This window comes from Thamnophis sirtalis, unplaced genomic scaffold (assembly GCF_051295495.1).
Source record: "Thamnophis sirtalis isolate CommonGarterSnake01/CBP01778 unplaced genomic scaffold, rThaSir2_p1.2 scaffold_14, whole genome shotgun sequence".
In the NCBI taxonomy this organism is placed as follows: domain Eukaryota; kingdom Metazoa; phylum Chordata; class Lepidosauria; order Squamata; family Natricidae; genus Thamnophis; species Thamnophis sirtalis.
Window position 1 is genome coordinate 46482700 of NW_028261394.1, and position 70000 is coordinate 46552699.

At 44.5% G+C, this 70000-nt stretch overlaps 3 protein-coding genes across 6 annotated transcripts; 2 read left to right on the forward strand and 1 right to left on the reverse strand.

Annotated features, from left to right (window-relative positions):
• Positions 1-1457: 1457 nt before the first annotated feature.
• Positions 1458-11253, reverse strand: COTL1 (coactosin like F-actin binding protein 1). The gene is made up of 4 exons (XM_087728457.1): positions 10847-11253; positions 9177-9259; positions 4856-5013; positions 1458-1802 (listed from the first exon to the last, which is right to left on the reverse strand). The coding sequence occupies exons 1-4, from the start codon at positions 10921-10923 to the stop codon at positions 1692-1694; spliced, it is 429 nt and encodes a 142-aa protein (XP_087584583.1). The 5' UTR covers positions 10924-11253; the 3' UTR covers positions 1458-1691.
• A 4072-nt stretch (positions 11254-15325) lies between these two features.
• On the forward strand, positions 15326-26367 carry KLHL36 (kelch like family member 36). Its single transcript, XM_087728747.1, has 5 exons — positions 15326-15387; positions 17862-17930; positions 18658-19731; positions 21196-21353; positions 23411-26367. The coding sequence occupies exons 2-5, from the start codon at positions 17871-17873 to the stop codon at positions 23964-23966; spliced, it is 1848 nt and encodes a 615-aa protein (XP_087584873.1). The 5' UTR covers positions 15326-15387; positions 17862-17870; the 3' UTR covers positions 23967-26367.
• An 807-nt stretch (positions 26368-27174) lies between these two features.
• USP10 (ubiquitin specific peptidase 10) lies at positions 27175-55834 on the forward strand. 4 transcript variants are annotated; one of them, XM_014074162.2, is made up of 14 exons: positions 27175-27364; positions 36923-36991; positions 37660-37783; positions 38602-39606; positions 43261-43352; positions 43589-43698; positions 44202-44257; positions 44902-45020; positions 46861-46960; positions 47710-47881; positions 50431-50596; positions 52701-52845; positions 53797-53862; positions 54642-55834. In XM_014074162.2, exons 1-14 carry the CDS (start codon positions 27344-27346, stop codon positions 54827-54829), a joined length of 2433 nt encoding a protein of 810 aa, XP_013929637.2. In that variant the 5' UTR covers positions 27175-27343; the 3' UTR covers positions 54830-55834. The 4 variants fall into 4 exon arrangements, with proteins under 4 accessions (XP_013929637.2, XP_013929633.2, XP_013929635.2 ...); XM_014074158.2 differs by having other exon boundaries at positions 44902-45005; XM_014074160.2 differs by having other exon boundaries at positions 37660-37720.
• The last annotated feature ends 14166 nt before the right edge of the window (positions 55835-70000 follow it).

Here is a 70000-nt window from a genome sequence, read left to right on the forward strand (position 1 = left end):
GAAAAAAGAAAGGAGGGAAGGAAGGAAAAGAAAAGAAGAGAAAGAAAGAGAAGAAAGAAAGAAAGAAAGAAAGAAAGAAAGAAAGAAAAGAAAGAAAGAAAGAAAGATGCAAAATCAAGCTCTTCCTTTAAGGCAAATAAGATTCCTCGTATTCCATGAAAAACTGAAATAAAAGATGATGTTTTCCCTCCAGGGCTGTTTAATGCCAAATATTTCAGCTTCTCTTTGACCTTTAGTGACGTCAGCATTTGTGGATTTGCAGAGGGTGCAAACAAGCACATCCCCTACACGCCCCACATCCCCTCTGACCTTCCACCCACCCACGCATGTTTAAAAATCCCATGGTCTGCAACGCTTCTTACTCCTAGGAAAATATACACACACAATCGCAACCTGACACTGCAACACTCCGCACAGCTCTTTGTGACAAAGTTCCATCGGGCAGACGGAAATTATTTTTAAGCACAATGGTAGGGAGGGTGGGGGGGAAAAAACACCCCACAATCTGCCACATACCTAACTGAAGAAACAAACCTTCTGGAAACAGAGCTCTGAATAAATAAGTTGGCTTGTGTGGAAGAAAGGAACTTTTATGCCCCACAAACGCATGACTTGTTTCAATCAAGGCCCACATCTGGTTTTGAATAGTAGATCAGTGCTTACTCCTCTACTACTAGCTGGTGCCTGGCCAAAGAGGCTGGCCCGGTTTAAATAGGATTTCATTTCAGTGACTCAAATATCAACCCGTCTCATAATTCACCCTGTATTTAACGTTCTTTCTTCCACCCCGTTAACAATCTCTCAACCCTGTAGTAGCTTTGGAGAAGGCTTAGAGAGCTGCGTTTAGTCTTGAGGAGGTTCACAGCCCTTCCGCTATTATTATTTTGGGGGAAAACAGCAATTTTTGTGCTTTTGTTTTAAAAAAAAAACCAAAACACCACCCAGAAGTAAAACCTCCAGTGGCGTGGAGAAGATTGCAAATCTCCTCCAACCCATCAGAGGGGACTTTTGGAAGAAAGCATGGGATTCACGGGCCACGGAACTCATTCTGCCTGTTGTAAGCCCTTCACTTAGGGGAGGCCGCCATCAAGTTATTGGTCAGTTAGGGGAGGCCGTCATCAAGAACGAATTTGTGGTTCGTCCTTGGAGACTTTCTTGACTGACCGAGGTTTGCAGAAAGATCTAAAGCTCTCAAGAAACCTTCAGCAGGCCTACAGCGAGAGAGAGAGAGAGAGAGGGAGGGAGGGAGGGAGGGGGAGAGAGAGAGAGAGAGGGAGGGAGGGAGAGAGAAAGAGAAAGAGAAAGAAAGAAAGAGGAAGAAAGAAAGGAAAGAAAGAAAGAAAGGAAAGAAAGAAAGGAAAGAAAGAAAGAAAGAAAGAAAGAAAGAAAGAAAGAAAGAAAGAAAGAAAGAAAGAAAGAAAGAAAGAAAGGAAGGAAGGAAGGAAGAACGAAAAACAGACGAGAAGGAGCTGGTTCGGTGGATGGAATGAAAAAAAAAAGAATTGAGGTCCACTTCTGGAGATAGGAACAGACTTTGAAGAAGCCTTAAATGAAGCAGCTTCGTTTTCACACTTGCCTCAAATTATCTTCCAGTTTTGTTTTTCACAGGTAAAATTGTGCTTTCCCGCCTCCTTGGGGTGGCACATCTATTCAGGTGGCTGCAGGAGGCACGGTGGGTTCCTCGCGCGGGTTTATTCCGTCTGAGCGTCATAATTCGCCCCTCCAGCTTTCTTCAGCTCACCCTTGATGTAATCTTCATCCAATTCCTTGCGATCGCTGATCACAAACTCTTTGGCGAAATTCTGCAGGGGACAAAAAAAAATATGTAATGTTTGTTTAGCGAAGGATGGGATGGGATAGATAAATGTCCTCTGTCAGGGTTCCTAGTAAGATTCCCCCAACAGAATCAAAACTCCAAAGCGGGCATATTCCTCAAAGTAAAGGTTTATTAAGCATTGTTCTGACCGAGGCTTCCCAAGAGCATGAAGCAGATTCCTTGTCCCGACAAAAACCCCTTTCATTAATTTCCAGTGAGTTCTGCTCATTCACATCCAGCAAAGTCTTTTGAGGGAGGATTTACAGTCACAGACCTTATCTGGCTTGGGAGGATTTACAGTCACAGACCTTATCTGGCTTGGGAAGATTTACAATCACAGACCTTATTTGCCTTGGAGAGCTGCCAGGCCGATCTCTGCAAAACTTGGCAAGGAGTCCTTGGAGAGTCACGAACCAACGAAGCGAACTAACTGTCTCCTGCAAACTCCACTCCCCTTTCGCTCCTCTTTTATTTCCTCTGGGACTACTACCAGTTTGCTCAGGGACGCTTTGTGTGCACTTGATGTGCGCCGCGCACTCGTGAGCAGTTACAGCTAAAATTGCTTTGAAGCAAAACGCAAGATGGCGTTGGCGGGAGAACCGGTTTGGGGGGCACGGCAGGCCTGGGCCGCTGCTGGTTCCAGCGACCCAGGCCGCCAAGCTATTACCAGTTCAGCCGAACTGGTCCGAACCAGTAGGAACCCCCCACTGGTCGAGGAGTTTTGGGAAGTTGGAAAACCCCCTGTGATTCAACACAGGAAAAAGGTCCCAAGTTTGGAAAACTTTTCCTCTCTTTTAGCTCTTGTAGCTCAGCCAGGAAAAGAAACAGGTGTGGTCATTCCAATGGCTCACAGATGTTGAGCCCTTCTTAAGCTGAGGAGCCTCTTGAAATATACGAGAGAGCATCCTTTCTGTCCGTTTCTCGCCGAAACCACTTTCTGGATCCTCTTAAAATTCCACCCCCAAGAAGACAAATAAGGCCCTTTCTGTCTCCCCCACCCATCCACCCCCACTCGATTTGGCCATCCCATTTTGACCTTGGCGATGGCCACCTCTGTGTTCCTTCTGGAGCTTCTGAGCCCCACAAACAAATACGTCCATTTGCTTGGGGGCCAGGAAGCTGCGGGGTTGGCCTCGACGGTTCCACCACAAAACCGCGGACGACAAAATCGCGCTCGACGAAAGCGCGTACGTGACGTCATCACAGCGCGACAAAAACATCGCGCTGTGATCGAAAAATGTAAAAATAAAGCGAAAACCTTACCCTAACCCCCCCAAACCTAACCCTAAACCTAACCCTAAACCTAACCCTAAACCTAACCCTTAACCTAACCCTAAATCTAACCCTAAACCTAACCCTTAACCTAACGCTAAACCTAACGCTAACCCTTAACCTAACGCTAAACCTAACCCTAACGCTCTAAACCTAACCCTAACCCTAACCCTTAACCTAACCCTAACCCTAACCCTAACGCTTACCTTTTATGTGAATCGGCTTGCTTTAATTTTATTTTTATTTCAATTTTTAATTTTTTTCGTCGCGCTGTGATGACGTCAAATGCGCGCTTTCGGCGAGCGCGCTTTTGTGGACCGCGGTTTTGACGGGTCACGGGCCTCGACAACCTGAATGGCTCCACGCAACGGAAAAGTCTGTGTAGCAGACCAAGGAGAACCACAACATACATCTCGCCAAATGTTTGATTCAGTCTCTCGGGCAGAAGAAAGAAACTGAAGGCTACTTGTAGGTTAGTAGCCCTGCGTCCTTCAGCCTTACCATCACAGAAGCATTGGAACATCTAAATTAGCTGTTTTAATGTCTTGGTGGGGTTTCCCCCCCTCCCCTTTAGATGTTGACTTCCTCAATTTCAGTGAAAGGCCAAGAATGCAAAGCAGTTCGGAATCACTGGTGCAGATCAAATGTCTCCCGTCGAATTCTTTGGATTGCAAGCACTACAACCTCTTGTAACAGGTTACAACAGCTGGGCTTAATGGAAGTTGATGCCCAAACACTTCTAGAAGAGGATGACCGCTTTACTTCTGATGTAAGTCCAAGGTGAGGGAACTTGGCACCTTCCTTCCCAGTTGATGGACTTTGGCTCCCAACTAATGGACCCATAAGATGTAATTGTTTGTTTGTTGGGTTTACGAGACATCCTTGGTTATATCTTCAGATTTGATTTCCAAGATCCCCTTTTTAAGACACTTAGCAATAGCAGTTAGACTTATATACCGCTTCCTAGGGCTTTCAGCCCTCTCTAAGCGGTTTACAGAGTCAGCATATTGCCCCCAACAACAATCCGGGTCCTCATTTTACCCACCTTGGAAGGATGGAAGGCTGAGTCAACCTTGAGCCGGTGAGATTTGAACAGCCGAACTGCAGAACTGCAGTCAGCTGAAGTAGCCTGCAGTGCTGCATTTAACCACTGCGCCACCTCGGCACTTGGTTCGAGCACCCTCAATTACACCTTAAGTGCCTTAAAAAGGGGATCTTGGAAATCAAATCTCAAGGTGTAACCAAGGATGTCTCGTATTGTCCTGTCTCAGTAAAGGAGAATATTTGCAGCTCAGGGCTGAGATGAGGCGTTCTCAGGGCTCTCTGAGCTTGGTGGTTTTCTTGCAGACATTTCATTACCCAAACTAGGTAACGCCTTCAGTGCCAGTAAGGAGTAGGCTTTGCTATAAACTGAGAGGAAATCTCACTCCCTTCTAGCACTGATGTCGTTACCTAGTTGGGTAATGAAACAGCTGCAAGGAAACCACCAAGCTCAGAGAGCACCAAGGACTCCACGCTCCTCTCCCCCGTCCCCTTTCTCCTTCCTCTCTTCCTCCTCCTCCCCTTCCTCCTCCTCCTCCTTGCAAATTCCACTCCCTTCTAGCACTGATGACGTTGCCTAGTTGGGTAATGGAATGTCTGCAAGAAAACAACCAAGCTCAGAGAGCACAAACTCATTTCTCCTGTCTTCCTGTACAGGTTTCGAACACACACACACCCAAAACCGCCTTCTTGACGGGAGAAGAAATATTGACCCCTTTAACTTACCTGTACAACTTCCTTCACGAGGGTCTTATCGGTCCCTGTTTTAGCTCTCTGAAGGCCACTGACGTTCTCCCCTATCCAGGTGATCAGCGCAAACTTGACGCGCTTGCTCATGGTGTCCCCCGTGGTGAACCGGACGAAGCCAAACAAGCGAATGTCATCTTGGGAAATAAATAGAAATGAAGGAATGAACTGGAATGGCTGGCAAAGCCAAAATCCGACTTACCGAATTGGTCGCCAGGTTGGCAAAAATGAGTAACCTAATTCGCGTTGTCCTTCCTGCTTTCATCCAATTGCATCCAAAAGAAGTTTTCTATTGGCAAGAGTCAGGACCTCCTATGAGTTTTCTGGGGGCTGAGGATGAGATCCCATCTGCCATTCTGCTACTTATAGGCGAGGAGATTTGTAGCTCAGGGTTGAATTGTGGGCTTCTTGGTGCTCTGTGATCTTGGTGGTTTTGGCTCTTGCTGTTCTGACCGAAGCTTCCCGAGAGTCTGAAGCCAACTCCTCGTCCCGACAAAAAAAACCTTTTATTAATTTCCAGTGAATTCTGCTCTTTCCCATCCAGCAAAGTCTTTCGAGGGAGGATTTACGGTCACAGACCTTATCTGGCTTGGAGAGCTGCCAGGCTGATATCTGCAAAACTTGGCCAGGAGTCTCGGAGAGTCACGAGCTAATTAATTTCAATTTCAATTTACTTTATTTGTATGCCGCCCTTTTCCCTGAAGGGACTCAGGGCGGCTCACAGGGCGGACTAATAGCAATAGCAATAGCAGTTAGACTTATATACCGCTTCATAGGGCTTTCAGCCCTCTCTAAGCGGTTTTACAGAGTCAGCATATCGCCCCCACAGTCTGGGTCCTCATTTCACCCACCTTGGAAGGATGGAAGGCTGAGTCAACCTTGAGCCGGTGAGATTAGCAATAGCAATAGCGATAGCAGTTAGACTTATATACCGCTTCATAAGGCTTTCAGCCCTCTCTAAGCGGTTTACAGAGTCAGCATATTGCCCCCAACAACAATCTGGGTTCTCTAATGGCCTCCTGCAAACTCCACTCCCCTTTCACTCCTCTTTTATTCCCTCTGGGAGGGGCCATTCACCGTCCACCTGTGGCCTTACTCCCAAGTCGACCCCTGTTCTTTAGCTGTTCCCTTCGTCTGGCAAATCTGTACATGTGCACACTGGGAACAGGCTCCAGCTGTTCTTCTGCCTCACTGATGTCTGATTCCGAAGGCAGCTGATAACTATTGGACGGCCCATGGCCCCCTCTCTGCCTCCGACACAGAGCCCTCGTCCGAGCCTTCCCCAGACTCCAGGACTGGCCTGTGTTCCTCCCCAACCTCCTCACTGTCCGAATCTGCTGCCGGCTCCACTGGAGGGCCACAACAGTTGTTTCTACTTATACTTTTAAGACCTGTGAACATCTGGAGCTTTTACACACCACAAAATCACAATGTAAGTTAAAAAAGGAGCAGAGTTTTGATTATATGGTTACAGCCAGCAAGTTTACTTCTTTTAACTCGTTCCTCTGGACACCCCTGGCCCAAATTCTAAAGCAGGGTTTCTCAACCTTGAGAAATAACACTAAGATGTGTGGACTCCAACTCCCAGAATTTCCCAGCCAGCATTCTGGGAGTGGAAGTCCACCCCATCTTAACCCTGCCAAGTTGAGAAATTCTGCTCTAGAACATCCTCAAACCCCAAAGGACTTACGCCGAAAGCTGAAAAGGGAAGTACAGAGAAGAAGAGAGGCGTCAGACACAATTTGTGTGTGCATGTACACGGTGTGTGTTCAGGGAAACAATTAGGATCGCCAGAGCGAGGCCACAAAAAAAATAAAATAAATCAGGGACTTTCCTTTGTGCAAAATTAAGTCAGGATTCCAAGCAAACTGGAAATTGGAAGCAGCAGGGACAGCAGCAGAAGGGGAGAAAAAAGCTAATAAGATGGCATCTGTCCTGCAGCCCGAAGAAATTGATTTATTTTTTATTTTCTTTGCAAAGGAAAAAAACACAAAGGGCGGAAAAATGATTTGCAGATAGACAGGAATGGCTTGTCAAGGAGAACTTCAACCATAATCATTACCATAAGGAGGATCCCTCTTCCTCCCTCCCCCACCCATCTCCTTACTTTGCCTCATTTTTTTTCCCATGCCGGCCCTTTAAAAGGAAAACATGAAAGAGCAGAAAACACAGGGTGGCAGGAAAAAGCAGATGAAAAGCAAGACATGAACCGTTTCATGATGCTTCCTGCTGCAAGCTTTCTTCTGCGAGCTGAAAGCAAAAGAAACGGAAGAAAGGAGGGAGGGGAGGCGTGTGTCTGTGTGGGTGTTGCAATTGTGCTGATAAATAAATAAAGGGAGACTAGTATAGATCTATTTCAAGCTATTTAGCCCTCATCAGCTAGCCATACCCTTACTGGGAATCCAACCTGGGCTATATTACATTTTAGGCAGTTATATTAGCCACTAAGCTACAGGCTCTCCTCCTTTATCAGCTAAGCCAGGGAAATAGGTATGTATTGTATTTGGGCATACCAGGGGTTGTGACACAATACACACATATATATAGCCCCTTTCACAATTTCTCCTGAAAACTCTTAATGATTTTCTCTTTGGAGAATTCCGGGAGTTGAAGTCTACAAGTTTTAAAGTTGCTAAGTTTGGGGACTCCTGAATAAAAGCAAAGAAGAAGCAAATGAAAAAAAACCATGAGAGTTCCCAGAGAAATTGTTGAAAGGGGTTAATAGAGATGTCATAGAATTCTGGGAGTTGAAGGCCACAAGTCTTAAAGTTGTCAACTTTGAAGACCTCTGCTTTAATCCATGGCTGGCTGGGGAATTCTGGGAGTTGAAGTCCACACACCTTAACATGGTAAACCTTGAGAAATCCTGCTGTAGGGTTTGGGCCCGGAGGTGTCCAGAGGAAGGGACTAAAAAAAAAAAAGTCAAGAGGATGGCCACAATCACATAAACAACCCATTCATGCAGCTCTATGGCATCCACACCTCTATTAACCTAGGGACAAAATTCAGCAGGTTCTGACCAGGTTCTGGAGAACTGGTAGCGGGAACTTTGAGTAGTTCGGAGAACCAGTAGTGGAAACTTTGAGTAGTTCGGAGAACTGGTAGCGGAAATTTTGAGTAGTTCGGAGAACTGGTAGCGGAAACTTTGAGTAGTTTGGAGAACCGGTAGCGGGAAACTTTGAGTAGTTTGGAGAACGGTAGCGGAAACTTTGAGTAGTTTGGAGAACTGGTAGCGGAAACTTTGAATAGTTCGAGAACCGTAGCGGAAACTTTGAGTAGTTCGGAGAACTGGTAGTGGAAACTTTGAGTAGTTCGGAGAACCGGTAGTGGAAATTTTGAGTAGTTCAGAGAACCAGCAAATGCCACCTCTTGCTAGCGCCAGAGTGAGGAGGGAAGGGGGATTTTGCAGTATCCTTCCCCTGCCACGCCCACCAAGCCACGCCCACAGAACCGGTATTCAAAAATGGTTTGAATTTCACCACTGGATTAACCCCTTTCAACAATTTCTCCCCAAAATCCTAACGGGTTGGATTTCCTTTTCCTTTTTCCTTCGTTTGCTTTAATTCGTGCCAAAAATTGAGCAGAAATCAGAGAAGTTAAGCAAGCAAGCAAATATGCAGGTTGCAAGGATTTGCGGCCGCTTGGAAAGTGACATCACGAACGTATCAACCCCAGACCTTCGCTTGGGTGAATTAATGCTACTCTGCGCTGGTGAAGATGTGGTTTTCTTGATCTGCCTTTCTCTACCGCGCACACGAATGTTTGAACATTGGTTGGCAGCCCTCCGTCGGCCCTTCGGCTATGCCTCCGTGTTCAGACACGCTGGGTCTTGAGAGGCAGAGAGAGAGAGAATTTCTGCCACATTTTAAAGTGAAATGCGTCCTCTTCCAGCCAAAATAACACCACACCGGGCTTTTGCGTGTGTCTTATTAACGTCGCTTGCCAGAGATTGCCGATGGTTGCATTTGGGCGTGAATTAAATCAAGTTCCAAAGGTCACCATTGGCATGTGGAGCAAGAGAGAGAATTCCTGGACAACTGGCTAGAATTTGGGCTCTGTTGAAAGCAATAGAAAGTACCCCTGAATCATCTGCGTCTCCCAACAAAAGGCGTGTGAGATGGATGACATCATTACAGTTCAGGGCTTTTCAAAGGTTTTTTTGTTTTTTTAGGAAGGGGAGTGTTAAAAAACCCACATTTTGAGCTGTTTGGCCTTTCCTCCCTTCCCCTTGGCAACACGAGGAACGTGGGTTGGTGGGAGAGAGGGAAAAGAGAGAGAGAGAGAGGGAGAGAAAACTCACCTGTACATTCTCGTATAAATTCTTCGTAATCCACCCCGTTGTGGCCCGGGACGATGGTGGAGCCGTCGTACTTAAACGTCACCCTTTGGGAAAGGGGGAAGGAAGGAAGAAGAGAAAAAAGAGGGAGGAGGAGGAGAAAAGAGGGAGAAGGAGAAGAAAGGAGGAGGGGGAGGAAGAGAAGGAGAAAGAAGATGAAAAGGAGGAGGAGAAAAGAAGGAGAAGGAGAAGAAAGGAGGAGGGGGAGGAAGAGAAGGAGAAAGAAGATGAAAAGGAGGAGAAAAGAAGGAGAAGAAAATAAGAGGGGAGGAAGAGAAGGAAAAAGAAAATGGAAAAGGAGGAGGAGGATGAGAAGGAGAAGGAGGAGAAGGAGGAGGGGAAGGAGAGGAGGAGGAGGAGGAGGAGGAGGAGGAGAAGAAGAAGAAGAAGAAGAAGAAGAAGAAGAAGAAGAAGAAGAAGAAGAAGAAGAAGAATTATTATTCCGATGGTTCGTCTCTCAAGATTTCAGAAGCCTTGCACCCCCCACCCCCCCCAGCCACACCCACTCAGGTTTTTACAGAGTGAGATGGCCCACTTCCCACCTGCCTGGGGAAATGATGTCATAACCAAATGCGTTTTGCAGAAGCTCCCAGCATAAGGTGAGGTCCTCCTTTGCAAGTCAGTTTGGGCTCCGAGCAAGAGAGGAGAGCCAGCTGCCAGCACCACCAAATCTTAGCCCCCCCCCACGCATACCACCCTGAGGAGCTCACAATGAGTCCCAAGGCCCATCATCCCCTTTTGTGTTAGCTTGGGAAGAGAGGCGTGGCTCCCAATGGGTTCCAAGGCCCACCATCTTCCCCCCCCCCCTTGCACTAGCCTAGAGAGACAAGCCCTCAAAGAAAGCAGAGCAGGATCAGAAGAGGTGGGAAGATCTGGCCCTTAGGATGACCAAGAGTCGGACATGACTGAATGGAGAACAACCTCATCATCCTCATCATCAGGAAGTCAGGCGTCATGGGTTCCAATACACACCATCCCCCCTTTGTGTTAGCTTGGTAGGACAAGCAGTATGGGTTCCAATGCCCATCCTCCTCCCACCCTTGTGCTAACTGGGGAAGACAAGCATCATGGGTTCTAATGCCCATCATCCCCCCTTTGTGTTGGCTTGGCAGGACAAATAGTATGGGTTCCAACGCCCAGCATTCCCCCCTTCCCATGAGTTGTGAGCCGCCCTGAGTCCCCCCAGGGAAAAGGGCGGCCTATAAATAAATTTCAATCAATCAATCAATCAATCATCCCCCCTTTGTGCTAACTTGGCAAGTAGTATGGGTTCCAATGCCCATCCTCCTCCCCCACCCTTGTGCTAACTGGGGAAGACAAGCATCATGGGTTCTAATGCCCATCATCCCCCCCTTTGTGCTAACTTGGCAAGTAGTATGGGTTCCAATGCCCATCCTCCTCCCCCCACCCTTGTGCTAACTGGGGAAGACAAGCCTCAGGGGTTCCAATGCCCATTATCCCCCTCCTCCCTTTCTGCTAACCTGGGAAGGCAGGCAACCTTGAACCCCACCCCCCCCCCAAAAAAGGCAACGCGTTGAAAGACCCCCGAATGAAAAGCTCTCCGTCCCTTTCGCGCCCCTCCTTCCCTCCCGGCGAGAGCCTCCCTCCCCGTTTTCGGCGGGGGGGCTCCTTACCAGTTGACCCCCGTGCTGTCATCCCGCACGAGGTTATAGGCCCTCCGGCAGTCCTCTTTGTCGATCTTGGTGGCCATCGCCAGCTCCTAAGAGGCGCTCCCGGCAGGCGAGACGAGGCGGCCGCAAAGGAGAGCCAGCGAGGAGCGAAAGGGACCTCCGGCTCGTGCCCTGAAGAGAGCCGGCTGGCAGAGCATCCGAAGGACCGCAGGAGCGGAGGCTGGAGCTGAGGCTTGCGGGGGAGGCGGCCGCCCAGTCCTGCCTTCTGCTTGCTGCAGTCGGTCCCGCAGCCTCGCCAGGAAGGGGATCGGTCCGAGCGGAGCCGGCTTAACCCTTCCTCTGCCGGCTGCCCTGCTCTGCAGCGGCTTTATTGGTCCCTGATCCGAGGAGGAGGAGGAGGAGGAAGAGGAGGAAGGAGAGCAGGGCTGGCTGGGCCGTCTCCTCCCCTCTCTGCAAGCGCGTCCTCCGACGCCCCTTCTTTCCAAGACCCGGGGGGGGTGTCTTTCCACCACTCCCCTCTCGCGGTTCTTCCTCTTTTCCCCTCCTGCTTGAAAAGGCGACAACCGAAGACGGTGCAACCGAAAATGCAATTCACTGCTATTCTTCCTCTGGAATTTGGATGGCTTGGTGTGAGCCGGAGCGCTCCCCCTCCCTCCCTCCCTCCCTCCCTCCGTGTGTGTGTGTGTGTGTGTGTGTGTGTGTGTGTGCCTGCGAGCCCGAGTGGGTGGGTGGGTAACCGTGGGTGGGTGAGACCCCCGCTAGAGAGAGCTACCCATACAAGCAATAGCAATAGCAATAGCAATAGTTAGGCTTATATACCGCTTCATAGGGCTTTCAGCCCTCTCTAAGCAGTGTACAGAGTCAGCATATCGCCCCCAACAACAATCCGGGTCCTCATTTTACCCACCTCGGAAGGATGGAAGGCTGAGTCAACCCTGAGCCTGGTGGGATTTGAACAGCCAAACTGCTGAACTGCAGTGCTGCATTTTAACCACTGCGCCACCTCGGCTCTAGATGGTTAAGATGGTATGGAGGAATGGGGTTCTGTTAAGGGGGAAGGAGAGGAGGGAGCTGGATGGATGGATGGATTGCCAGCCTGCCTCCCTGCCCACCCGCCCTTTGGATGCGGCGCAGGAGTTGCCATAGCAACCTCCCCCCCCTCTCCACCCATCCCGTTTTTGCAACCCGAGCCGAGAAGAGAGGGCTTGACAAGTAAGTGGGAAGGGAGGGGGAGCTTAGCAACCGAATTAGGGCAGCGGGGCTTCAAACTCTGGGCGGCCGCTAGGTGGCAGCAGAGAGAGACCCGGAAATCTGCAGGGAAAGGTTTTTTTTAAAGCTCAAACTCAGTTACAAACCGGATTGACTTTGAAATTTGAACCCAAGCCTGAAATCTTAAGGTGTTTTTTTAAATTAATCATTAAGCAGTAAGACTCTTACTCCTTAACAATGACTGTTAAATCATTTGCCTGGCCCCGGATTCCCCCCATACCCTGAGGTCCCAGGTCTCCTGGATATATTGCTTCTAAGTAGAACTCCTTAGCATCAGAGCATGTTAATTGCTGTCATTTCAAAAAAAAAAATCCTTTCTTAGAGAGCATCTAGAAGCCAAGAGGAACATATGTGACAAATTTCAAGCCATTCCAGGGTTTTGACAAATGTCTGTGGACATTCTCAGTCATCCAGGTAACCCAAAGGTGCTTTTTTTCAAGAGGCAACTGGGTTTCTGTTTTTCTTCTTTGAGGCTCTGAGCTGAAGAAGCTTCTTGGATGAGAAGCGAAACCTCTTCAAAGAAAAACCAGAAAGCCCAGTTGCCTCTTGAAAAAAGCACCTTAGGGTTTTGACAAAAGACAGTTTTGGTGTTTGGTATTTGGTATTTGGTATTTGAAATTTATTTATAGGCCGCCCTTTTCCCTGGGGGGACTCAGGGCGGCTCACAACTCATGGGGAGGGGGGATACAAACAATAACAAACAATAACACATAAGAGCAATACATAATTAAAAATAGAGCACAACATTCATACCATTCGGGTGGGGGTGAGTTACATTCTTTAACCCCAGGCCTGACGGGATAGCCAGGTTTTAAGGGCTGTGCGGAAGGTCTGGAGGGTGCGAATCTCCACGGGGAGATCGTTCCAAAGGGTTGGAGCTACTACCAAGAAGGCTCTCCTCCGCGTAGTTGCCAGTCGACACTGACTGGCAGATGGAACTCGGAGGAGGCCTAATCTATGTGATCTAATGGGTCGCGAGGAGGTAATTGGCAGGAGGCGGTCTCTCAAGTTGGGTTTGATGAAAGATTAAATCAAGCGGCGTGATACGCCTTAGTATGCCGTGGGAACCTGGAGTTTTTGTAAGTTTTTTTCCTTGTGTACTTCCGAGCGATCACTTAGGCAATACTGCAAATGAATTGGAATTTTTGGAATTTATTGCATTTATATGCCACCCTCTTCCCCCCCCGAAGGGGACTCAGGGCGGCTCACAATCCAAGTCAGGGAAGGGGGTACAGACAAGGGATAAAAAGACGACATAACAATACAAAATTTAAAAGCACACAACCACACCATTCGAGAGGGTGGGGGGCAAAAGCTCTTTAGCCCCAGGCCTGTCGGAACAGCCAGGTTTTAAGGGCTTTGCGGAAGGCCTGGAGGGTGGTGAGGGTTCGAATCTCCACGGAGAGCTCGTTCCAGAGGGTCGGAGCAGCCACAGAGAAGGCTCTCCTCCGGGTAGTCGCCAGTCGACACTGGCCGGCGGATGGAATTCGGAGGAGGCCTAATCTGCGGGATCTGATCGGTCTATCGGAGGTAATTGGCAGCAGGCGGTCTCTCAAGTACAGAAAATAAGAACAGAAAATAAATAAATATGATTCTAAAAATCACCAAATCTTGGAAGCCCTGTGGGATCAGGTGTCTGGCAATGAGAAGTCAGTCTTTCGGTTTAAGAAGAAACACTTAAGCATAGAAATTCATACAGATTTTTTTTTCTTTCATGCCTTTTTTCCCCTTCCCAGACACTCATCCTTGCAAACCTCTGTCTACAAACTAGGGCAGACTTCAGTTATCACTTAAATTAGACACTCCCCCTGGGGCAGTTATCCTTTGAATGTGGAAATTGAATTTTATTTCTTTCAGATCTATTTCAGGCGCAGTTACCTCCCTCTCCTGGCCTGGAAAAAAATATCCTTTTTTTTTGGCCTGTTAAAAGCAGCAAAAGCAAATGGAGGCTGCAGGACAGAAAGCTTCAAACAACCTGAGGCTGTGGTTTAATAAAAAAAAGTCAAGATTGATTACTTGAGTTGTCGGAAAGATCGGGAAACAGACGCTGTCTCTTTCTGGAATTTGGAAACTACAGTATAATTGCTGTCTTTAAGTTTTGCAGAAGTTTTAGGGTGTATGGTGGGTTGAAGTGGTATATTGGGTTTGTATTTTGGGGGGTATTGTTGACAAGAGGGAGGGCTGTGTTTATTGTTCAATGTTATATGCCCCGGTTATGCACAGTATACATGTGACTGTACGAAATGAAATGAAAATAAAACATATTTACAAACAATATATATCCTCTAGTTACGGTTTGACACAGAGAGCATTTCTTTCCATTTTTTTTCTACAATTAACGATGTACTATATACTTTCTTTATTTCTTAATTGAATTGAATTGAATTTATTATATTTCTATGCCACCCTTTTCCCCTAAGGGGAACTCAGGGCGGCTCACAATCCAAGTCAAGGGGGGGGGGGGGTACAGATAAGGAATAAAAAAGACGAACAGAACAATACACAATTTAAAAGCACCCAACAACCATACCATTCGAGGGGGGGGGGTTGCATAACACTGCCAATCATCGTACAATACCAATCATACTACCATAACCTGGTTTTGTAGTTCACAACCTCGGTATAAACCTTGGCTGTTCTAACCAAGGAGCGCTCGCTCCAATTTAGGTCAAATCAACCCATCCATTTGATGGTTGGCTGCCTTGAGTTTTGAGCTGGGCCGATCCGAACTGTAAAAAATATAAAAATAAAAATAAAACCTGAAAACGAAACTTCGTCTTGTTTGGTTTAACATCGAGACGTAACTAGGGAGCATCCCAAAAAACATCAATGTTGCAATGCAAGCCTTCTGTTTTACGGAACTTGCAATTTACTTGCAAAGTCGGTGGGAGGGAGGGGGAAACATCCGAGGAAGGTGGGAAAGTTTTTCCACTCCTCTCCACCTCCTCTTTGTCAGGGCAGCAAACAGAGGCGGTCCTCGGAGGGGGCTCCCTCTTCCCCCTTCCCAGCCGCCTGAGAGGAATGCTAATAGCGAGGAGGGGGCGCACGGGAAGCCCCTGCCACTCAAACCCTTGCAAGAACCATTGCAATTTTTTCTCTCTCCTTTGCACCGCAGAGGAGCCCGGACAAGTCCCACCTCCCTCGCTGGCCAGCCAAGCCCCTTTTTTTGCTCTCATTGGTCCTCTCCTCTGCCACTCTGGCCTGCCAGTTCCTGGTTGAGAGCCTCGGCTGCCGAAGGAGCGGACGGGAACCAGGGTAGCCCGCGGGGGAAAGCGGTAAGAATAGCTGCAGGAGCAACACCTCCGGCGGGCGGCGAAGTCCAGGGATGCTGGCGCTGAGGCATGATGGGAAACTCCCGCCTGCAGGTTCCTCCTGGATCCCCCCCCCTTGGCTGGGACTCCTGGGGAGGGGGCTTTTCCTGGGGGGGGGGGCGTCACCCAGGCAGCAGAGGCTGAAGTCCAGATCCCCCCCCCACATTTTGTGGAGCCAAACTATGGTTTGTTTGCCTCAGCCTGCAAACCATGGTTTATAGATTCCCATGGGCGGAGAGGCTGTTTTCTGCACAGTGGGGAAGGCACCAGGGCTAGAAAGTGGGAGGTTGGGAGTTCTAGTCCTGCCTTAGGGACAAAGCCTGCTGGATGATCTCGGGCCAGCCGCTCTGCCTTGACCCCTAGGAAGGAGGCAATGGGGTACCAGGCAGAAATAGCAATAGCAATAGCAGTAGACTTATATACCGCTTCATAGGGCTTTCAGCCCTCTCTAAGCGGTTTACAGAGAGTCAGCATATTGCCCCAACAACAATCCGGGTCCTCATTTTACCCACCTCGGAAGGATGGAAGCCTGAGTCAACCCTGAGCTGGTGAGATTTGAACCGCTGAACTGCTGATCTAGCAGTAGCCTGCAGTGCTGCATTTAACCACTGCGCCACCTCGGTGCTGGGTCCAGGCAGGTGTTAAGAGTCGAAGACACATACGCACAACAAAAGCACACACACACACACACATCATGGCACACTAGCTTGTTTAGCAAAGCATGCTTAAATCATGCTTTACCGTGTTTCCCCGAAAATAAGACAGGGCCTTATTTTCTTTTGGCCCGCCCAGAATAACCGCTTGGCCTTATTTCCAGGGAGGTCTTATTATTTTTGAGGTGCAGGAGACGGCCAGCGTGGTCACCTCAAGGCTGCTGCTGTGTTGCAATATTTTCGGGGAGGGCTTATTTTAGCGCATGCGCTCAAAAGCCCGATTGGACTTGAGAGACCGCCGGCTGCCAATTACCTCCAATAGACCGATTAGATCCCACAGATTAGGCCTCCTCTGAATTCCATCCACTGGCCAATGCCGATTGTCGACCACCCGGAGGAGAGCCTTCTCTGTGGCTGCTCCAGCCCTCTGGAACGAGCTCCCCGCGGAGATTCGGACCCTCACCACCCTCCAGGCCTTCTGCAAAGCCCTTAAAACCTGGCTGTTCCGACAGGCCTGGGGCTGATGAGTTCCTTTCCCCGCTCGAATGGTGTGTCTGTTGAGTTGTTTTTAAAATTGTGGTATTGTTTGTCTATGTCTTCCCCCCCCTCCCCCTATTTGTATCCCCTATCCCCCCCTTGACTTGGGTCGTGAGCCACCCTGAATCCCTTCTGGGAAAAGGGCGGCATAGAAATATAATAAATTCAAATTCAAATTATCCAAGGAGGCTCTTATTTTCGGGAAAATAGCAGGGAAGCAAGTTACCATTCAATCATTACTTGATTTCCCTCCAGCGTCCCAAAAACGTTTTCAAATGATTTTTTTTTTTGCATTTTTCTTTTCTCTGCCTACCAAATTTCTCAACCCTTTGGGTTCAGATTTAAGATAACCCTTGGACGGAGAGCATAAATCCCCTGGTTGAGCAGACATTCTCCCCCCCCCTCCCCACGTTCAAAACAAGGTTTGCGGGGTGATTCTCTGTGGATCTACTCAGAAGAAAAGCCACCAGAAGCTCTCACGGGATGATAGCAATAGCAGTTAGCAATAGCAGTTAGACTTATATACCGCTTCACAGGGCTTTCAGCCCTCTCTAAGCGGTTTACAGAGTCAGCATATTGCCCACACAGTCTGGGTCCTCATTTCACATAGATAGATGATAGATAGATAGATAGATAGATAGATAGATAGATAGATAGATAGATAGATAGATAGATAGATGATAGATAGATAGATAGATAGATAGATAGATAGATAGACAGACAGACAGACAGACAGACAGACAGACAGACAGACAGACATAGAGAGAGGGAGAGATAGATATAGAGAGAGGGAGGGAGAGATAGATATAGATAGAATAGATAGATAGATAGATAGATAGATAGATAGATAGAGATAGAATAGATAGACAGACAGACAGACAGATAGATAGCAATAGCAGTTAGACTTATATACCGCTTCACAGGGCTTTCAGCCCTCTCTAAGCAGTTTCCAGAGTCAGCATATCGCCCCCTCAGTCTGGGTCCTCATTTCACCCACCTCGGAAGGATGGAAGGCTGAGTCAACCCTGAGCCGGTGAGATTTGAACCGCTGAACTGCAGATAACAGTCAGCTGAAGTGGCCTGCAGTACTGCACTCTAACCACTGCGCCACCTTGGCTCCCATGATGCCCACGGAACAATATCTAAAACTTGCTTGTTTCTTTTAGTCAAGAATATTTTTGGGGGGGGGTCTCTGCAAGCCTGAGGCTGTTTTCCATTCACTAATTTTGTTTTTACAACCCTCCCCAGAATCGCGAGATGGAGAGTCCCAGGCAAGTCCGATTTTCTCGCCCACCCAAGATCAGCCAATCATCAAAGGTCTGGTTGCTTTTATTTCCTTTCCGCCTTTTTTTGGGGTGTGTGTGTGGTAGTTTCCCAATCTCAAGCGTGTTTTAAGAGGTGTAGTTTAAAATGGTGTAGGGTCTCCTGCTTGGGCGTGGGGTTGGACTAGATGACCTACAAGGTCCCTTCCAACACCTTTCTTTTCTCCGAGTGGTTGTCTCGCACTTCTGTTGTTGGAATATCTGGATATTAGAATATCGGAGTTGGAAGGGACCTTGGAGGTCTTCTAGTCCAACCCTCTGCTCAAGCAAGAGACCTCAAGGAGAGTTCAACCTGGAAATAAGGGAAAACATTTCTGACGGTGAGCGCGATCAACACATGGAACAGAAGTTGTGTTCGGAAGTTGTGGGAGCTTCATCACTTGAGGCTTTCAAGAAGAGACTGGACTGCTCTCTGTCAGAAATGGTGTAGGGTCTCCTGCTTGGGCTGGGGGTTGGACTAGATGACCTACAAGGTCCCTTCCAACTCTGTTAATCTAAATTTCACACAAATGGTTGTCCAAGCCCTCACCACATCTGGAGGCATGTTGTCCCACTGGTTAATCGTTCTTGCTGTCAGGAAATCCCTCCTAAATTCTAGGTTAGTCCTCTCCTTCATTAGTTTCCATCCGCTGACTTCTTTTGACCCACAGTGGAAACGATGAGCGTGACTCACCCCCTCACTTGTAGGACGTATTTCCTGATCCAATTTATCCTCCTTCCAGGTGTACAAATGTGCCGACCACGCCCGCCTCGTCCTTCACAGCCTGAACGAACAGAGACGCCGCAACCTCTTCTGCGATGTGGTTCTAGTGGTGGAGGAGCAGAAAGTCCCCGCTCACCGGAACATCCTAGCGGTCTGCAGTGACTACTTCCACACCATGTTCACCATCGGCATGCGGGAGGCTTATCAGAAAGAAGTGGAGCTCTTCGGCGCCACTTCCCTGGGCCTCAGAGCCATCCTGGACTTCCTCTACGGGGGCGACCTGTTCCTCAACAGCGGGAATATCGATTCCGTCCTGGAAACGGCTCACCTGCTGCAAATCTGGAACGTGGTGGATTTCTGTTGCGAGTATTTGGAAAACGAGGTGGACGAAGAGAACTACTTGTACCTCCAGGAATTGGCTTCCATCTTCAACCTCAAGCGCCTGGACTCCTTCATCGACGCGTTCGTCATGAAGAACTTCGGTGCCCTCTCGCTCACGCCCGACTTCCTGCAAAACCTTCCCGTCGAGAAACTCTGCCACTACCTGGGCAGCACGGGCGTGCAAGAGGAGTGCGAACACGACTTGCTGCAGGCGGCTCTGCGGTGGCTGATGCAGCAGCCCGAGCGGGAAACGGAGGCCTACCGAGTCTTGGAGAACATCCATTTCCCTCTGATCCCAAAGAGCGACCTCCTGCACAGGGTCAAGCCGGCCGTCTGCTCCCTCCTTCCCAAAGAAACCCACTGCGGGGACTTTATCGAAGAGGCGGTCAACTACCACAACCAGCTGGCCGCTCAGCCTGTCCTGCAGAACAACAGGACGGTTCTCCGCAACCAGGAAGAGAAGCTCCTCTTCGTCGGAGGGGAAGTGTCTGAGCATTGCTTGGAGCTGAGTGACGATACCTGCTTCCTGGACCCCAAAACGGGACAGTGGGTGAAGGAGACACCGCTGCCCGCCAGGCGGAGCCACCACTGCGTTGCGGTTCTCGGAGGCTTTATCTTCCTGGCTGGCGGCAGCTTTTCCCGCGACAACGGTGGGGATGCGGCCTCGAATCTTCTCTATAGGTATGATCCTCGGTGTAAACAGTGGATAAAGGTGAGGCTCAAGCTCTGGTAGATATTTCTTTCTTTCTTTCTTTCCGTTTGTTTGGAGATGCAGAAAGTCCTTGACTTACGACCACAAGTGAGCTCAAAATTTCCACGGCGTAAGTGAGTTTTCACTCCAATGACGGCCTTTCTTGCCACGGTTGCTAAGTGAATCACTCCAGTTGTTAAGCTAGTAGCATGGTTGTTAGGTAAATTCCCCATTGACTTCGTTTGTCGGAGAGTCGCCAAAGGGGATCACATGACCCAAGGACACTGCGACCGTCATAAATATGAGTCAGTGACCAAGTTTTGGAATTCTGATCCTGTGACTATGGGGATGCTGCAACGGTCGTCAAAGGTCACTTTTTTCCAGGTGCCGCTGGAACTTTTAATGGTCATTAAACAAATGGTCGTTAAGTCGAAGACTTTCTGTAAAGGGGGACAAGATTTCTGCCATCGCCACTAATAAAAACCGGGGTTCCCTTTTAACTGTGAGGTTGGGTTCCCAGCAAGCTCTGGGCTACGACGCTTGGAATCCTGGGAAAACCCAAGTCAAGGAGAGGCTTTGATGCTTTCAAAGAGGAGCGATTAAAAATACGGCTTGGGTTTCCCAGCGTTCCGAGTTTGTCTGTTTATATGAGCCAAGATGGCGCAGTGGTTAAATGCAGCACTGCATGCTACTGCTAGATCAGCAGTTCAGCGGTTCAAATCCCACCGGCTCAGGGTTGACTCAGCCTTCCATCCTTCCGAGGTGGGTAAAATGAGGACCCAGATTGTTGGGGGCAATATGCTGACTCTCTGTAAACCGCTTAGAGAGGGCTGAAAGCCCTATGAAGCGGTATATAAGTCCACTGCTATTGCTATTGCTATAAAGATTTCTGTGGAACTGGGGAAGTGGTCTTTCTGAAACAGTCTCCTTTAAGAAGCAAAAACGAAGCACAAATATCTGGCTGCAACAACCTATCAGGATCCAAGCAAATAATGTGTGCGTGTGTGTGTGTATGCATGTATAGATGTACGGTGTGTGTATAGGTAAAGGTTCCCCTCTTGACTTCAAGGTGTTGGTATCCATCTTTCTGTTCATCTCTCCCAAATGATCTGCTGTGATACATCCAGAAGAACCTTTCAGTTGCAAATTACTATTATTTATTTTTTACAAATGTTAAAATGAACGTTCATAAAGGTAAAGGTTGCCCTCGCACATATGTGCTAGTCGTTCCCGACTCAAGGGGGGCGGTGCTCATCTCTGTTTCAAAGCCGAAGAGCCAGCGCTGTCCGAAGACGTCTCCGTGGTCATGTGGCCGGCATGACTCAATGCCGAAGGCGCACGGAGGACGCTGTTCCCTTCCCACCAAAGGCGGTTCCTATTTTTCAACTTGCATTTTTTTACGCGCTTGTTTTTAATTGTGGGTTTCTGTGACTGATGATGACCCTTGGCACATATTTTTTTTTTGCTTTTCTCTCCCGTTCTCAGCTCGCCTCGATGAGGCAACAGCGAGTGGACTTTTATCTCGGCGCCATCAGGGACATGCTGGTGGCTGTGGGCGGCAGGAATGAACACGGAGCACTGTCCTCGGTTGAGACCTACAGCCCCGAGAAGGACAGCTGGTCTTACGTCGCCGGCTTGCCCAGGTGTGAAACGCAGATGATGATAGAACAGAATGCTGTTTTGGTCACCGTATTATAAAAAAAAGGGTTCCACCACAAAACCGCGGTCGACTAAAGCGCGCTCGACGAAACCGCGTACCTGACGTCATCACAGCGTGACGAAAAAAGCACGCTGTGAGCAGTAAAGCTAAAATTAACACGTAAACCTAAACCTAACCCCCCCAAACCTAACCCTTAACCTAACGCTAAACCTAACCTTAAACCTAACCCTAACGCTTAACGTAACCCTAAACCTAACCCTTAACCTAACCCTTACCTTTATGTGAATCGGCTTGCTTTAAAAGCGCTTTTTAAAGCGCCCTTTTTTCTCCGCGGTTGTTGTTGTCGCGCTGCTGATGACGTCAGTGACGCGCTTTAATCGGGCGCGCTTTAGTGGACCGCGGTTTTGTCGTGCCACGAAAAAAAGTGGTAGACATTCTGGAAAGAGTCAGCCACTTACCCGGCACGGCACAGGAGTCCTTCCTTGAGCAGGGGGTTGGACTAGAAGACCTCCAGGGTCTCTTCCAAGTCTGCTATTCTGTTAATTTAGGCGACTACAGTTGTGACTCATCTGGAAAGCACCAGATTCGATCGCACAGACTTGGCCTCCTCCGGATTCCATCTGCCAGCCAATGCCGGCTGGCGACCCCCCCCCCCCGGGGAAGAGCCTTCTCTGTTGCAGCTCCGGCCCTCTGCAACGAGCTGCCCGTGGAAATCCGGACCCTTACTATCCTCCCAGCCTTCTGCAAAGCTACTAAGTCCTGGCTGTTCCGGCAGGCTGGGGGCTGTTGAAGTATCCAGCCGCACTTCGATCTGTGAATGTTGTCGTATTTTCAATTGTTGTATTGTCTTGTATTGTCTTCTTTATCCCCTTCCCCGGTTTTATTGTAAGCCGCCCGGAGTCCTTCGGGGAGTGGGCGGCATATAAAACCAATAAATGAAATGAAATGAGATTAAGGAGGCCTCCGGAGAGATGATCAGGGCAAACCTGGTAGCATCAGAAACCTCTTCCGTTTCCTACACACACAATTCTTTCTCTTTTTTCTGCTCTTTTTTAAGTTTTTAATTCTCTGTCCCACCCATCCCTCCTACAAGATGAAGCAACCCACAGGCATATTCTTGCAAAACTGTCTTGAAATTAGGCCAGCGGTTGCCTCCAGCTCTTAAGGTTACCAGTTGCTTACCTTTATATCACAACTGATATATCACCAAAGGCACTTGGGCAACTGAAGGGGCCCCCAAATAATTCCTATGCGAGGCACATATTGGATTGCACGGACTTGAGTACTGAATAAGGGAAGGATCTTTCTTGGTTTTTGGATCCAGAGAACTACCGTAAGGCCAAATTCAAAAATCCCAAGTCCTAGCTTAGCCATAAAAGCCAACTGGGTGACCTTAGGCCAGCCCCCCCTCTCAGCCCAACCTACCTCAGAGGGCTGTTGTTGTTAAAAGTAGGATAAAGTTTGTTAGATATGTTTTGTTCCTTCTCCGGGTGCTGTTGACCGGACAATGCCGGCTGGCGACCCCTCGGGGGAGGGCCTTCTCTGTTGCTGCGCCGGCCCTGTGGAACGATCTACCCGTGGAGATCCAGACCCTTCCCACTCTCTCGGCCTTCCGAAAAACCACTAAAACCTGGCTATTCCGGCAGGCCTGGGGTTACTGACCACGCGAATGAGGTCTGGCCCCACCAAGATTGAGTGTATAGTGCGCAGTGGTTAAATGAAGCACTGCAGGCTACTTCAGCTGACTGCAGTTCTGCAGTTCGGCTGTTCAAATCTCACCGGCTCAAGGTTGACTCAGCCTTCCATCCTTCCGAGGTGGGTAAAATGAGGACCCGGATTGTTGTTGGGAGCAATATGCTGACTCTGTAAACCGCTTAGAGAGGGCTGAAAGCCCTATGAAGCGGTATATAAGTCTAACTGCTATTGCTAACTCAACGCAGCCGCGCACGCTTTGCTAACACCGCAGAGTAAATAGTAAAAGCTCCTCCTGCTAGGATGGGTCGCTTAAAGTCTCGTTTCGTTTTTTTTCTTCCGCTGCAGGTTCACGTACGGCCACGCGGGCGCCGTCCACGAGGAACTCGTCTACATTTCGGGAGGCCACGATTACCAGATCGGCCCCTATCGCAAAAACCTGCTGTGCTATGATTACCGGACGGATGCCTGGGAGGAGAGGAGGCCCATGATCACCGCCCGTGGCTGGCACAGCATGTCTACCTTACATGACGACATTTATTCGATCGGGGGCAGTGACGACCACCTGGAGACCATGACACGCTTCGACATCCTGGAGGTGGAATCCTACAGCCCCAAATGCAATCAGTGGACGAGAGTGGCGCCTCTGCTCCAGGCTAACAGCGAGTCTGGCGTAGCCACCTGGGATGGCAAGATCTACATCCTGGGCGGCTACAGTTGGGAGAACACGGTCTTCTCCAGGGCCCTTCAGGTCTATGACAAAATTACAAAGCAGTGGCAAAAAGGGAGCGACCTTCCGAAAGCCATCGCCGGCGTGTCGGCTTGCGTCTGCGTCTTGAGGCCCAGGTCGCACGACAAAAAGAAAAAGGCCAAGCCGCAATGCCACGAACATCGAGGGAGATGAGGGGGTAGCGCCTGGGTCGAAGCCTGACCTTTTCCCAATACAGGCAGACCCGCAAATTTACAACCACGATTGGAGCCAGAATTCCCATCACTAAACGAGGCGGTTGTGAAGCAGTATTGCACCTGATTTTAACGCCTTTTCTTCCCCGATGGTGGAGCAAAACACCATAGTCGTTAAGTGAATTGCATAGTTGCTAAGTGAATCCAGCTTTTGCTATTGATCTTTGTCAGAAGCTGGTTGAGAAGGTTGCAATATGGTGATAATGTGATTCTCGGATGCTTCAACCTTCCTTGCCAAGTGCCTGAATTTTGATCGCGAGAATGCCCCAAGAGTCGTGTGAGAACTGGTCGGAAGTCACTTTTTTTCAGCACCCATCTGAACGTTGGAATGGTTGCTAAATGCGCCGCCGTAAGTCGAGGACAACCTGTACAGAGAACTGGTTTTGGAAACTTCAGAACTATACCTTCTTGACTTGGGCTAGAGAACTTCCTCCGTTGTCCATCCTTGTTTCTCGGAATGGCGAGCAAACGTTACTCATTTCGGGAGCAACCTAAGCGTTAGGGCACGAAGTCTGTGAGAAGAAATCAGCAGAGCATCTACAAATTGGGGAGATGAATGTCAGGGATCTTCAGAGAAAGCAGGGCACAGGTAGATTGCCTTTTCTTGGAAGGTAGAATTGTGTCAGTAAAAGCCTGTCCGTCAAAGCTCACTTCTTGTATTAAAATCCTACTTTGGGCAAATTGATCAAAACGGAGAAATGAATTTGGATTTTATTCAATTTGTAGGCCGCCCTATTCCCCGAAGGGACTCAGGGCGGCTGAACAAAGCCAAGGGAGGGGAAATTACAAAAAATAAGACAAAGACAATCAGACAATACAAAGAGTTTAAAAGCACAACAGACACAGCAGATTCGAGTGGGGGGGGGGACTCAACCCCAGGCTTGCTGGGACAGCCAGGTCTTCACGGCCGTCCGGAAGGCCTGAAGGGTGGAGAGGGTCCAAATCTCCACGGGGAGCTCATTCCAAAGGGCCGGGGCAGCCACAGAGAAGGCCCTCCTCCGAGTAGTCGCCAGCCGACATTGGCTGGCAGATGGAATACGGAGGAGGCCTAATCTGTGGGATCGAATGGGTCTGTGGGAGGTAATCGGCAAATGAGAATGAGATAGCAATAGCAATCAGCACTTAGACTTATATGTCACTTCCCAGAGCTTTACAGCCCTCTCTAAGCGGTTTACAGCACCAGTATCTTGCCCCAAACAGTCTGGGTCCTCATTTTACCCAACTTAGAAGGATGGAAGGCTAAGTTAACTTTGAGCCTGGTGAGATTCAAATTGCAGACAGCCAGCAGTCAGCTGCAGTAACATTCAACTGTCCTTTACGGTTGAATTGAGATTCGTGAAGCTGCAGTACTTCATATTCTGTTTTCACCAGCTAAGAGGTTCCTGAAACATCTGGTTTATTTTTTACCCTCCCTGTAATGACAGTGCATGTTGTGTTTTGGCCTGAAGAGCGTATCAACACTTAGAGGTAGCTTAAATGATTGGGTGTAAGATTAGCTCTCTTGTTCCAGGCAAAGCACATTTCTCATGAATTTGGAGAAGCCTTTATTTAGTAGAAGATCCTGTTTTGCTAATACTTAGCTGGGCACTTAGAAGCGGTTTTACTTGAAGGGTTAAGGCGCTGAACGATGGGCAGTGAAAACGTGAATCTTGGTCTTGCCTTAGACACAAAAGCCAGTTGGGTGACTTTCGCCACTCCTCCTCTCTCAGCCAAAGGGGGATAAAGGCCACTTTTGAAAATACTGCCAAAAAAAACTGCAGGAACTTGTCAGTGTAGTCTCTAGGAGTAAAAACATTGGGGAAACAACTATCTTCTAGACCTAATTTGTATAGAAACATTCTTCTTTCCTGTAAACGGAGCAGAACATTTTTGCAAGGTTTGCTCAACAAATATTAGCTTGGAACGATGTAATCTCTTTTCCTCCAGGCCTTTTTTTATGTGTTTCATCCCGAATTTGGATTTCAAACAATAAACTTGTTTCCAAAGAAAAGTTGGCTTTGTTCCACATTGATCTGCCAAGGATGCTGCTTTCCATCATCAGCGTCCTGAAAAGGAGGGAGTGAAGAGTTTTGTAAAGTGTAATTTTGTAAAAGTGAGTAAATGCTGTCCAGGCTTCACGTGAAGCGTCCAGCTGGATCACATCCAATGTACCTGTTTTCTTCAGCTGTCCAAAATGGGGTTGCAACATCATTTTTTCCCTGCCCTAGAGAGAAGAGCTGACCAGTTTAAAATATTGCAGGAAAGTAATGCGGTGTGGTAGGAAATTTAAGTAATTCCAAAGCAAATCTCACTCCTTACTAGTACTGATGATACCTAGTTGGGTCATGAGACGTCTGCAAGAAAACAACCAAAGGTTGCATCAAAAGTTGGTTTGAGCAAAAAAACCAAAAGTTGGTTTGAGCAAAAAAAAAAAAAGGCCAGCCTCTCGATTTAGGCGGCGTTTTCCGACAACACCCTTTTCTCTGGTTGTTAAGAACCGCTCCATCCAACACGTGCTCTGGGTAAAGCCCGGCGCCTGCGCAGTGCCGATCAACCTCCCCGTCGCGCAAGAAGCCACACCTCTCTCCACTCCGGAGCAAGCGCAAAAATGTATTCAAATAAGCGCCCATGCGCAGACGGCTCTCTTCCCTCGCGACGGCCGGAATGCGCGTGCGCCCGACATGTCTCCGTCGCCCCTCCCTCGCGCGTGTATGGACACCCGCTCCTCACCACCATGAGGAAAATGCGTGCCAATCGTTTCCCCTCGCATTCATTCGTTCATACGTTCATTTCCCGTAACGAATAAGGTCAACCCCCGCCCCACCTCCAGGGCATCGTGAGATAAGAACTCCCACCACCATGCCCAAGTCGGGGCCCCACAAACCGATCAATGACTGACGGTATAGGAAACGCCCCCCCGGAGGCGAGCCGCGCTTGCGCAAGTCGCCTCAAAGGCTCCCTCCCCCCTCAAACCGGACCACGGTTCGTCGCGCGCCTGCGCAGCCAGCACTTGGCCTCCCTTCCCGGCCTCATCCGTTGGGAAGGCGCATGCGCAGAGGGGCGAGGGAGGGAGTGGCTCACCCGCCAGCCGGCGAGCCCGCCTGTGGGATCGCGAAGCGCGTGCCGCGAAGCGCGCGGGCCTCTAGTGCGCAGGCGCCGCGGCCGCCCCTCCCCTGCCCGCCCGTCCGCCGTGTGTGGTGGCGGCCGTGCGCCTTTGCCAGCAGCGAGCGAGCGAGCGAGAAGATGGCGGCGGCGGCGCCCGCCGCGTGAGGCGCTGAGGGAGACGGCTGAGCCCCGCCGCCGCGGCCGCCTTCTCCCTCAGCGAGGGGCCCGGGCGCCATGGCGGTCCACGGCGCTCAGGTAAAACCGCCGAGGGCCCTCCCTGCCCGGGGCGGGAACACGCTGACTGGGCCGGGCCTGACTCCGAGGCTGCAGCCCCGCGGAGCCTTTCCGACGCTCTCGGACGGGGAAAAGGGAGCCGGGGCTGATGGGTTATGTGGTACTGGGGAGGGGAGGGCGGAAGGCGCGCGCGGGCCTCCCCTTCCCCCCGCGGGGCCCTTCAGTGGGGCGGCCGTTCGCTGCACCAGGGCCGGGGCAAGGCGGGCCTGGTGGCCGCATGGCGGTCGTGGGGGAGGGAGAGGGCTTCCCTCTGCCAAGAGAGGACGGAGACGGCGGGCGGAGGCCCCGCTGAAGGCTCAGGCGCCGACCGCGTGGAGGGGCGGCCTGTCTCGGCTCGGCCTGGCTTCTTCTCTCCGCCGCTTCCCACCTCTTTCGCCCCGGGGCGTTTGGGACAGGGCCAGGAGCGCCTTCCTTCGGGTGCGGGTTGGGGGGTTTGAGGGAGATTTTCTTCTCCAGGGAATGGGTGGGCTGCCCTTTGTCTTTACTGGGGAGTGGGCTTATTTGCCAGCTGGAAGGAAAAGGAGGCCTCGTTCTCCTTGTGGTTTGGTTGCCTTTGCTTAGGCTGGCCTGTGTTGGGTTGAAAGTCCAGGTAAGGGGGAGGTTTGGATTGGAATTGCGGGGGGGGGGGCAGGTAGATTGTGTGTTTGTGTATACACACGTGCACATACACATTAATTCAGTGTTCACCTATACACACACATGCATATGTAGATGTGTGAGTACGTATGTCTGGGTGTGCGTGCACGCACACACTAATCCAGTACTCACCTATACATATACATGCATACATATATTTGTTATGTATACACACAACCACACTCAACTCTAATCCAAGACTTGCCTATATGCATGCATACATGTATGAGTTATATGTATGTATGTATATGTATATGTGTTTTATTTGTGCTGATAAATAAACAAAGGGAGACTAGTACAGATCTACTTCAAGCCATTTAGCTCTCATCAGCTAGCCATAGCCTTACTGGGATTCGAACCTGTGCTGTATTGCATCTTAGGCAAACGTCTTAGCCATTATGCCACACACAACCACACTCAACTCTAATCCAAGACTTGCCTATATGCATGCATAGATGTATGTGTTGTATGTATGTATGTATATATATATGTATATATATATATACACACACACACACTAATCCAATACTTGCCTATCTGAACACATGTGTGCTATATTATGTATACATATAACCATGTTCAATTCTAACCAATACTTGCCTATGTGCACCCATTCATGCATACATATATGTATGATTTATACATATATTATACAACTCTTAATTCGTTACTCTCCTATAGGCACACACACACATGCATGCATACATACAGGAAAAAGGTGATGAATAGCTTTGGTTTTGGGAGGAGAGCTGGTAATGAATTTACGTGTTTTTGTAGCAGTGGATTAAGGGCAAAGAGGAGAATAATAACTTTTGGGTATGAATAGAGGTAAGACAGATTTTTGGCACCTTCCCTTTTTATTGAGCAGAACTTTTTAGCATTTGCTGACAGCAATATTGGGAGGGGGGAAGATTTCCTTTTGCTGGCTCTTGGATACTTGTTTTCTCTGCTCACAGTTGTAGGTTTTCAAACACGCTGTTAGGAATGCAGCCCGGAAAAGTTACTGGAATGCTGTATTTTAAAGTGATGATATGCTGTTTAGGTAGCAAAGAGAATTTTTGCATCTAAATTTGGGTGTCATGAAAGCTCATTTCCTTTTGATTTTTATGTGGCATTTTTACCTGTGGGATGAGATGTAAAACATACTCCAGAAAGCAACTTGGTTACATTCCTATTTATAATAGTCAGGGAATACATAGTTGTAAAAAAAAAGGGGGGGGGGCTGTGCTATGTTAATTTATGGAAATCTAGGAGATTTACAACTTTTGTTGTGTATCACACCTCAAGTCATGAATTCTGTCTACTCAGTTTAGCAAATATAATTTATGTCTTTATATTTGTTTGTATATGCATATTAAAAGCGATATTTTCTCCTTAGGTTTTGTTACTTCAGTAGCTAACCAGTTTTTGCATTGGAAGCTAAAGTTGAATGACTTCTTGAAAGGCAATCAATCTGGCTCTGGGAGACACGCAATTACACATAGCTCTTGCAAATCTATGTAGATATTGCATTTTCATTGATCTAATTAGTTGCCTATATTTGTATACACAAATCTCATATATCCTGTACTTATAATTCCTTTTTGTTGTAATTGAAATAAGTAATAACTGCCAGCCATATAAACCCCAACTTCATATATTGCCTCTATGTGGCCAGAAATCTGAATTGTGCTTTGTATCTCTACCATGTGCTGTTCTGCATTGTAAATGAGGCCATGAAAACTTTTGACATCCTATTTGTAGGAACTCAGAATGGCTTGCTTCTCTAATTCTTAAGCAAAAGGAAGGCAATACTAAACCAGTTAAATAAGTTTCAGCAATGATTGTAAGTTTCATCATGAAGCAGGGTGCATTTAACTTCTCCAGTGGAAGATGTCCTGGTTGTATGCTTTTTAAATCAAAGTAACCTTAAAAGTGGTTTTGCAATACCAACCCAATTTTGTGTAATGGTTAAATTGTTAGATTTTAATAGAAGGCAAAGGTCAGTACTTTTCAGTAATAAAGTTCACTATATAGCAGCGATGGCGAACCTTTTTTGGCTTGCGTGCCATAAGTGGGGGGAGTGCAGGGGGGGGTCGTGTGCTGCACCCATAATGCAATGCGCAACCCCCCCTACAGGAGCGACCCCCCCCATTTTTTGCATGCTTTTTTCGCCCTCCCCAGGCTCAAGAGGCTTTATAGGAGCCTGGGGAGGGCGAAAACAGCCTCCTTCCGCCCCCCTGCACGCCCTCCGGAAGCTTCAGGGACCTTCAGGAGGCTTCCCTGAAGCCTCCGGAGAAGTCAAAACTACTCTCCGAGCAAACCTGAAGTCCGTTCCTGAACTTTTGGTTTGCCCGTAGGGCCGGTTTTTTGCGCTCCGGAGGCTTCACGGAAGCTCATGAAGCCTCCGGGGGATGCAGGGGAGGCTCTTTTCACCCTCCCCAGGCTCCTATAAAGCCTCTGGAGCGTGGGGAGGGCGAAAAATGGCTTAAAAAAAGAGTGAACTCAGCTGGCACGCATGCGCGCTGGACCTGACAGGGCAACATCTCGTGTGCCCTCAGAAATGGCTTTGCGTGCCATAGGTCCGCCATCATGGCTCTAGGATAAGGATGCAAGGATACCACTTGCTTTAGTATAAGAAAATATAAGAGAAAGATATTTTCAGTTTTTAAACACATAGTACATTGATAATGTTACTATGGGTAATGAAACATCTGTAAGAAAACAACCAAGCTCAGAAAGCACCAAGAAACCAACAACCCCCCTCCCCCCCTCCCCCCCCCCCCGCAACAGATTTGTAGTAAGGCTATTTAGTATCTGGAGCCTTAGGACTCGTGTTCTGTTCCTTCAAATTATCTTGTACATTGCTTCAAAAAAGATACATTAATTAGATTGGTTTTTTTTAAAAAAAATAGTAATTATATTGGATTTAAAAAAAGCCCCAAAGCATCATAGCACCTAAAAGAATGTGTTTCTAATCTGCTTCTCCTGCATTTCATTTAAGATCCACCCTGATGGATAATTTTCCATCAGTATCATAGGGATGCTATACCTATTTTCCAGGAAAGTGAAATCATTTCAATTCTCCAGAACTTTCGTTTTTTTAATTTTTGGTTGGTCTTGTCAGTAATAGTGGGAGTGATGTTTTGAAATTGAAAATTAGCAGTTTGTAAGTGATTATTTACTATATTTTTATTATGAAAATTACCTTTTAATAGGCACTACATTATTTGTAGTAGAGGTTGTGATGCCTTTCCTGTCCTGGTTCTTTTGGGGTCTGAAGTATATTTTCAAATGCTGTTGGAATATGATCATATATTAAATTCATGTCATTTGTTGCTTCCTCTGAAATGAATAATATCTGCTAAACCACATGTTTAATTTGAAAAGTTTGTTTTTGAGGCAAATACCTGCTTTAAAATCTCTGTTTACTCATGGCATGAATATTTGTGCATATGCGCAAAGATTGTATACATGCAGTTTATTCAAGTGAGAAAAATTAAGTATGCTAAAATACCTTGAATTCTTACACCATTTTAACTAAATTATATCTGTAGGGTTCTCTCATCTTGCTATTATAAATCTCTAATAGCCTGGATTTTAAAAATTTCTGAACATTAAGATGTGCCTGAACTTGAAGCTTCTGGCAGTTCCCTTGTACTACATGTTAACCTTTTTATTCCACCTTGATAATTTAAAAAAAAAAAAGATTTATAAAACAAGATTGCGAGCCAGTTTTATGTAATGAGAAGGCACTAGAAGACAATCTTGGAAGCTGTGAGTTCCCGTCCTGCCACAGGTATAAATCCATCTGGGACATACAGTCTCTCAAACCTAGGAAGTAGGCAGTGACAAACGACTTTTGAAAGCCTACCTAGAAAACTTCATGGACTTGTCATAGTTGTCTCTCTCAAAGTCAAGACTTAGTTGAAAGCACAGAAACAACCAGTAACGATAACCCAATTATTTTAATGGAAGCGAAATACTAAATTGTTTCTTAATTAAAATATTCTTATTGCAGTCTGTGCTATCTGCAGTGCTAAGATTTATTTATTTTTTTGCACGCTGTTTAAATAGAATGTGTAGAATATAATTTGCTTGGAATTTAGGTTACTTTCTTGAAATTGGAATTGTGGTGAGTTAAATGTTTTTTGCAATATTTTTTTTATGTCGATCGCAATCTACAGAGCAACCTTTTGATTTAGAATGCAACCTTAGAAAAGGTTGTTTCTCACATAATGTTCAGCCAAATTCTTTCCGCCCAAGGCTTCGTTCTATGACAGCCTCATCGTACATACAAAAAATGGCTGAGCTCTCACAAAATGCTGCAGCTTTGCAAGATTTGAAACGTGATTTCTGCAATTTGGGATAGAGTCAGTATATCTTTTTTTTGGAAATAAGCAGTTACTCCGGATTCTCTAGGCATTATTGTCGACCTCGGAGCTAAGCTGTACTGTACTATAGTCTTACCATGATGCAGAAACCCATGTACACTAACACTAACAGTTCATTTAGTGGCCATTCAAAGTTTCAACGGCACTGAAAAAATTGACTTGTGACCATCTTTCACACTTATGATCGTTGTAGCATCCCCATGGTCACGTGATTTACATTCGGACGCTTGACAACCGACTCACATTTATGACGGTCGCAATGTCCCAGAGTCATGTGGTCCTTTTGCGACCTTCTGACAAGCAAAGGCAATGGGAAACCAGATTCACTTAACAACAAAGGTGTATACTGGTTTAAGAACTGCAGTGATTCACTTAACAAATGTGGCACGAAAGGTCATAAAATGGCAAAATTCATTTAACAAATTTCTCACTAGCAACATAAATTTTGGGCTCAATTGTCATAAATTGAGGACTACCTGTAGTATGATGTACCTATCAAGGTATGATGCATGCCTCAAACCACCATGGCTTGCTCAACAAACCATGACTAAACGCTTTGGCAGCCTTCTTGTAAAAATAAAAGGTGTATGGAATTATTGGCTTGCTATGATTCCTCCAGATAAGTTTGACAATCTTCCCTTACTTTAGAATTAGCATTATAAAATATGCATTTATGGAACGCGCTTTCTGCAGAATTATCCGTTGTGCGTTTCTATAGCTAATCCATACATCTAAGTTTCAGCTTACTATAATATTACTTTTTGCTTATTGTTGTCAGGGTTTTGTTTTTCTTTTTAACAGATCGTTGTATTTAGAACTTTCTGGCTTTGAGCCACTGGATTATAATCATTTGTCACTTTAATGCTGTTTCAGCAAAGTAGATGGTCAGTTTGAAAGACCTGGATTGCTAGACATGCAGTTTTTTTTTCTGTCCAGTTGAAATAGTTGACATATGGCTGTACATAAATAATGCTTTATATATGACCATTTAGCGTAGCACTCAGCATTTAAATAGCAGCAGTGTTTCATCGCAGGAGATGTTTTCTCAGTTTTAAAAAAACTTCTGTAATTAGAACCAGAATGTTCTCATTCCATACTTAATAAATTGTGATGTGTGTTTGTCCAAGGTGAAAGCAGAGAGGTGGTTAAATGCACATCAGGTACTCCTCTTTCATTGGTGAGTTGATAAGAGGCTTTAATCGCTTGCTATCTGATTAAGTTGAAGGTGGCCTGGACTGAACAAGGGGAAGAAAAAAAAAAGAGAATGGAGAAACCGAATAAGATGTCTGACAGAATCAATTGTCAGAATCCAAACCCGTTGTCTCCATCATAAAGTGCTACCATTGGGTTAAAACACAGTTTCAAAATAATTGGGTCTCAGCTTTTGCCTTAGTGTATAGTCTTGATACATGACACCCAATTTTAAATGGGCTATTTTGGCTGGAGATTTTTTTAGCTTAGAAGTATTTTGCAGTATGCCTTTTATTATTCCCCAGAAAACACTAAAACCTACAGTTCTGTCCTTAGGCAATTGTCAGATAAAATAGGCCACAAATATTTAGATTTCTTGTTTAACAGCTGACACCAACCCTCCCATCAGTTGCCACTTCTCCAGCAGGATTTACAGGTTTTGGAAGACATAAGCGCAATCTTATAGATACTATCTGCCTGGAGTACAGTTTCATTCAAGAACTAAATTCCTCCCACTCCTTGTCTTTGTCTTTCCATCCTTCGATCATCCTGTTTGGATTGTCATGCTGGAACAAAAGGCATTTTTTTAAAAAAAAGTTCTTATAATATGAATGCGCTCAGGTAGGGAGTCAAGCAGCTTCCTAGGTGACTTATTTGAATAGCCTGAATAGGAGAATATCAGTAGATTTCCCTCTTTCCTGCAGGCAAAATCTTTTGTAATTGAAAGACATGAACTGCAAGTAGTTGCACAAGGTGAGCGAGTTAAACACAGTGTTAGTTTCCCAAAGCCAGAACAAAAATTTAGTATATTTTCATTTAGAAATAACAAATGATTGCTGCCTGTCCAGCAGAGATGCATGTAAAGACTTGCTGGAAGAAATAGCAAAGGAAATAAAATAGTTTATTACAATAAGCTAACATTGGTGTAAGTAACGGACCATATACATAGGTTGGAATAAAGGAATGGTAAATTGGACTGGATCGTTCAGAAAAGTTGTCTATTGTAGCAGTTTATTGAAAGTAAAACTCGTGCTGTAAACTTCAGATAACATCTAAGCACCACAGAAAATGGATTCTTTTTCAGTCCTGGAATTACAATGCAGTGAGTAGTAGAGGTGGCTTGTGGAGTGGTGCAGTCAATTTGTCATGTCAGGATTTTACTACATTCTGCTGCGCATGTAAAATAGACAAACAGAGAAGAGCGCACGGGATGTTAAAATACTAGTCTGTAGCTGTGTAAGGCAACATTTTTAGGATATCTGATACACACACACACACACATATATAAGGGTATGGCTAGCTGATGAGAGCTAAATAGCTTGAAATAGATCTATACTATCTCCCTTTATTTATTTATCAGCACAAATACAACAAAATCTAACAAAAAGGCAACAGTAAAAATATCGGGTTTCTGCCTGGATGGTCTCTTATGACGAGCCGAAGGACAGAGAATGGAAGTAGTGATCTTCCTCCCATATTTGGGCATACCGGGGGTTGTAAAAATCATATATATACAAGCACACACACACACATATACGCACACGCGCACACACTACATTATAATTTTTTTTATTATTTATTAAATTTATAGGCCGCCCAATCCCGCAGGATTACTGCATATATATCTGATATTGCTTAACAACAACTTAGTGATTGTTCAAAGTTATGCCAGCACAGGAAAAAAATGACATGATTGGTTCTCACATGCCTGTTGAAGAGTCCCAGCAGTCAAATAATCGTTTGGCAACCATTTGCACATTTTGTGACCATTGCAGCATCCTGCAAGTTACACGATCACCATTTGCAACTTTCCCTGTCAGCTTCCGAGAGCCAGTGGGGAAACTAGCAGGAGGTTGCAAATCATGGTTAGCTGATGGTCATTTGCTTAATGACCATGGCAGGAAAGGTGCAGTCACATGATACCACACTTAATGATCATACTGCCTAATGACAAATTTCCCGATCCCTATTGTGGTGGAGGGCTACCTGCACAGGCTGTTTAAATGAAGTTTGCGGAACTATTCCTCCATGCTTTCCTGACCCTTATTGTGGGTTTTGTGTGAAGTCTTTGTGATTGAATAACAAGGAGCCCATTCTTAAGCAGCTCAGCAAAAGATAAATGGTTTGAACTGTTGGAAAGATGGTTTTCGTGCTTTGTCTCGTTGTGAAGGAATAATTGTACAAGGATAAATGTTACTCCATAAATAATAATCTAAGATTGGGGGTGGGGGAGGGGATAATCAGTTTGTATTTTGAGGCACAGCTTCAGCAAAGTGGTAAATTAAACATTTAAGCCTTTAAGAAGAATGTGTGTATATATAGGAATAAGTTGTTAAAACGGCATTTTAAATGTTAGTTGTGTTGCATAGCTTCATCTAACACATTCATCTCAGGTTACAGTTCAGCAAGCTGTGCTAGTTGCTGTAATTTGAAACATTGCCAGAGTATAGTATCAGTTGAAATTAGTTTGATTAGCGCTGTTGAAAATTCATTGAAATATGAGAGTGACTTTTGGCATGCTTAAGTTGTCAGTTTGCTTTGAGTTGTTGCATAGCTGATACCTACCAGCTGCTTAGAGAGTCCTTAATGGATTAACAAATGCTTTAAGTAGATTTCCAAACCAATTTTATTTTAGCAGAGGTAATCCTCGATTTACGTCCCCAATTAGGACCAGAATTTCAGTCACTAAGTGATGCAGTTATAAATTGACATATCGTCAGTTACATAGTGACAACAGCCCATGTCGCTGTCATTAAGCAAATTTTACCAGTCATTAGCTGAGGACCCACCCCCAAACCAAACTATTCCAGGCTTGGTCCCTCCCAGCTGGAGCCTCAATTACATAAGTGGCTGTCTCCACCTCCTCCCACCGTCTATCTCTCCTCTCCACCCCTTCTCTGACGTTTTTGGCTCCCTTGTACACTGCCTTGCAGGGCAGCAAGTAGCCCCCGAACCTCATGGCTCTGGTGCTGCTTGGTATGCTCCAGGAAGTAACACCAGCCCAGATCCCCATTATCCTATGCTCCACTGCCCCAGCTGACTGTAGCATTGGTTTTTAGATTATAGATACAGCCTGGTTTCCCAGAATCTAGTATATTAAGATTGTAACTTGAGTTGCCTGTTACGACTGGACACAGAAATGGGTGCTTGTTAGCTTCTCATGATCCTCTTAATTTTCTAGTAAAGGGACTTGATGAAGGTAGTAACATTATTTTTTAACAAAAGGCAAGGTTTTATGGTACCCTGTGCCGAAGAGCCATAGCATGTCAAGAGTCTATTGAAATTCATAAATTACTTACTTTTGTGTTTTATTTTTCAGTATATCTTTGGGGAATTCAGCCCTGATGAATTTAATCAGTTTTTTGTGACTCCCCGTTGCTCCGTTGAGGTAAGAGCAAGTTAAAAAATTTAAAAAGTGAAAAAAAAGTTCTAGTCCTTATAAAGAGCAATAAATCCTAAGCACTGCCATTGTAGCCTGCTTCAATTTAAGTCTTACGTTTGTTTTGCCTACTAAAAGTAGTTTTCCTCTGATAAATGTGTAAATTTCTTTTAACAGTCTCAGGAACAAAGGTCACTGTACGTACTTCAGATAATTCAGGGAAAAAACCCTATGTTTTCCTATTGTATAGAACAGAGGTCAGCAACCCGTGGCTCTGGAGCCGCATGTGGCTCTTTCATCCCTCTGCTGTGGCTCCCTGTCGCCAGTCGACTCCACTGTTGATAGGATTTTCAGTTAGGACAGATACAGGAAAAAGGATGCCACACTAGGAGGAGACTCTATGGTGGGGGAACCAGACTTCCGGACGGCTCCAGAATTGAATGGAGGACTTCCGGTTAGGACCTTTGTGGCTATTTGAGTGTTTAAGGTTGGCGGCCCCTGGTATAAAAGAAGGAGCACACAACATTCAAGAGGAAAGAGATGAGGCTAGACTGTAGCATGGTTGTCTACTATCTTAACCATGTTTTAGATTTGAAGTGCGTTGTATCATTGAATAAACCAATAACTTGCTGGTGTTAAAATAATTTACCCCTAATTCTTCATCTATTTCTTCGCAGCTGCCTCCCTACAATGACACCATTTCATGTGGTCTTAAGTCCACAGGAGAGCTCCATGATGGTAAGAAGCCATTCCTTCTTCACCACTGTTTTCCCAACCCTTTTGAAGTCCAGTGTATTGCAGGTTCGTTACTTGAGTTCAGCTTTGGGGATTTGGATTACTTTTGCAGCTTAAGCTTACTAACCCAATTACCAGAAATATTCCTATTTCATAGCATGTTTTAACTAATAGTTTATCCTACTTTCTCACTGATCCTTTGATTTGTTTAAATTTTAAATCAGCTAGGTATCTTGAGCCCCTTTGGGTGTCTATGATAATTCTTCCTTATATGGAACTCCCAAATCTTAAAATTACTGGATTCTTGGTTATGAAATCCGTCTTTGAAATTGGAGAAAATCAGAAGTGGCTTTTTACGTAATTAGTTTGCTCTTGAGAGAGGGAAGGGTTATTATTTGAAACATTTGAAAGAAAAAAATATTTAAACTGTTTTATCGCAGGAAGTAAACAAAAATAATGTTAGGTTGTGTTCTTTGATATATTAGAAATAATATATTTTGCTCATGGTGAATTTCTCACTGGGCAGAATTCACACTTGGTACAACAGCAGTCCTGTGCAGTTACTCCAAAGTGCACTCTCCTGCCTCCCTTCCCTCTCCCCCCCTCCCCCGTCTCATGAACACACACACACTATGCATATGCGTGTGTGTGTGTGTGTATGTGTGATCCCAGTTAAGGTATTTATATTAAGGAGGTAACTGATAATTAACACTAGATTATACTTACTTTTCCCTGAGATTTTCTAAATATCTGATTTGAGCTAATGATTTGCATTCACCCAGCTTTTTTGCATCCATGAAATCTAAGCTTTTTTCCTGCCTTATTCATTTTTTCCACACTTTCTTTAATAGCTGTGTATTGTAACACTTTTTCCTCTCTCCTAGGAGAGGAATATCAGAGAATTGAATTTGGTGTTAACGAAGTGATTGAGGCAGGTTCGTCTGTGCTGAACAACAGCGACTACAGTATTTCAAGCACCCTGAACCCTCAGGCACCGGAGTTCATTCTCGGTTGTGCCCCGACCCCCAAGACACCCAGCGATGTCCTTGGCGAAACCAACCACAACTCCCTTGACTGCCAGTTCAGCGACGCCTCCCTTGCTTTGGATAATGGCTCCAATGCCGAGAACGATAGTTTCTCCGGGAGCCTTGGACAGCGGGAACGCAAAAAGAAAAAGAAAAGGCCCCCGGGATATTACAGTTATTTGGAAGACGTGAGCGACGGTGTTCCTGCCGAGGCTTTGATCAACGGACACGCCGGTTCGCCCAGGCTTAATAGCATCAGCATAGACGATGTAGATTTTGCAGGCGACGTGCCAAGGACTTGTAACAGCCCTGACAATTCTGTGGACTTCAGTAGTGAAGCTGTATCGGAGGATTTGGTTTCCGGCGCTCTAGATACTACCAGAACTGCAGGGCAGCCAGAAGTATGCAGTGTTACTAATTTGGAACAGTCTTGTGTCTCCTCTGATCATGAGAGAGACAGCCCGTTAAGGACAGCTGTCGTGCAGCCTTGTGCTGAAACTACTGAAAACCTTGGCGTTACCAATGGGCAAACACTTGAATGCTCTAGCGAGGGCACAACTGCCAACGGGGTGGACTTGCAGACTGCGGAAAACACTGACTCAGACCAAGCTAAGCCGGAGGAGGCCTCCCCCCCTTCGACCGAGGCGGTCACCCCTGTCCCAGGATCAATGGTGGTTAATCAGCCTGCGAAATCATGGGCAAGTCTGTTTCACAACTCAAAGCCCTCGGTTTCCACGCCTATGGCTTATGTGGAGACTAAGTATATCCCTCCTGCCGTATCTCCTGTGGTCCCTGAGAAACAGGTTGACGTCAAAGAGGGGCCCGTTCCAGTGTCTGAAGATCCTGTAGCCATAAAGATTGCAGGTATCACTCGCTCAGGGTTGAGCTGAAGATAAGTGAGGTTAAAATAGGAGGAAAATTGTGTGGTGAGAGGACCATGGTATTGGGTTGAACAAGAAAGTATTTTTTAAAAAAACAAAACCTCAAAGGTGCTTTCCCCACCCACCCCACCCCCTCGTTTCTCATCCACGAAGCTTCTTCAGTTCTGACCGAATAGTGGAATGATGGGAAATGAAAGAACTGAACTGAAGAAGCTTCGTGAATCATCATCATCATCATCTTTTAATGACCTCATAATCCCTTGCGGGGTGAAGCCTGGGCAACTGAATAGACCTAGAAGTGTTTAATGGCTGGGTGCCCTTCCTGTCGCCAATGCGGAGTTTTGTTCAGCAGATATATTCTCATTAAGTCCAAAGAGAGAACTATGCGCCTCAATCTAGGATCAAATTCGGAACCTCCTGATTGTGAGGCGAGAGCTCCACCTCCAGGCCACCGCACCACTCCTAAGAAGCTTTGTGAATGAGAAGCAAAGTATCTTCAAGGGGAAAAAACTTAAAAGTCCAGTTGCCTTTTGAAAAAAGCACCTTTGGGCCAATCATGACTGAGAATCTCCATTGACATATTAAAATAGAGTTACAAGGTAGCACTCATTTACTGGTTGCCTCATTTAGCAACCATTTGAAGTTACAGTAGTGTTAAAAAACCCCCCAATAATCCAGGTTTGCATCCAGGCCTTACATTTACGTATGCATTGTCCCACAGTCACATGATCGCAGTTCATGTGCGCTACAATCTTTTTACAAGTAGGGGTTAGTGGAGTATGCGGAAGTAAAATTGCAAGTTGCAGTCGTTGTAATGTCTCAACTAATGCAATTATTTCTGCCATATGCCCATTGTGTTCACATGATTTTCTTCAATTTCCTACCCTCAACCGTAGCTCCTAAATGAAGATGGTGTGTAATTGAGTGTCTGTGATGCTACATTGTTAAGGTTTTAGTATTGTTTTGAGTTGAGTTGAGGTTTAACTTCCTTCAGGTCCCAATATCAGACGTGTAAAATTCCCATCCACTCCATCCACTCTCCTGATTGAAATCTAGCCCCTTTCTGTTCTGAAGGGACTGAACTCTCTTGGGAAAATTGGTTGAATAGAACTTGCTCATGTCTCTCTAATCCCCTTTGAACATGGACAGCCATGGAACACTGAGCTGGAAAACCAACCTAGGTCCTATTTGCATAAAACCATGCTAAAAGCTTGCCTGATCCAATTGGCATATTATGAATGAGTGGTAGTAGTTCCTACTGGTCTTAATTTCCTCTTCCCTTCGGTCAAATAAGTAAAGGCAATCCAAAGGCATTCACTTATCTTTCCCAAATCTGATATTTGTTTATTTGTTTGTTTAAATTATATAGTAGTAGTAACTGTGAGAGGGATCTTGGAGTCCTAGTGGACAGCCATTTAACTATGAGCCAGCAGTGTGCAACAGCTGCCAAAAAAGCCAACACATTGCTAGGCTACGTAAACGGAGGGATAGAATCAAGATCACGTGAAGTGTTAATACCACTTTATAATGCCTTGGTAAGGCCACACTTGGAATACAGCATTCAGTTTTGGTCGCCACGATGTAGAAAAGATGTGGAGACTCTAGAAAGAGTGCAGAGAAGAGCAACAAAGAAGATTAGGGAACTGGGGACTAAAACATATGAAGAACGGTTGCAGGAACTGGGTATGTCTATTTTAATGAAAAGAAGGACTAGGGGAGACAGGATAGCAGTGTTCCAATATCTCAGGGGTTGCCACAAAGAAGAGGGAGTCAACCTATTCTCCAAAGCGCCTGAGGGCAGGACAAGAAGCAATGGGTGGAAACTAATCAAGGAGAGAAGCAACCTAGAACTAAGGAGAAATTTCCTGGCAGTTAGAAGAATTAATCAGTGGAACAATTTGCCTCCAGAAGTTGTGAATGCCCCAACACTGGAAGTCTTTAAAAAGATGTTGGATAGCCATTTGAAGTGGTGTAGAGTTTCCTGCCTAGGCAGGGGGTTGGACTAGAAGACCTCCAAGGTCCCTTCCAACTCTGCTATTGTATTGTATACTGCTCATCTCACCTAGAGGTGGTATCTTCCAGATTGCATAGAATTACAGCCCTGAATTCCCAGTCCATGGAGGGGATCCAGTCTTGCTGGGGCAGGGAGAAGTCCCAGGCCTAGCCGGGCAAGGCTTCGTGACCTGTGACGTATTTCCACATCCTGGTGGGTGTCAGGCCTCCCAAGGACTCGCCCACACCCTGAAGCCACCCAGCGCATTTGCTTAATGACATGCATGTCATCTAAAGACTGCAACGGGGCGGGCTGGGATTGTGGTTGTTGAGCAAGGCAGTCCTGTGAGAGTCTTGCTTTACAACCATGCCTTACAACCACAATTCCAGGCGGAATTGTGGTTGTAAGCCAAGCGCTACCTGTAGCTAAGTCTTCATAAAGTAAGATTGATAACCAAAGTACAATAAAACAGATTATAACATCCTGGACAACCTTCTTGAATAAGTTAACTGTGCCCGCCGCAGAAAATGATAGAAACTTAACCACAAACTATGGATTTGTCAGTGTTAACTGAATTGCCTAACATCTATTTGACCTGAGCTTGATACCCATTCCATACTGGGAAAAATAAAATCTTCTGTGCTTCAGATCCATAAAAATAATAGTACTTAATCACATTTTGTTCTCAGGCTGATTTTCTTCATCTTGAGTAGAACATCCAACAGTAAATGCAGACAACACAGCGGTGATGGCACAGATGTCTGCAACATATTCTCCCGTTTTAAATTTAACAGTTTGCCCCTTTAAAATTTGGCCAATTTTAATTGCATATTTTTATATAATAATAACCTAGCCAGTGGTATTGTACTAATTGGATAACCCCACCCACCCCAAATATATAGAATACAGCATTTTAAAAATAGTACTGTTAGGTTTTTCCACTATTCAGGCTCCAAGGATTATATCTATAATGAGAATTACTTGTACATAGTAAGCCTTTTTGATTTTATTAAATATGTATTATTGGGACTCTTAAATGTTAGTGCTGGTTAGAGAGGTGTTGAGGTCAGTAAGGATCTGATTCTTTAAGGAAAGTTGCTTAGTCTTGCTTAATTTCTAGTACAGCTTCAGTCAACTGTTTCAGAACAAGACTGAATATTGGGCCAGATCAATACAGTTGTGATACAGTCTGGTCTTGAACTCTCCTTGAATTTACTTAATGATTATTATTGTATTAGCTGGGAAGTAATGTTTCCATACTCCTGAAATGTGTAATTAGAAATAAATGACAGTATCTAATCCTTTTCTTCCAAGAGCCCTTAGACCAGTTCTAATGGGAATACTGAGAATAAATATAAATGTTAAATGATAAACAGTTATGCTTGCCCGTTCTGATGAGCAGCTGCTGGTGAAGTTTTACGCTATATGTGTGATACCATTTCCCTTATTTGTAACTCCGTATCAGTGAATTTTGTGATGAAGCAGTGCCGTAGTAGGCAAGAAACACTGTGATAAATTGCTTCCTTTGACCACAAGGGGATGCTGAAATTCTGTTTTTCACTTTCCCCACTTGATTTGCGATAGCTTCGAGCTGTGTTTAATAGGCTTTTGTTGATGCCTTTGAATTTGTTTTTCATCTGACAGAATTACTGGAAAATGTAAAGCTAATACATAAACCAGTATCCTTGCAACCACGAGGGCTGATCAATAAAGGAAACTGGTGTTATATCAATGCTGTATCCTTACCTTGAAAATATGTCAACCACGTTTGTTAATATCTTGCCTTTCTGAAGTACTAAGGATGAATGGATTTTATTACAAGTAAGCATTAGCCAGTAGCTATTATAATAGCTATTCAGTAGCTCCCTTGCACTATAAAAAGTAATGTGTATTTTATTCCAAAGGCTATCCGATGTTTGTGCAAAATGCATCTAGCTATTTGTTTTTACGACTCCTTAATGCGATTCTCTAGACACTGCAGGCTTTGGTAGCTTGCCCTCCCATGTATCATCTGATGAAGTCCATTCCGATGTTTTCTAAAACACAGAGGCCATGTACTTCTACGCCAATGATCGACAGCTTGTACGTATATCCCATCAGTTGGTGCTGGGGGTTGTAAATTGATCTCTTCTTTAAAAATTAGAACATTTTAAAGTTAGAAATCGGTCCTTAATGTTACCACAATCGTTGTGATCTCCACATGCAACTGTAAAAGGCTTGTCTTGTTTGTCTTTTTTCCTTTTTCTGGTTTGGCAATATCCTAATTTTGATGTGAGAAGAAAGAAGCAGTATGTTCCCATAATAATTTTCCCCAGCCAGCTATCATGGGGAAATATAAAATACTGGTCCTATTCTAGCAAAAAAAACAAAAAAACACCTGTGGGCTTTTATTTTTCTTGCCTGATGAAAATGTATGAAATACATAAGAGAATGGCATTCCGAATTGAGATTTTAATGAAGCAGGCAGACGCCAAATGTTATAAGAATATCCGATCCTTACCTTTTTCACACATCATTGGGATTGTTGCACAGGTATCTCTGTAGATAAAGTCAGACTTGCTGAAATCAGTTTTCTTTCTGTTTAGTGTCCGCCTAATGAACGAGTTTACAAACATGCCAGTTCCTCCTAAGGCAAAACAAGGTAGGTAATAAATTACCCGCTTCTGTCTAACTTACTACAAAAGTGGAGGAATCTTTGGTGAATGTAACCATTAATCTGAACTAGCCTGCCCCAAGAAATGTGTCTTCTTAGATTAGAACAAACCAAATCCAGTCTTCCTTGTGAAGAAAGTTTGATGATGATCATCTTCTGTATTTTTAATATTCTTTGCATACATTGCAAAACTGGGTGGAAAGCAGGCTGTTGAACATGCTGTGTTCCATTATACTCTTATGTCAGTTATTCTGTAAATTGATAGTCTTCTGCCTTGTAAAAAAGGCAGCTGTCAAAATATGGATTAAATAACAGTGATTCCAGCAAAAAGTTAACAAAACCAATATTTTAAATATTGGTATTTGTAGTTCCGTACTAATCTCCTGTCTCATATCTTCCCAGCTCTTTGGTATAGGCATTACCAACATGGAAAAAAATTAGCCTTCCTTGTTTTTCATAGATCCACATTTGTTCTCCTTTTTGGATGGTTGTGACGTTAAGTAACACACCACAATATTCGTTTAGTAAAATGTTTAAGAATAATGGATTGGCTGGAGATGTATGGGTGTGTTTGTGTCATCTTATACTCAAGCAGCTAACCGTTAGCAACTTTCCCTAATTTTTTGTTGCAGCTTTAAGTGATAAAATTGCACGAGATATCAGGCCTGGAGCTGCCTTTGAACCCACATACATTTATAGATTGTTGACCGTTATCAAATCCAGCCTGTCAGAAAAGGTGAGGATTCCCCACGTAAGTAATGCTGTTTGAATTGTGTTTTAATGTGTCTTGTTTTATTATCCACCTGTGTCTAGAATATCCAGGTAGTAAAGAAATGGTTACAGGAATAATGTTTTAGTTGCTGATAAGATTCAGAGCACATCAGCCATAACCAGTATTGTGTCAAATACAAGGTACTACTTTATCTTCCAATTTTAGGAAACTGTGATTTAATTTCAGCATTTCAGACTTCATGAGTTTAGAATGAAGAGGGTTGATTAACATAAGTTGAAAGATTTGATTGTTTTATTAATGTTTACACAAATCAATGAGTGACAATGTGCATGTTTCATCATCATCTTTTAACAACCCCCTAATCCCTCACGGGGTGGAGTCTGGGTTAGGTTAACTGAATGGAGCTAGCAGAGGTGTTACTGGCCAGATGTCCTTCCTGTCGCCAACGTGGAGTTTTGATCAGCAGATCTATTCTCAGTGTGCCCAGAGAGAGAAATATCTGCCTCTACCTAGGATCAAACTCACAGCCTCCTGATTGTGAGCCGACAGCTCCACCTCTAGGCCACTGCACCACTCTTAACAATGCACATGTTTCATGCTCACCATTTCTAGAGATGTCAGAAAAATAGTTTCTGTTTATTAGTTTTTTTCCACTTCTCTTATTTTAAACTTGTTTGTGTTTATTGTTGCATTTTCTCATTTATTTCTATGGTTATAAGTAAAATATGAAACTATGTCACTGTCAGGAAAAAAAAAAACCACTTTAGAATTAAACTGCAGGTTGGAGAGTCCCTAGACGGATAAATAAAGATTCTGTACTGGAATTCCTTTGAAATGCACACGTAGAAGAGAAGAAGTGGATTATGTATTGCAATGTTCATGACAGTCAGAAGGTCTGAAGAGGGTTATGTATCGTTACCCATCCAAACCTTCAGCAAATGATGTACACAAACAATAGGCCCCAATGCTATACAGGTAGTCCTTGATTTACGACCACAATTGAGCCCAACGGTTCTGTTGCCAAGTGAGATATTTGTTAAATGAATGTTATGAACTTGGTTGCACGCTTGCTAAGTGAATGACTGCAGTTAAGTTAGCAACCTGTTGTTAAGTGAATCTGGCTTCCCCCTTGACTTTGCTCGTCAGAAGGTCGCAAAAAGGGATGAAGTGACTCTGGGACACTGCAACTGTCAGTTGCCAACCAGCCAAATTTATGGTCGCATGACTATGGGGATGCTACAACGGTCATAAATGTGAAAAACCATCACAAGTCACTTTTTTCAGTGCCATTGTAGCATTTGTAACAAACTGGTGTGAGTCCAGGACCACCTGCCATTTCTGTGTGATGGAGGCCTTATCATATTAAAAGTTCTCAATGATGGAATGGATCCTAAATTTGTTTAGTTTATTACCGTTAGTATAAATATCGGAACAGAATTTTAACTCTTCGAGTGTCCAAGGAGGAAGTAGCATGAGGCTTCCAGGTGTTCCTTCTCCTTGGTTTAAACCCACGTCCATTCAGTGGAGGAACAGGTTAGGATTGTCTTAGCAATGTATTCTGGAATTGGAATGCAAAAAAAAAAAAAAAAAAAAAACCCTATCCATTTTAAAATAGAATTTGGGAGAATAATGGAGGTGGGTGTACGGCCTTGCCTTCATTAGTGAGATCTTGAGCAAATGAGGACCCGGATTGTTGTTGGGGCGATATGCTGACTCTGTAAACCGCTTAGAGAGGGCTGAAAGCCCTATGAAGCGGTATATAAGTCTTAACTGCTATTGCTATTGCTAAATCTAGGCAGTTCTTAATATTGAGCGATGAGTGACTATGAGTAACCTAATGCAGAAATCATTTATGCAGGGTAGACAAGAAGATGCCGAAGAGTACCTAGGATTTATTCTAAATGGCCTACATGAGGAAATGCTGATTCTGAAGAAATTGCTATCTCCACATAGTGAAAGTACGTTTTCAAATAGCTGATTAACATGCATGAGTCTTCTTTACATGTAACTCTTTTACATCTGCTGCATAAATGCTGTGTTATCATGAGTCACCACTATTTTTCTTCCACCATGTAAATCATGGCTAATGATTTTCCCTTTAACTTTAGTATGAAGTAAGTGCTGAAAAACAGGAATTCAGATTAAGTAGTGGACTTCCAATCATAGTCAAGGCGGGTTCCTTTCTTCCCCCAGCCCTCTTTGCAAAATCATTTTTGGTAATTCCTCATTGCTCCACCTTCTTGGCATGAAACTTTAACGGTAGTTAGTGTAAGAAACTTGTCTTTTAAAATAGATTTAAATGATGTATTTGGCCAGAAGTGTAACCCTATTCAAGGGCAGAGATATGCAGCCTTCAGTCACCCTTAGCCTTTTTTCAACATCCCTCTGCTTCCCAAAATATATCTTAGACTCTGCTAAGAATAATCTTTTTTTTTTCCCTGTGGCTTTGGGATGAAGGTTGGAGTTGTGTGATTGTGTATTTGTCTCTGTCCCTACCCATGCTTCAACCTTACCTTCTTGACACGCCATCATGCAGCCCTTGAATAAAACCATTTGTTTAGAGAAAAGCCATGCTTTGCTTTGCACAGAAAGTTTCTTTGGTGTCACCTCGCAGCCCATTTCAAAACAATATGATCCGTCCCCCTTCATTATGTGGTGAACCTGGGCAGGGATGACCGTGTCCCTCTTTGTCCTCTGTGAAAAACAGTTTCCAATGGCCCAGAGACCCAGCTAGTAAACGAAGAGGATGAACAGGAAGAACAAGGTGAAGGCAGCGAGGACGAATGGGAACAAGTCGGCCCGCGTAACAAATCCTCTGTCACTCGACAGGCAGATTTTGTCCAGACACCAATCACAGACATATTTGGTGGGCACATAAGGTACATGGTATTCTAATCGTGTCATTATTATCCTCATCTGTATTGCTTCCGATAGAGTGTGATCTATGTCGACATTTCTGAATTCAATCGTAAGAACAGCAGTGTAAGACAATTAAAAATGATTGAAAAGGTATGGGGGGGAATCTCAAGCAATCAACATGCATAAAAGAAAGGCCTTCAACGAGAAATTCAGAACTGTATAGGAGACGGGGGAGCATTCCAGAATTTGGGGGGGGTAGCACTGCAAAGAAGATCCATCAATTAGAAGTATATAAAAATGAAAAACCAAGCTGAAGGATGAAACGAAATAGAATGAAACAGAGCATAGTTGCTTCCCCCGTTGCCATTTACGATAAATGGCATTTGAAAAACTAGATTTGTGTACTTTCAAAGTGCCTTTTGTACATTTAAACTGACAGGAGTTCTTACGGGTAAGTATGGTGTCCTATTTTTACATCCAAAGCAATTAAAATGAAACAGAGGGATTCCTGTTTTCCTTTTTTTTTTTAAAAAAAAAAGAATGCCTTGTCAAATGAGAGAGCCACAAAGTTCTAATCCCAGATGTGTTGTCTGCTTCTGCCGCACCCATCCTACTCTCTCTCTACAAAGTAGGTCACCACAGAAATAGGATCTCTTATAAGGATATTGGAAAGAGTTATTTTGAGAGGCTAGTGGTGGAGATAGAAATTATTTACATTTTGGAGGAAAAAAAAACACCTTTGAAATTGCTGCATTTTTCACGTCTTTCTCAGAAATGATGAATTAGCATCTTTCTCTTCCTGCACAATTTTTGGCCTCTTTAAAACCCCTCCCCCGATTTAGAAATCCCCTCCCCCCCTCCATGGGAAATACTATTTTTCCAATTGGAAGCCGTACTCTTAAAAATGAGGCTCAGATATGTACAATTTTGTAATACTGAAAAGTACTTTTCATAGCTAGAATACATTTTGAATAACAAATCTATATCAGGATTAAAATCATATTGAGCTTCTGTAAAGAACATTCACAAAATAAAGATCACGCGACATAAGTCTATCTTTACTAATTGCTTAAAAGCAAAATTAGGTTTCCAGATTGACCTCTGAAAGGAGGAAACTCCAGAATCTGTCAAGGCCTTTTGCGGAGACGGGTAGAAACTTGTAGGATTCAAAGTTGATTCCATAGACCTTTGAGGCCCAAACTCTTTTCATGCAGAGAGACAAATGGCATTTTAAAGTAGAAGCAATGTTTAGAGTAATATGCTCTGAATAAGAAACTCCTGCAAACACCGTAATGACAGTGTTGGTCCTCACCAGTTGCAGCTTTTGTACACTTGTTAGAACAAGTCCACAGATTTGCCATTTTTTTTAAAAAAAAAGAGAGATATGGAACTGGGTTGGTAGGGATGACTTTATTTTTTTATATTTTTAAAGGTTTAGCTCTAGATTGGTCCTCTCACTAAAGCAAAAACAGTGATTCCAGTTTTGTGAAATGGGGGCTAGGCTTTCTTTGCAATATATCAAATTTAAAAAAACAAACATTGAAATGATTTCCACCTGCGTTACCCATCATTACTGTAGGTTTTTATTACCCCTTCAGTGTGCTTTGTGAAAACATCTCTTGAAATGCTAATTTAAAACATGAGTCCTCATAAAGGCGAACACAATTTGAAACAGCGGCCGCTTCCCTGCTATTCAAGGCTAATGAAGCCTATTCTGCCTGAATAAATAACCCGACGGTTCATACAGTGTCACAAAGAGGACACTAATGTAAATGAATAGAAGGAGCAAGTTGCCTCTTAAAAACAGTAGCTGTGCTATTATGAGGCCTTAACGTGGACCGAGAAAAGAGTTTCTTTTCACCAGGAAATAAAGAGCTACTGTGCAGAAAGGTGGCTGTGTAAGCAGTATTAAAGGGACAGAGTTTTATTGAATTGGATTTACCTTGGTTTTATTCAGAAATGTCATGTTCGGTATGTAATGCATGAACTTAAGCACGTTCAGCCATGAGGATGCTGAAATCTTTGATAGACTATGAACTAGAAATAGTTAGGTTGAAGATTAGAGATTTGTGAATGCAGCTGATTTCTTTTGCAGTTCTAAAGAAAGGGAAGAGACGAACTCCCATTTCCCCCCCCCCCCCATCCCATTTCTTGTAACAGGCTCACTAAGTCTGACTTCATCCTTCCATAAAACCAGTTGTGGTGCTTGTATCACTCAAAGGCTTTGGGGTATCTTCGTTTTAATGTGCATCATATTTTTTTTTAGAAAAGTATGAGTAAATGTAGTGTAGAAGATGACCTGAGGGAGGGGTCAAACTTGTCATCAGCCCCGAGTCCCTGTGCGCCCGCAAGAGCTCTCAAGTTCAGCTTACCTTGAATTCCTTTCTCTTAACACCCGCTAATTTCCCTTGACTGTTAGTAGTTCAGATTCTTGTGGAGAACATAAACTTACCATAAATCTTTATACCCTCCTGAATTCCCCAGTGCTTGACGTGGTTATAGTCTTTCTAGGGTTCAGTAATTAAATAGTTTTTCAGGAACTCTTCTTCACTCTTCCTCATTTCTTTAGGTCTGTGGTTTACCAGCAGAGTTCGAAAGAATCTGCAACTCTGCAGCCATTTTTCACTCTGCAATTGGATATCCAATCCGATAGGATACGGACCGTTCAGGATGCCCTAGAGAGCTTGGTGGCAAGAGAGTCTGTCCAGGGCTACACCACAAAAACCAAGCAAGAGGTAGGTGTTCTCCGGACAGTAAAATGTGTGCTTAAGATGCTTGGTATTGTACACAAGTGAGTCCTCGGCCTACGACCACCGTTGAACCCAGAATTTCTCTTGGCTAAGTGAGTTTTGCCCCATTTTACCACCTTTGCTGCCACAGTCGTTAAGTGAATCACTGCAGTTGTTAGCAACATGGTTGTTAAGTGAATCTGGTTTCCCCATGGACTTTGCTTGTCAGATGATCACATGACCATGAGGCTGTTGCAACAGTCATAAGTGCGAAAAACGGTCATAAGTCCCCTTTTTGTGTGTATGTGTGTAAGAGCCGAGGTGGCGCAGTGGTTAAATGCAGCACTGCAGGCTACTGCTAGATCAGCAGTTCAGCGGTTCAAATCTCACCGGCTCAGGGTTGACTCAGCCTTCCATCCTTCCGAGGTGGGTAAAATGAGGACCCAGATTGTTGGGGGCAATATGCTGACTCTCTGTAAACCGCTTAGAGAGGGCTGGAAGCCCTATGAAGCGGTATATAAGTCTACTGCTAAGTCTACTGCTATTGCTATTGTGTGTGTTGCTGAAACCTCTTGCAACCACCAGCAAATTCAGCGCCCTTCTGCTTTCTTGCATTGGTTAGCCAAACTAACGCACAGTTGATAGAACTGTTCCACGCCTCGTGGTATTTTTCCACTGCAGCAGGTTGGCATATTAGCATAATCATTTTTTATTTGTTTAAAAAGGAGCCTTAATGCAGGAGGCCCAAGGAATCTTTGCAAACATTGATGCACCATACGCTAGAAAAGAGTTGTCATTTCCACACTGTTTTAAGCATTCAGGATTTGGGGGGGGGGGGGGAGGCCGCCTGCCTGGAAAAACCAAGAGTGAGAATGTGTTGCCTTGCAAAACGATGTGTGGGCATATGCAGCCTGTCTGGATTTGATGTCTGACACTTGTGGGAGGAGGGGGTGGGTGGGAGAACATCTCCCTGGCTGCCTGAGAGGCTTCCTTGTACGGGGATAAATCCTCCTCCCGCCCTTGGATTTACCACCTACGTTTTGCTTGGCCAGGCCCTCGCTTTTGGGGTTTGCAATGTACGTGGTTTTAGTCTTCTCATTTATTTGTAAACTCAAACGTTTCAATTATGGTTTGTAGAAAAGAGGATGTTCGCTTGAAGGTGCTAGTCTTGTCTGATTTATGTGTTAGTGTCCTGTCGGACAAGTATCACAACCATTTTTTTAAAAAAAAACCCTCTTAAAATGACCATGAATGTTATGTGCTTCAAGTTTTGCACTTTGTAGCATTTCTTAACATTTGTTTGATTGATTTCTATAGATGCCTGTCTCAGTAAATGACTTTTGGGCAGCTTACAGTTCAAAAACATACACTACTATTAAAATTTAACATTTTAAAACAAGAAAAGTGTACATTAAGCTTGTAGTTTCCTGGCTATAAGACAGAAGCAGTCTCTTTGACTCAGTGATTAATTTTTTAACCAGAGCCAGGAAGAAAGAGTGAAAATTAGGGTAATTGCAAGCTTCAAGTACTGTTTCTGGGTAATCTAGAAAACAACTCCCTTTGTCCTGATTTGGAAATTTCCCAGCTGACCTCGAATTCTGAACTCAGCTGAGTTCCAGTATATCTATAAGCTTCTTTTGTCTCCTTTTTGACAAGTCTTGGATGAAATTTCAAGGGAGTTATCCATAGTTTTATCCTTAATTTTCTTTAACTATTTTTACACAAATTCCCTAAACCACAAAGATGACTCTAGTTAAGGAATCTGAAACATTTGAAAAGGAGGCACACAGGTTTTTTTAAATGAAGAAGCTTCAAAGCATTTTCCTTCTCTGCCTTGCTCCTTTCAGAAACGTCCTGCTTTTTTTAAAATTGTATGGAAATGACAAACCAATCTTGCTCCCTTACTTATTTATTTTGCCTTATTTGTACTCCAGCCCAATCTTTAAGGACGGTATACAGCAACATGAGGGATCAGCAAGGCTACAAAGAAAGCCGTATAATCCATGGGTGTAACAACTGTTCAAAGTATCGATTGCCAGTTGGGTTGATTTTGACAATTGCATTGGTGGAAATGGGAGATTCAGTTCAAATCCTGCTTTTGCTCCGCCAGGTAGAGATTAGTCGAAGAGTAACGTTGGAAGAGCTGCCTCCTGTCCTGGTGCTGCACCTCAAGCGGTTCGTCTATGAAAAAACAGGCGGGTGCCAGAAGCTCATTAAAAACATCGAATATCCTGTTGACCTGGAAATAAGTAAAGGTGAATTTCGTGAACAGAGCAGCCGTTTACTGGTTTACTGCTTTGGTGTAGCTTTTTAACAGTCATCCATCTCTGTTTCTAAATACTTCTCCGTAAAACATTTTCCTTGCAGAAGTTCCAAGGTTATCATGCCTCAGACATTCTTTCTTGGCAGGATAAAACTCTTGCTACATTTTAATTGTACTATTTTGACAAGTGTAATCTTTAGTATCGCCTCCCCCCCCCCTCCCCCAATAGTTTTGACGTATAAATCGGCTTTAAACTTTACTCACCTTTTAAATTATTAGCGATTGTGTGGCTGTGAGAGAGGGATCCTAGCTGAAGGTGAGCAAACACACTCTCCGTGTGCTTCCCAAGTCACTTTTATATTACTGAAGTGTAACTCGTACACGGGGGCAAATTTGGTGGTTTCTTCCAGATGTGCTTGAAGCAAAAACATACACCATTTTCAGACCCAAGACAACCTGTGTGCCAAAATTGTTTTGCATTGAAATAAATCCTTTTTATGTTTTGCTTGTCCAGATTTTGGCTGGAATCGAGCCCTTCTGGAGCTTAATTTTACGAGGCAGGGGCCTCCAGCCTTGGCAATCTTTACGACTTGTGGATTTCAACTCCCATGCTGGCTGGGGAATTCTGGGAGTTGAAGTCCACAAATCATGAAGTTGCCAAGGTTGGTGACCCCTATCACGAGGCAAATGTGGCCAGGTGGGTTTGTTCATTATCCCTCCTGTCAAGTTCAAAACAGCTAAAAGGAAACTCCCTGGAAAAAATCCTTGCATTTCTTGGGCCACTGCAGCTGAATGGAGGCGCTAAGGCCAACAGATTCTTGTCAGCTGCCTGCTTGAGTTCACCCCGTCCCTTGCTTGATTGCATGTAAAAAAGAACAGCCAGAAGTTCTTTTCGAGCCTCCCAGAGGTGCTAATTCACCACATATTCTGTGTCCTGTTTCAGAGCTGCTGTCGCCAGGAGTGAAAAGTAAGATTTTTAAAGGCCAAAGAACCTACCGGCTCTTTGCAGGTATGTAGTCTTTACCCCATAAGGTCAAGAATTTTGTAAAAATTCATTTTGGCTCCTTCCCTTCCTAAATCTAAAGCAGTCGATAATTCTACAAGCAAAAGTTTAGAATTGTGAAATTGCAGGACCTGGAGTTAGGATCCTAATTAGATCCTATTCTGTAAATCAAAGAAACGCGAATTAAATTGCTCTAGGCTTCCCACTTGTGAGGGCAAAAATCTAACCTTTAGCAGCTGGAACTTTGTTCGAGAGAGGCATCGCTATGGATTGCAAGAGATAATTGCTTGGATTATGGTCGGGAGGAGGATATTTCTTAAATTTGTAATCATTTCTTAGTTGCACAAATTGGGGTGGGGTGGGGTTGCACAGCTGCTACAAAAAAAAACCCATATATCTCTCAAACACTCCAAGGGGTAGAGAGATAATACGATTTTTTTCCCCTTGGCCTCTTAACGCTCTGTAAAATCACCAAATGTTAAATCACCACTGTGATTTTCAGTAATGCTGTAGCAAGCGCAAAGCTTCAGGGAGATATAAACATATTGAGGTGACAGCAGAAATGGACCCAGCTAGGCAGAGATGAGCAACTAGGCAATTTTACGGCCTGTGGACTTCCAACTCCTATAATCCTGGCTTGGGAATTCTGGGAGTTGAAGTCCACAAGGCCGTAAAGTTGCCGTACCCCTGGCTCTTGACAAACCGGCTCTTTTTGCAACTTGTTGGTCCAGTTTCCCTCCCGTTTCCCATTAACAATTTTATTTTTAAATTTAATTTCTTGGCAGTTGTCTACCATCATGGAAACAGCGCGACTGGTGGACACTATACTACAGATGTCTTTCAGATTGGTCTTAATGGCTGGCTGCGCATAGATGACCAAGCTGTCAAAGTAATTACTCAACACCAGGTGGTAAAACCATCAGCCGAGCGCACAGCCTACCTCCTGTACTATCGCCGAGTTGACCTGCTTTGAAACCTCCAATCTTCTGCTGTGTTTGCCAGATTATCCGCTTTCTAGAAGGCCAACTCTCTTCTCCTCTCTCCTTCCCCTTTCTTTTTCAGTGATCTTCAGAGGGTCCTCTTCTCTTTCTCCTCTCCTCTCCCATCTCCTCCTCCCCTTTTGCAACTGTTGAATAGAGGAAAGGGGGAAAGTTCCTTTCCAGAGGTGTGCAAACACAACCTAGTTGGTGTTGCTTATTGACTTGGCAGAATGAAGTCTTTGGGCTTAAAACAACTCACTTTTTTTGTGAATCCCATGGAGGTTGTGGGGTTTTCTTTGTTCCTTTTCCTTTTTCTTTTCCTTTTCCTTTTTTTGGCGCTAACGCTAAATCCTAAGAGATTAAAATGGGATTTGCAATGGATTCCCACTTTCTAAATGCATAATAGGAACAGCCTTTGCACCAGCAACAAAACTTGTAGATTTCTGTGAAAATGTTTTATCTTTACTTAAAAAAAAACTTTAAAAAAAAAAGAGACCTGCCCTTCTACATCCTCTCCCATTAGTTTTTTTGATAAATGATAAAAAAATGAGCCAGTGTCTATCAAGGAAAAAAAAAGTTTTCTCCTTTAAAAAAAAAAAAAGAAATACTCTTAAAAAAATTTACAATATGCAGAGTTGCTGGTTTCTGATATGGGAAAAAAAATACTCATTTTAATAATTGTGCGATGGAAAACTGCTTAAGTACACATTGCAGATCAAAATACTTGGAGTTAAAAATGTTAGTCTATATAGATGGGTGATTGTAACTTTATTGCTATTAAGAGATTTAAAAACTGCATTTATGCTTCTGTGTACATGGGATTTTAAAACAAAAAAAAATGGGCAAAATAATGAAGGTTGATATTTTCTTTTAGTCTGCTTTGTTTAATTTTGCTGTCTGCTCTCCTATAATGTTGAGTTCCTAAGTGTACACAGTGTAGTGATATCTAGGAGTATAAAGTTGTCGCCCATCAATAAAAAAAAAAGTCACAAAGTTGGTTTAAAGCTTTTAAGAGTGTTCTTTGGGGAAGGGGATTCAGCTAAAAATAGCAGAATGGTAGGAGGTGGAGTGGAGGAAGCTGAAATGAAGGCTGGCTATTTGTAAGCTAAATAGACACACAGAAATGCGGTTTAGTTGCCCTTCATTTAAGACAAATATAATTGCGAAAAGTAATTGGGACATACCATTTGGCTCAAAGGGTATGATAAAAATAAGAGAATGGAATTGAAGAAACACCCATTTTTTTGTGGGGTTTGTTGAGATGGCCTTCATAATTGAAAGGGATGATCGCGAGCAAGCTAGATAGGATCTGCCTCGTAGATGTCGCAAATGCCGATATGTGGAAATAAGCCAGACCTTGGACCTCATCCGTTTGGGTGAAGATATCAGGATACGGGGTTCTTAAGGATAAGTATAATGGGTCGTACACTACTTTGAGATTGCATGATTGGTGCAAGTGATTATGGTAGGTATGCTGGGGGAGAAATACCGTACATAAGTAAGGATATTAAACTGGCATTTCCCTTTACAAAGTTGACATGTTCTAAAAGTTTCCTCTTCTTCCCATCTTCACTCCCTGCAAATGGTTTAAACCGGCTTACTTAAATTCTAGACAGTCCCAATCAAGACTTGGGACAGTGAAATGAACCCCAACGGATAAATGAGAAGGAGCAACCCTGCCGAATTGATTACAAATGCATTACAAGGGGAACCAAAGGCACGGTGGAGTAAGATTAGGAGGAAATGGAAGCAGGGAAGGGCCGGATGTATTTCCAAGGAAAACATCCTTGGAATTTAAGACCTGTGGATTTCAACTCCTAAATAATCCGGAGCCAACTATTCTGGCTGGGGAATTCTGGGAGTTGAAGTCTACAAGTCTTTTAAAGTGTCCAAGGTTAGGCACCCCCCCTGTTCTAAGAACATTAAGCTTTTGCCAAGGAGACTTGCTACCTAGTCTACACAGGGGTACATTTTTAACAATACCAAGTAGAACTTCTAGCCACTAGGCTGAGTTTATCGTTTGGGGGAGAAGAATGGGAGAACAATTGTATCCGCAAATCCAGGAGATGCTTTTTCAAAAGCCAAGTATCCTTTCCATGTCTCTTACTGAGGATTATTTGAGTGACTGGAAGTCTTACCAGGCCCATTGGATCTTTGGAGTTTCAGATTTTCTTGCGCAATTGAATTGAGTTGGCTCTACTTTTTGGGAAATTTGAAACCCATCTGCCAGAACATCTGTGAGTATGTAGCGTATCCTCCGGACCGGTTAGGAACTCCCTGCTGGGAGAAACTGTAAAATGGGAAGGGGAATATTAGAGAATTCAGAAATCAAGTCAGTGAGATGCTTCCCTTTCTCCACAGCCTGTGTTGAAAGAGATTGTACAGTCGCTGGACAGATAATGCAGCTGGAGAGCTGGCTGCAGGAACCCTTGGCAACGGGATCTGTTGCTTTAAGACTTTTAATGGCTTTTGAGCAGTTTAGAATAAAATAAGTGCCCTTTTAAAAGATTTGGTCATAACAGTTGCAATAAACAAGAATCACAGAGCCATAAACTCTAATGTAAACCAGACTTTTCCCCTCTGAAAAAGCTTGGACAAATATAATTTTTGCCTGGTGCTAAAAAAGCAGACGAAAAGCATATGTGGGAAAGGAGAAGCTTCCTCGTTTCAAAAGCCCATCGGAGTTGGTGGATATCAAAGGAGATAACTACTGGTTAACTACTGGTCAAGTTCATTAGGGCAAGAGGAAGTCTTTCCGTCTTGAACCTGTGACCAGAAAGAAGCTTTGGGGCAGTAACACTACTAAGTATTGTATGTTGTGTTATGTACTATGTTGGGGAGGAGTGTGAGCACCAATCCTCTTCCGTTGGCATGGAGAACGCTCGGTTTGGCTTATCAAGGTGGCATCTCACCACCTCAAGTGGCCCTTCCCATGAGTTGTCCTGGGAACATCAGAAGATACTTCCACACACCAATAAATCTTGTAGAGAAAGCCTCTTTTTACTATTAAAAGTGTTTGAATGGGTTGTAGACCTGGAGTAACTAAAGAGACCTGTCTTTAGGTTGGGGGGGGCATCTTGCAAAGGCACCACATTATTCTGGCAATTAGCTTCCTACAATCCTTTGGCAGGACATAGCATCCCTTCAGAATGTTCCATATCCTGAGCGTGTATGCTGAATTGAAGAATGTCCAAGGAGAGATTCCCAGCTTTAACCCAGAATTTGGTGGGACACATACCCTGTTGTAGGAATCCATGCTTAAAAGCATCAGGAGGGAAGATATGCAAAAGAACAAGTGCCAGACTCTTGAAGATGATCTGATCTTGCTAGATGAATGCAGATTTGTGCCAAAACAGAACATCCTGTTTGGACTCCTGGCACTGGACGTTCCGTGTCTTAAAACTCGGTTCCCAAACTGATGTGGCAATGCTGGAGCTTCCTTGTGCCAGAAGAAACCCTAGTGCCATGCCACATTCACCAACTCTACCAAAGTTTGGAATCCTGTGTGATAACCATAAATCCAATGTCAAGCGTGGCTTAGTGTGTGCTCTAAATCCAGCCAATTATCCAGCTTATCCCAGAAACGATTCCCTGGTTGACATGATAAATGTCCCCTCTTCCCTTGAATTTCAGGGAGTTGCCTAGAAAGTCTTGGGACAGGGAAAATGAGAGAGAAATGGTCTTTCCAACCACTTTGGAAAGACTTCCAGGAAAAAAATAATCCCTCCCTAACCATATCTGGAATGATATGTTCCAAAGAAGGAGAAGGAAGAAGAAAAAAAAAACCAAACTTGAGCCCGAAAACCACTGGCTGCATGTCTCCAGTTGCAAGTCACTCTTAACCACCTTGGCAGACAATCCCACAACATGATTTTAAACTGGTTTTATTGTTCTAAAACAAACCTCATGGTATTCATTCATCTTCGTGTGGACATCATGGTAAGACGAGAACTGTATTAAGCTGCAGCCATAGTTTCATTTTGTAAAAGGGAATCCCACGCTTATTCTAAGATTTCAAATGAATCTTGGCAATTAGTTTTTCCCATTTTTTTCCCACCTGAGGCAGTCCCTTTTATGGTGTGTCCGCCATAGCTCCTTCACCTTAGCTCAGATCCCATCAAAGCAAACTTCTAGCAGTTTTTTTCTGTTCGTTGTGCTCTTGCTAAAATTATTAAAAAATTGAGATACCGGCAAAGCCCAGGTTAAATCATTGTCCTGAAGTTTTTTTATGTTTCCTCTTTTTTTATTTATTCTCCAGAGAAACATGCACATTGAGAAACAGTAAGTCCGACGTGTTTCGTTTTGCAATAGCTGCTAATAGAAAAGTATGTTCTCAATTACCTCGTTGCAAGTTTATTTGCTATCTTTGTTTTTAATAAGCATCCCTGAAGCAGGCTGCAAAAAAAGCCTTTATTCAAAGGAGATTCTTTTATGATGTGTTAGACTGGAAGGAAATTGCGAAAGAGGACATGTACACATTTACAACTGAAACATCCTGCCTGAAGTGAAAGCTGGACAATATATATATATATATATTTGCATTGATGCTTGCCAATTAAAGGACCCTTAGTCCTTTCCAACTACCACGGCCACATGTCCTGTAATGGGCATAAGGGGCTACTCTCATTTAATCATGATTTGTTGAAACTATCAGAACGGGGGGATTTGGGGGGGGGGAGCAGGATGGGAAGGAGGGACTTGTTTTAAAAAATTTACCTCAAGAATCATGCAATGATGCCAACAATACCAACTAAAAAAAATCAGAATTGGCTAATGCTGTTGAGCAATTCACTACACTGTTATCACCTAACCACAACATTGGGTTTTTGCGCATAAGGGCTTCGTGGTTCTGCATTCTTTCTCATGGAACAAACAGTGTTGTCCAAAAAGTACATTTCGGTAACACTCTGTGGATAACTTGATATTACAAATATTCTCGAATCAAGTTTCACTTGAAAATCTTTAGCTTAATTGATCCTTACATTCAAGCATTTGAATATAGGAACAGGCTTCCTTCCCTCCTCACTCAGCTTCAATTTTAATTTAATTTTGAACACTATTCTCATCTTTATTTTTTAAATATCGGGTAAAATGTTCCTTTCAGGGACAGCCCCCTTCAGATGTAGCATCTACTAACTTCAGGCTTTTAAACTTTATGAAGCACCATTGTAGTTAAAACTCCATGGGATCTGGCTTGGGGTTTATTCCAAAATGGTTATATCTCTGGCTACTTAGAAACGAGAGATTTATGGAACCTTCAAAGCAAGTGTAATGTCCAAATGTCATTAAAAAACCCATTTGGCATAGGAAAATGACGTCAACGCTCTGCTTGTATATGTCTCCTAAAACCCGATTCCTTAGTGAGAAGATGCTGGATTAAATGGAATATTGGTCAGTCCCTACAACACAGTCTTCTGCTCCTCGTCCTTCAGAGCTCTCTCTCTTTTTCTTCTCCCCCCTGTAATTCATCCACACGCTAGCAATTAGCCCTACAAGCAGTTTGAAGGTCAGGAAGTTTTCCAAGCTAATTTTGAAATGCGAAGAACTGAACCCAGAACCTTCAGATGCCAAGAAGCAAAGAAAGAGATCCAACTGTTGACCTATTCAATTTTGTACAATCAGCATTGACCACCGGCAATAGATGTAAATCTCAAGCAGTATGTTTTCTGGTCTCATCCGCAGAGGCCAAAAGTAAAACTGACCGTATCCAAGCAAAGATGCTCAGTCTTTAAGCGAAACAACTGCTATGAAGCAGCTGGATCCTTTCCGCCACATACTCAAATCAAGGCTGACATCCAACTGAAGGAATCTTGATCACTCACATCTCTTTAGACATCTCTCTTAATTTGAATGGACTAATTCAAACCCATCACTTACAGGAAGCCCTTTGCTCCTATTTGAACTTGAACTAGATTGGCTGGGAAGCTCTTGTGGACAATAGTTTAACCGGAATGTTAAATTTTCCAATTTATTTCATGAACGGTTTGATGTGAGAACTTAACACATGGAACACTGGACGTAGAATGGGGAGGAACAAGAGAGGTTTTTAAGGACAGTTGCATCTGCTTCCTCCTCCGACTTGGATGAGAACTCTCTCCATGAGAGTTTGGGTTTAGAGTTGAACTACTAGAAGAGCCGAGGTGGCGCAGTGGTTAGAGTGCAGTACTGCAGGCCACTTCATCTGATTGCTAACTGCAGTTCGGCGGTTCAAATCTCACCGGCTCAAGGTTGACTCAGCCTTCCATCCTTCCGAGGTGGGTAAAATGAGGACCCAGATTGTGGGGGCGATATGCTGACTCTGTAAACCGCTTAGAGAGGGCTGAAAGCCCTATGAAGCGGTATATAAGTCGAACTGCTATTGCTATTGCTATCATGGAGAGAGTTCTCATCCAAGTCAGAGGAGGAAGCAGATGAGCCGGCCTTACTCCTACCGCTTCTGAGCCTTGCACCACAACTCTTAGAAGGCAATCCAGAGTCACCTTCCCAATTCAGGAAAACAAATACGGGAATTGTTTCATCATTGCCTCTTCCAGGTGATTGAAGAACTTCCCATCACGTCCTTCCGTTGCATTTTCAGCTCCCTCTCTGGACCATTTAATGGACTTCAGTTGAATAGAGCTCTTTCCATTTTTCTCCACTATTCTTCTCTACGTGACCCGTCAAAACCGCGTTCCACAAAAGCGCGGTCGACGAAATCGCGTATGTGATGTCATCACAATGTGATGAAAAAGATCGAAAAATTGAAATAAAAATTAAATTACAGCAAGCCGATTCACATAAAGGTAAGGGTTAGGTTAAGGGTTAGGGTTAGGTTTAGAGCGTTAGCGTTACGTTTAGCGTTAGGTTAAGGGTTAGTGTTAGGTTTTTCGTTAGGTTAAGGGTTAGGTTTAGGGTTAGGTTTAGGGTTAGGTTAAGGGTTAGGTTTAGGGTTAGGTTTGGGGGGGTTAGGGGAAGGTTTTCGCTTTATTTTTACATTTTTCGATCTTTTTCGTCGCGCTGTGATCTAGGATGCACCTCACAGATAGAAGAAAAAAGGACTGCGCCTTGGGTAGAAGAAAGTTTTTCTCTCCCATCTTTAAATCTGGATTTGTGTGTTGGGAGACACACACACACACAGAGAGAGAAACTTAGTGTGCAGTGGACTGAAAATAACCCCGAGGGACAGGAGGAATAGCCACAACTTAGGCAACGGTTGGCTAAGAGAAATCTTAGACTAAAGCAGGAATGCAATGTGAGAAAGCATCTCAGATATACCTCCCATCATAAAAACAATATTCATGAATTTGGCGTTCAGGCCTGGTCTACCTCCAAGGGCTGATGCCCTGGAACTGTCTAGAACAGTGGTCTCCAACCTTGGCAACTTTAAGACTTGTGGACTTCAACTCCCAGAGTTCCTCAGCCAGCTGGCTGAGGAACTCTGGGAGTTGAAGTCCACAAGTCTTAAAGTAGCCAAGGTTGGAGACCACTGGTCTAGAAAATCCATGGAAGACACTGAAGAAATCCATGAATGCAGGACAGCCCCACCCTCCAGAAAATCTCCCCCTCCCCACCTCCCATTTCTTTTCTTTCTTCCTACTTGCCCAACAGCACCCTGTCAATTACCTGCCAGGCTTGTCAATTTCAAGACATTTGCTGTCTTGGCTTGCAACTTTTTTGGGGGGGAGGGGAGGGAAAAGAAAAGCTGATGGTGGTAGAAGTAAATACATTAAGAAATAAAGATTGGATTTGACTCATCTCCTGCTTGGTGTCTGTCTGTCTGTCTGTCTGTCTGCCTGCCTTCCTTCCTTCCTTCCTTCCTTCCTTCCTTCCTTCCTTCCTTCCTTCCTTCCTTCCTTCCTTCCTTCCTTCCTTCCTTCCTTCCTTCCTTCCTTCCTTCTTCATCCTGGCAGACTTGGGAGGGAAAGGGAGCGGAAGGGTTAAAAAAAACTTCTCTCGAGGCCATCTCGGCATCCTCGACCCCTTTGGCTCGCCTCGAGGGAAATCTGATGAAAAAAAAGGGGGTGGGAAGAAGCAGAAAGAGGGTTATATAAAGGCGGAAGAGTCGGCGAACTCCTGCAGTCTTCGGCCGGGAGTTTGTCGCCCGTCGCCCCCTTCTTCTCCCCGGCTGACCAGAGAGACGGACGCGCATTTCTTTCGAGCGGAATCCCGAGGATCCGATCCAAGCAACTTTCCCCCTTCTTGGCAGAGGTGAGCGCCCCGTTTGATTCCTCTGTGGTTGAGTGGATCTCCAGCAAGATTTGCGTTTTCCTATCGTGTAAACATGCGAAAGATGAGCCTTGGGAGAATGCTGTTAGATTCTCTTTCTTTCTTTCTTTCTTTCTTTCTTTCTTTCTTTCTTTCTTTCTTTCTTTCTTTCTTTCTTTCTCTTTTCCTCTCCCTCCCTCCTTTCCTTTTTCCTTATTTCCTTATCTACTTCTTTTCCTTCCCACCCTCTCTCCTCATATCCTCCTTTCTTTTCATTCCTTCACTTCTTCCCTCCCCATTTTCTCTCTCCCTCCTTTCCTTTTTTTATTTACCTACTTCTTTTCCTTCCCTCCCTCCCTCCCTCCTCATATCCTTCTTTCTTTTCCTCCCTTCCTTCCTTTACTCCCTCTCTTTTTTTCTTTCATTCTTTCCTTCACTCCTTTACTTTTCCTTATTTACTTACTTCTTTTCCTTCCTTCCCTCCCTCCCTCATATCCTTCTTTCGTTTTCTTCCTTCCTTCCTTTACTCCCTCCTTTCTTTTTTTCTTTCGTTCTTTCTTTCACTCCTTTACTTTTCCTTATTTATTTACTTCTTTTCCTTCCTTCCCTCCCTCATATACTTCTTTCTTTTTTTCCCTTCCTTCTCTCTCCCTCTTTCTCTCTCTCTCTTTCTCTCTTTTCCTTATTTCCTTACTGATTTTCCTTCCCTCCCTCATATCCTTCTTTCTTTCCCTTCCTTCCTTCCTTTACTCCCTCCTTTCTTTCTTTTTTTTTCATTCTTTCTTTCACTCCTTTACTTTTCCTTATTTATTTACTTACTTCTTTTCCTTCCCTCCCTCCCTCATATCCTTCTTTCTTTTTCTTCCTTCTCCTTCACTCATTCTCTCTCTCCCTCTCTCTCTTTTCCTTTTCCTTATTTCCTTACTTATTTTCCTTCCCTCCCTCATATCCTTCTTTCTTTTTCTTCCTTCCTTCTCCTTCCCTCATTCTCTTTCTCCCTCCCTCTCTTTTCCTTATTTCCTTACTTACTTATTTTCCTTCCCTCCCTCATATCCTTCTTTCTTTTCCTTACTTCCTCCCCCTCTCTCTCTTTTTCTTTCTCGCAGGAGAGAAAGCAGACAAGGTAAGGTTTGGGGTTAGAAACCACCTTACCAAATTCCACATTTTGGAATCATACCAAAGATTCAGGAGTGTGCAAGCCTTAAGATGCATGACTTTCCTATCCCTGGGGCAGCTCTAAGAGCTGAACTGCAGCTTCCTTAATGAGGCCAAGTGAACTTTCAGTCCCTTTCAGCTTTGCTTCAAGTTTCTTTCATTCGGCTCGGCGGGTGCCAAGCCGATATGTTTGCTTGCTTTCAGATTAGCAGGGCACACACCCAGAAAATAGGGTGAAGTATCTTTTGTGGACCTACCTTGAGCCAGTCGAAAGAGTGTGGTGGTTTTATTCCCAAGTATCAAGTTATAACAGAACAAGGATCAGATCTTTGCCTGCTTTGAATGGATCCATTTTTACCCAGCAGAGCATAATATAGAAATGCCACTTCATGATCATTTTAATTTCTCCAATCTCCTCCTTTAACTAGGGAAAAAATTGCTTGCGTTGTCTCTTCATTGCGTTGGCCTAATCCTAGACTAATGTACTTATTATAGAAAGCCTATTCCATTCAATGGGATTCAAATATGCTCAGTAATTGCAATTTACATCAAATAGTGCTTGAAGTACTTGTGACGGGGTCCTTGGTGCTCTCTGAGCTTGGTCGCTTTCTTGCAGATGTTTCATTACCCAAAATATGGGTAAGTCATCCGTGAGCCACAAATATTATCCCTTTATAAGTATTTTATGGTTATTTGAAGAAGGAAAATTTGAAGAAGATTGCCCAAGAATGTAAATATTTTCATGGAAAACTGAAGCTACCAACCCCAAGTAGATTGCTCTGTGAGTTGGTATGGACAAGGACCTGATTTCCTTTGCGAAATCTTCTTCTCTCCCCGATTCTCTAAGCGGTTCAATCAGTCAGTCATTAAAAGAATGTATATTTTGGATCTATGTTCTTTGCATTTTCAAAACTTGAGAGCTCCAGCAATTTAGCGCAACGTTACAAAAAGGAGTTAATGTTGTAAAGCCACTGAAGACGAATCATCTTTGTGAGCCGGTAGAGACTCTTTACTCTCTCTTTACATAGAAGTTTAGAATCCCCCAAATTAATATTCCTCTGTCTCTGTCACATGCACAACATTTTAAGGGCAGCGTAGACCCAAAATGCACATTGCTTTAATGATAATGGGTTGACCTGCTTAGATAAGATTAGGATGAGAAGGAAGTCTTACAAATGAAACACAGGTCCTTGCCCATCCAAACTCACTGCCTTCTACTGTGAGCAAATCTTCAGAAACAATTGCCAACTCAGTAGGAATTCTTTGGAAGGCCAACTTCAGGCCATGCCCTTGAGCACTTTCTCTTCCTCTGCTGGTGAGCCACAAGTAAGGAGCCCATCTTATGTTTCTTAGCATGTTCTGTCTCCTCTGCCTGTCCTAACCAAGAATGACGATCAGGTCTGCTAATAAATCTCTCTGAAATATTTTGTTACCCCTCCAATCCAACCCAACCTCCCCCCCAAAAATGTTGTTACCTACTTATTGCCATGGGGGAGGAGCGGGAGAAATAGAGAATGCCAAACCACGACATTTCCAAGCAAGATTTCCTTTGATTTCCAAATGGAAAAGAGCTTCAGCGCTGATTGGCCAACTCAAGGATTTCCCCTTTGTCCTGACCTCCTTGATTAGTTTTCCACTTCAGCCCCATGTCTGCCTTCGGGGGGCGTTTTTTTTTTCCTGTGGACTTATGGATTGCTGATCAACCCCAGATGTTAAGGGAGCATCTGTAGCATGAGCTGGGTGGGTTTGTAAGGAGGCGAATATCTCTCCTTAAAGCAAATACAGCTGGACTCGATGGCAGCATGTTCCCTCAGAAGGAACTTACAGTCCATCTTTCTGAATTCCAAATCAAACAAACTTTTGCTGGAGTATTTTGTTTCCCCCCCTAAGAGATCTTTAAATCTGCCAAACAATCTGTGCGATATCAAGAGATCTTTCTGGCCATAGTACTGTTGAACATGAGATTCTCACCTTGTTTTGGGTTATGGTCGCTGTCCATTTGATCTCTTTTTTTCTGGTTCTAATCCACATGGAGGCAAGGAAGGACCTTCTCTTCATTTCTGGACGTTCTTCCTTGCAGAAGAAAATGGGGGGGGAAAATCAAGGGTGGCAGAATGATCAGCAAGGGCCCTCACCAAAACAAAACAGGGATTTTGGCAGAAGTCCCAACGGTTCCACCACAAAACCACGTTCGACTAAAGCGCGCTCGACAAAACCGCGTAGCTGACGTCATCACAGTGCGACGAAAAAAGCACGCTATGAACGCTAAAGCTAAAATTAACCCCCTAAACCTAAACCTAACCCCCCTAAACCTAACCCTTAACCTAACCCTAAACCTAACCCTTAACCTAACGCTAACCCTAAACCTAACCCTTAACCTAACCCTAAACCTAAACCTAAACCTAACCCTAACCCTAACCCTTAACCTAACCCTAAACCTAACCCTAACCCTAACCCTAACCCTAAACCTAACCCTTACCTTAACTTGAATCGGCTTGCTTTCAAAGCGCTTTTTAAAGCACCCTTTTTTCTCCACGGTCGCTGTTGTCGAGCTGCTGATGACGTCAGCGACGCGGTTTAATCGGGCGCGCTTTAGTGGACCGCGGTTTTGTTGTGCCACGGTCCCAACGATTCCATTCACCAATATTGGCCTTGTGTGGGACTCAGATTTGGGCACACTGAACCATCTAAATTTGCAACTTTGCAACATTAATAAGATTTGTATGCCGCCCACTCCCTAGGGACTCTGGGCAGCTCACAACAAAAGTAAAAACATAAATATATATATATAAAAACAATTATTTAAAAATAAGATATCATCCATTCAATCAAGTGGGGCTGGATATTAATCAACAGCCCCAGGCCTGCCGGAACAGCCAGGTTTTGGTCGCTTTACGGAAGGCTGGGAGAGTGGTAAGGGTCCGGATCTCTGCGGGTAGCTCGTTCCGCAAGGCTGGTGCAGCTACAGAGAAGGCCCTCCCTCGGGGAGCCGCCAGCCGGCATTGTCCGGTCAACGGCACCCGGAGGAGGCCCAACTTGTGCGATCTTATTGGTCGTTGGGAGGTGAATGACAGGAGGCGGTTTCTCAGGTAGCCAGGTCCGATACCATGTAGGGCTTTAAAAGTAACGACTAGCACCTTGAAGCGGGTCCGGAGACCAAAATTGTCCCACACGGGAGTGGAATGACACCTAAGGGGATAAAACCGACAGTCTCGTGCACCTGAAGGGCTGCCAACAGACTGGAGTAGATTGAGTTGAGATTGACGGGTCAATAGCCTGATTTGGTACAGTCAAATCTCCTGAATTTTCTGGAACAGTCATGAACTGTCTTGGCAAGAAAGGAAGAAGCGCAGCCAAGCTGGGGACGTCATTCTCCCGATGACTGGATTTTGAGACCGTCCTTCTCACTATGCCTGTAATGTTAGAGCCAACCCTGTCTATGATTCAGGGCATTTGACATGATGCAGCAAATAGGGACACATTGGGTTTATGACCCCTGAACTGTGCTACGTATTTGGCAAAACAGAAACCCAGCTGGGGCTCGGCGACCCAGAAGCTTAAGAGCATCTCTGGAATCTCCAGCGTCTCTACAACAGACATTCCTGCAAATCTGAGAGCCAAGAGCACTCGGTGCCTGCTCTCTTTTATCATGAGATGCAAGGCGGTGCTCCAAATCCCAGCTTGAAGCTAGTTAGTGGTGTTATCTTGAGCTGCCGAGAGAGAGCAAGTGGCTCCTTCCATGCCAGGTTGAAATAACCTGGCAGGCAGATGTGTCTGCGTGCTTTTCTCAAAGCCCCACTCATGAAGTTCAGCGGCAGGAGATTTAGCTTCAATAAATCAAAAGTCCTTCCTGACAGAGAGAACTGTCCAACCATAGAATTCCCTAACGCAAGTCTAACTGTGGTCCAGGAGCAATCTTGCTAGATGAGACCTTTTGAGTTCTTCAAACCCTACGGCAGTCGCCTTCCTCTTCGGAGGTGCCGTGGTTTATAAAACTATTCCATCCCTCATTACCAATTCAGCAACTGGACACCAGGATGAATATAAGTGTTGACCAGTCTTCAGGTTAAGACGTAGTGCAGCGTATCCCAATTTCAGCAACATGAAGATGTATGAGATTCAACTCTGGCTGGCTGGAGAATTCTGGGAGTTAAAGTCCACACATCTTCAGGTTTTCAAGGTTCTTCAACTTTGACTTTGGTGGTTGGAGAATTCTGGGAGTTGAAGTCCACACATCTTCAGGTTTTCAAGGTTCTTCAACTTCGATTTTGGTGGTTGGAGAATTCTGGGAGTTGAAGTCCACACATCTTCAGGTTTTCAAGGTTCTTCAACTTCGACTTTGGTGGTTGGAGAATTCTGGGAGTTGAAGTCCACACATCTTCAGGTTTTCAAGGTTCTTCAACTTCGACTTTGGTGGTTGGAGAATTCTGGGAGTTGAAGTCCACACATCTTCAGGTTTTCAAGGTTCTTCAACTTCGACTTTAGTGGTTGGAGAATTCTGGGAGTTGAAGTCCACACATCTTCAGGTTTTCAAGGTTCTTCAACTTCGACTTTGGTGGTTGGAGAGTTCTGGGAGTTGAAGTCCACACATCTTCAGGTTTTCAAGGTTCTTCAACTTCGACTTTGGTGGTTGGAGAATTCTGGGAGTTGAAGTCCACACATCTTCAGGTTTTCAAGGTTCTTCAACTTCGACTTTGGTGGTTGGAGAATTCTGAGAGTTGAAGTCCACACATCTTCAGGTTTTCAAGGTTCTTCAACTTCGACTTTGGTGGTTGGAGAGTTCTGGGAGTTGAAGTCCACACATCTTCAGGTTTTCAAGGTTCTTCAACTTCGACTTTGGTGGTTGGAGAATTCTGAGAGTTGAAGTCCACACATCTTCAGGTTTTCAAGGTTCTTCAACTTCGACTTTGGTGGTGGGAGAATTCTGGGAGTTGAAGTCCACACATCTTCAGGTTTTCAAGGTTCTTCAACTTCGACTTTGGTGGTTGGAGAATTCTGGGAGTTGAAGTCCACACATCTTCAGGTTTTCAAGTTTCTTCAACTTCGACTTTGGTGGTTGGAGAATTCTGGGAGTTGAAGTCCACACATCTTCAGGTTTTCAAGGTTCTTCAACTTCGATTTTGGTGGTTGGAGAATTCTGGGAGTTGAAGTCCACACATCTTCAGGTTTTCAAGGTTCTTCAACTTCAACTTTGGTGGTTGGAGAATTCTGAGAGTTGAAGTCCCCACATCTTCAGGTTTTCAAGGTTCTTCAACTTCGACTTTGGTGGTTGGAGAATTCTGGGAGTTGAAGACCACACATCTTCAGGTTTTCAAGGTTCTTCAACTTCGAGTTTGGTGGTTGGAGAATTCTGGGAGTTGAAGTCCACACATCTTCAGGTTTTCAAGGTTCTTCAACTTCGACTTTGGTGGTTGGAGAATTCTGGGAGTTGAAGTCCACACATCTTCAGGTTTTCAAGGTTCTTCAACTTCGACTTTAGTGGTTGGAGAATTCTGGGAGTTGAAGTCCACACATCTTCAGGTTTTCAAGGTTCTTCAACTTCGACTTTGGTGGTTGGAGAATTCTGGGAGTTGAAGTCCACACATCTTCAGGTTTTCAAGGTTCTTCAACTTCGACTTTGGTGGTTGGAGAATTCTGGGAGTTGAAGTCCACACATCTTCAGGTTTTCAAGGTTCTTCAACTTCGACTTTGGTGGTTGGAGAATTCTGGGAGTTGAAGTCCACACATCTTCAGGTTTTCAAGGTTCTTCAACTTCGACTTTGGTGGGTGGAGAATTCTGGGAGTTGAAGTCCACACATCTTCAAGTTGCCAAGGTTGAGAAATAC

Coding starts and splice junctions, on each gene's coding strand:
- COTL1 (XM_087728457.1), bottom strand. CDS start 10,923: ATGGCCACCAAGATCGACAAAGAGGACTGCCGGAGGGCCTATAACCTC. Junction 9,260..10,846: donor GACAGCACGGGGGTCAACTG/GTAAGGAGCCCC, acceptor CCTTTCCCAAAG/GGTGACGTTTAAGTACGACG. Junction 5,014..9,176: donor ATTTATACGAGAATGTACAG/GTGAGTTTTCTC, acceptor TTATTTCCCAAG/ATGACATTCGCTTGTTTGGC.
- KLHL36 (XM_087728747.1), top strand. CDS start 17,871: ATGGAGAGTCCCAGGCAAGTCCGATTTTCTCGCCCACCCAAGATCAGC. Junction 17,931..18,657: donor AGATCAGCCAATCATCAAAG/GTCTGGTTGCTT, acceptor TCCTCCTTCCAG/GTGTACAAATGTGCCGACCA. Junction 21,354..23,410: donor TACGTCGCCGGCTTGCCCAG/GTGTGAAACGCA, acceptor CTTCCGCTGCAG/GTTCACGTACGGCCACGCGG.
- USP10 (XM_014074162.2), top strand. CDS start 27,344: ATGGCGGTCCACGGCGCTCAG. Junction 27,365..36,922: donor TGGCGGTCCACGGCGCTCAG/GTAAAACCGCCG, acceptor TTTATTTTTCAG/TATATCTTTGGGGAATTCAG. Junction 39,607..43,260: donor TGTAGCCATAAAGATTGCAG/GTATCACTCGCT, acceptor TTCATCTGACAG/AATTACTGGAAAATGTAAAG.